Source organism: Rana temporaria, chromosome 4 (genome assembly GCF_905171775.1).
Source record: "Rana temporaria chromosome 4, aRanTem1.1, whole genome shotgun sequence".
Lineage (NCBI taxonomy): Eukaryota > Metazoa > Chordata > Amphibia > Anura > Ranidae > Rana > Rana temporaria.
Window position 1 is genome coordinate 5,795,394 of NC_053492.1, and position 72,089 is coordinate 5,867,482.

A 72,089-nucleotide genomic window follows, 5' to 3' on the forward strand; every position below is an offset into this window, starting at 1 on the left:
AGAAATTAGTGTGGATGACCAAGCCGTCCTCATCCTCCTCATCCTCTCTCACACAGACTGATCATAGTTTGTCTGGCAAAGCAGCTGCCAAGGTGTCCTCTTCCCTCTGCACAATGGCTTCACACAATCCTTCCCTAGTCCCACCATGTCCTGCTGAGGAGTCCCCCGAACTGTTTCAACACAGTGTTGGGTACATGCTGCATGAAGATGTGCAGCGTTTTGAAGACTCCGATGACGGAACACAGATAGAGGAAGGCATTGATGTGAGCCCAGGGAGAGGGGGTGGCCGAGAGGGACAACAATCTGGGAGTGATGTTCCCCCAGCTGGAGCATACTGCCAGGTTGTCGACAGTGATGATGAGGAGGGAGGGGATGATAAGGTCACTGACTCTACCTGGGTGCCTGATAGTAGAGAGAAGGAGGAAGAGGAGGAGGAGGAGGAGGACGAGGCACAGGCACATCTCCAAAGAGGCAGGATGCCCTCCAGGGGTCAGCTTAAGGGCAGTACACCAACTGCATTACGTGGCACTGCTGTGTCTCAACGGTACAGCAGTTTTTGAAACATGTCCATCAGATCGTACCTTTGCTGTTTGCAACATATGTCTCAAGCGTATCTCGTGTGGCCAAAACATCACCCGCTTGGGCACCACATGCTTGTCCAGACATATGTCGACCTGCCATGCAGCTCGTTGGCAAGCATACCAGAAAGACCCACACCAAAGACCAAAGCGGACCTCCCCTTGCCCTTCTGTGACCTCCAACCCCACTAGAACCCCAGTCCTCTCTGAAGCCTGCACTGAAGTTGTAGAAATAGGTGTGTCACAACCTAGTAGTGGTAGTACATGCGGGCAATCTACTGATAGTACCAGACAAATTTCCCTGCCCCAGCTGCTGCAGCGCCGAAAGAAGTACACTCCCAGCCATCCTCATGCCCAGCGGTTAAATGCTAGCTTAGCAAAATTGCTAGCACTTCAACTGCTACCTTTTCAGTTGGTAGATTCTGCCCCCTTCCGTGAGTTTGTGGAATGTGCAGTACCTCAGTGGCAAGTACCCAAACGCCACTTTTTCTCACGGAAGGCGATTCCAGCTCTCTACCGGCATGTGGAAGGCAATGTCCATGCCTCGCTGGACAGGGCGGTCAGTGGTAAGGTGCATCTTACCACTGACTCATGGTCCAGCAGGCATGGACAGGGACGTTACCTGTCTTTTACGGCCCATTGGGTGACTCTGCTGGCAGCTGGGAAGGACGCAGGGCAAGGTACAGTAGTTTTGGAGGTTGTTCCGCCACCACGCCTCCAAAACACTACTACTGGTTGTGACACACCTCTCTCCTCCACCCCCTCCTCTTCTACTTCCTCCGTGGCCTCTTCCTGTGGTGATGTTTCCTCAGAACCAGCCGTGCTCCGTAGGCGTACGAGGGGCTACGCAGGAATGCAGGCCAAGAGATGCCATGCGGTGCTAGAGCTGGTGTGCTTGGGAGACAAGAGCCACACTGGGCAAGAGGTTCTTTCAGCTCTGCAGGGGCAGGCTCAGAGGTGGTTGACGCCACGCCAGCTGAAGCCTGGAATGGTGGTCAGCGATAATGGCACCAACCTCCTCTCTGCCCTGCGACAGGGAAAACTCACCCATGTGCCCTGTTTTGCGCATGTTCTCAATTTGGTGGTGCAGCGGTTCTTGGGCAGGTTCCCGGGCTTACAGGATGTCCTGAAGCAGGCCAGGAAAGTCTGTGTGCATTTCCGGAGGTCATATAATGCCACTGCTCGGCTGACAGACCTCCAGAGGGAATACAACCTGCCCAAGAACCGCCTAATCTGTGACATGCCCACCAGATGGAACTCTACATTGGCCATGTTTCAGCGGCTGCACACGCAGTATATACAATGTATACCACATTGAATATGACTAGCACAGATCATAGTGGGGTTCTCATTCACCCTGTGCCCCTATTAGAGACAATGGGTGATCTACACATAAGAGGCATCAGGGAGCTTCTGGGTCCCACGGGCCCTTCCGTTACATGGATATTACAGTGGGGGGAGATGTGAATATTACAGTGGGGGAGATTATTTTTTTGCTTATCCGAAAAATTATCCGATCCGTGACTCTGATCCGAAGAACGATCCGAACTGTGTTTTTTGATCTGTTTCACCCCTAATATTCAGCATTATCAGTACAGGCCCATCACCGATGATCACCAGTGATGCCCAGAGTGCCCATCAGGGATGACAATCAGTGCCCATCAGTACTACATATTAGTGTCGCCTCATCAGTGCCAATCAGTGAAGGAGATAACTTACTTATTTACAATATTTTATAACAGAAACAAAGAAAACCTTTTTTTTTATTTATTTATAGCAGACAAATTAAAAACCACAGTGGTGATAAAATATCATCAAAAGAAAGCTTTATTTTTGGGGGGAAAAAAGATAAAAATATCATATGGGTACAGTGTTACATGATCGCACAATTGTCACTCAAAGTGTGAGAGCGCTGAAAGATGAAAATTGGACTGGGCAGGAAGGGGGTGAAAGTGTCCGGTATTGAAGGGGTTAAACATGTGGGCAAAAATGTCTCTGGCAGTGAAAGGGTTAAAGGAAAAGTTCACCTTCGGGGAGATATATGTTCCTGCAGAGGTTCAGCGATCTGGCCGTCTGTGTGACAGCAGTGCGTCGAGAATTTCCTTGTACCGACTGTCACTTTATGAAAAGAGCGCAGCTGTGCCATTCATTCACAGAGTTCTGTCCTTTGCCGACGTCGGCTTGTAGTTTTCAATGAACTCCCACACCGCTGCTGAGCTCTCTGGTAGACGAGGAACAACAATATTTTCATAAGGGACAAGGAGATTAGGTCCCCGATTTATTCCCTTGGACAAGTAGTTTTTTCAAAAAATGTCCACACCCCTGGAACAGTTTGTTACATGATGAAGATCAGCCATGGAGTATATCTGAGGTGTATATCAGGGTGTGCTTCTTCCCCACATGAGAGCTGTGATGTCCAGCAACATTCATATAGAAGACATTTCCCGCACTCAAGGCACTAATACACGTCAAGGGTTGTGTGGGATCCCTGATGTACAGGAAGACAGGACTTTAGTGAGGAACAATTCTCTCACTCAGGACAGGAATACACTTCTTCCCTGTGTGAGATCTCTGATGTTTGTAAACACTGGACTTATCTGAAAAACATTTCCCACACTCAGGACAGGAATGCGGCTTCTCCCCCGTGTGAGATCTCTGATGTGTGTAAAGATTGGACTTCTGTGAAAAACATTTCCCACACTCAGGACAGAAATAAGGCTTCTCCCCTGTGTGAGATCTCTGATGTTTGGAAAGATTGGACTTCTGTGAAAAACATTTCCCGCACTCAGGACAGGAATAAGGCTTCTCCCCCGTGTGAGATCTCTGATGTGTGTAAAGACTTGATATCTGTGAAAAACATTTCCCGCACTCAGGACAAGAATACGGCTTCTCCCCCGTGTGAGATCTCTGATGTGTGTATAGATTGGACTTCCGTAAAAAACATTTCCCGCACTCAGGACAGGAAAGTGACTTCTTCCCCGTGTGAGATCTCTGATGTGTGTAAAGATTGGACTTCACTGAAAAACATTTCCCGCACTCAGTACAGGAATATGGCTTCTTTCCCGTGTGAGATCTCTGATGTGTGGAAAGACTGTACTTCACTGAAAAACATTTCCCGCAGTCAGGACAGGAATACGGCTTCTCCCCTGTGTGAGATCTCTGATGTGTATAAAGATTGGACGTCACTGAAAAACATTTCCCGCACTCAGCACAGGAATACGGCTTCTCCCCCGTGTGAGATCTTTTATGCTTATTAAGATTGAATTTGGAATGGAAACATTTCCCGCACTCAGTACAGGAAAACCTCTTCTTTTCCGTTGGTAGTGCGGCACCGTCCCTCACAGTCTGAGGTTCCTCAGGATAAGAGGAATTCGATGGTCCGGCACCGTCCCGCACAGTCTGAAGTTCCGTAGGATAAGAGGAATACGATGGCCCGGCACCGTCCCGCACAGTCTGAGGTTCCTCAGGATAAGAGGAATACGATGGTCCGGCACCGCCCCTCACAGTCTGAGATTCCTCAGGATAAGAGGAATATGATGGTCCATCTACACTGTGTGGTGCCGGATGGACATTTGAGGTAGTCGGGTTTTCTCCTGGACTATACTGTGTGATGTCCTCATCTTCTACTTTACAGTCTGGAGACAAAGTGAGACAATCCTCTGAGGTTTTCCTCATCTCCCGTCCATCTACTAAAATAGAAATAAAAAGATTATTACTAGACATGGGCAGATTGGTTCCCCTAAACCAGGACTCCGCCCACATCAGGCAGCTTTGTCTCTGAGGAACTTACAATTCCCCTTTAAGCCTTTAAGGTAACTAGTAATTGGTTCCTCTGATCTCCTACCAGATCATTTCTTTATTCATGGACCTTAGTCAGAGAGTGAGGAAACAACGAGAACTGTCTTTTATAGGAGTGACAGTGATGAGGGGATTATAGGACAAGTGTCCCCACCCCCTCTATCACTCATTGCCATCTTCCCAACACAAGAAGTCCTGCACTTCCTTATTTAGTCCATGATTTAGTCATGAATAACAGCGGGGCTGAGCCCCACCAGAGGTCAGAGTGAGGATGGGGGAGAACAACCAAGATGAAGACTGGACTGATCCTGAAGATCACCATCATTGGGTTATTGACTCCTCCCTCATTATCACTTTCTGTTTAAGGTTCCAAAGTTTGAGGATGTTATCACATTTTTATCACCATGTAAAAGTCTGTCCTCCATTCAAATCATCAGATATAAAATGTCCAGCTGGTAGAAAATGGGTGAAGTAGAGATAAGGCCTATGTAATGTACAACTTATTGTATAGGATACAACAGTTAGGATTTTTTTTGTATCAGAATAATGTAATGTACACCATAGACTATATAGTGCAGGGGTCAGGAGTATGTAATGTACAATATAAATTATACAGTGTAAGGGTCAGGACTCATAATATTGGTATTCAGTAATCAGTGGAAGATTCAATGTTTACATGAGACAAGTTGCAGAGATCCCACACCGCTGCCTCCCATCTCCTGAGTCTCCTGAGACTGCACTCAGTGACTTGGGTCTGAGACTATACAGACATATCCCTCCACCCGGCGCAGACAACAGAGCAACTGACTCTGGGAGAATTGTTCTGTCAAAAATCTTGCCATACCCGGGTATGGAGAAGAAGGCCCAAATCACATGCCCCAGGTACCTAGGTCTAGTAACGTCTATGGTGAAAATGAAAATGTTGCTGCCAGCTGAACCCCAGAATCTCCATAAATCCAGTCTAGAGACATAAATTGTGTCTGCAGCACAGAGAAGGAAGATTATCTGAGAGAAATACAGGAATACAGGACGGGGAACACAGCTCAGGAAAGTGACCAAGGGATTACAGGCTGATATCACCCAGTCCCCGCCCTACTCTGGACCAATCAGTGAGCAGTATGGGTGGAGGAATGGATTTAGTGTTAATGACCCACCTGTGCTGATCTCTGTAGGAGTGTCCTCCTCTATAAATGTCCCCGTTATTCCATCCTCCTCCATAGACTGCTGATCATCCCTCACATATGTCTCTTCTTCTTCTGATTTCACCTCAAATTCTATATCGATTGGATCTCCACTCTAAACCAAGAGAATGAGAGAGAATATCATCTGTAAGATATAAGCTTTATTATTGTGACATCACATATAAAATCCACACATTGTCTCAATGAGTCTGTTTTATAAGCTCCATCCCACCAACCTTATAACAGTGGGGGATGATGTGATCTTCCTGTGTGGAATCCCGGGAATACAGAGGACGGGGACATCTCTCTGGTGGGTTGCTGGTATTAGGTGGCTCCATCATATCCTTGTGTCCTTCTGAAAACTCCTCCATCACTCCATACTCCTCATCCTCCTCTTTATACTCTTCTTTAACATCACTATTATCATCCCCGAGGTTTCCACTCTGAATATATAATAAAACATTCATTGGAACAAAAATGCTGTGTATAAATCATAACCACCAATAATTGTCACTCATCTACCTGTTCACTAATGCCAGATGCCTGGCAGACAAGATGGGTGAACTAGAGATACTGTTGTATGAGGAGGATTTAGATTTTGTGGGAATTTCAGAGATCTGGTTCAATAGCTCTCATAATTGGCTGGAAACTATTCAAGGTTATACCCTTTATCGCAGGGATAGAGAGGGTAAAAAAAAAGGGGGGGGTATGCCTATATATCAAGAATAATGTACAAGTGAATGTGAGAGTATGGCCCGGTACACACGAGCAAACATGTACGATGAAAGCGGTCCGTAGGACCGTTTTCACCGTACATGCCTGCCAGAGGGCTTCTGTACGATGGTTGTACACACCATCGTACAGAAGTCCGCGTGTAAACACTACGCGGGGCGTGTCCGCGTCGTCGCCGCGACGATGACGCGGCGACGTGGGCGGGCCTGCCATTTAAAGGCTTCCACGCATGCGTCGAAGTCATTCGACGCATGCGAGGGACGGCGGGCGCTCGGACATGTACGGTAGGTCTGTACTGAAGACCGTACATGTCCGAGCGGGCAGGATTCCAGCGGACGGTTTTAAAACACGTCCAGGAATATTTGTCTGCTGGGAAAAGGCCCGGCGGGCAAATGTTTGCTGGAATTCGGCCCGCTCGCGCCTACACACGACCGAACATGTATGCTGACACTGGCCCGCGGACCAGTTTCAGCATACATGTTTGGTCGTATGTACGGGGCCTATGACATCACTAAGGGAACAAGGGAGGAGGTAGAATCCTTATGGGTAGAGCTTCAAAGGGATGAAGCTAAGGGGAAAAGAATACTGGGAGCATGCTATAGGCCCCCTAACCGGAGAGAGAAGGGGGAGACAGATCTCCTATCACAATTTGGATTAGCAGCAAGGATGGGAAGTGTTATTATAATGGGGGATTTTAATTTTCCAGACATAGACTGAGTGGAGGGAACCACGCATTCATCTAAGGCTCGTCAATTCCTAAATGTCTTGCAGGACAATTTCATGGTTCAGATGGTAGACGCACCAACTAGAAACAAAGCATTACTAGATCTACTGATTACCAAAAATACAGACCTGATCACGGATGTGGAAATACGGGGCAATTTAGGAAACAGCGATCACACGTCAATTGGTTTCAGTATAAATAACACAAATAGAAAACATAAGGGGAATACAAAGACACTGAATTTCAAAAGAGCCAACTTTCCTAAACTACGAACCTTGCTAGAAGATATAAAATCTTAGGAACAAAGAACACGGAGGAGAGATGAGCTTGCTTTAAGAGCATATTAAATAAGGGCATTAGCCAATGCATCCCATTGGGTAATACATTTTCCTGGTGCCTCCATGGCAGCATACTAGTGATAGAGCTCCGCCTCGACTCCTCCCTCAGGACTAGTGAATAGAATAAATTAAAGGCATAGCCCCTCCCCCAACATTCTCCTTTTTTTCCTCCATACCTTCTTGTACTGGTGAAGAGTAGAAGTATGTCCATACCTCTGCAGTCGGCAGCGTCCGCCGGGTTTAGCCTTTCCCGAGCGCAGTCCCTGTTCTTGGGCCGCTATTAGCGCTAATAAGCTGGGAGACCCCTCTGTGGATCTGTTGGGGTCGCATCGCAGAGTTTCCTCATAGGAACGCAAACTGCCGGGAGCACCTATGAATGACATGGAAGCTGCGGAAGGATCGGCTCCACTATCCCAGGCCAGACTTTTCTTTCCCTTTTTGTTTCATTTCTGCTGTGTTGTATATATGTTTTTCTTTTTTAAATTGTAATGCTGTGTAAAAAAAAAAATAAAAAAAAAACCTGGACTTTCAAAGAGTAGGTGCCCTGTCGATTTGACAGTCTGGGGGGTCTGCCCTGTGTCAGGTATCACTGGAGTCAGCTGGTCCCTCACTATGGCAGGGGGGGGCCGCTCTGGTCAGCGCCCACACTGTTGGTGCTTTTGCACCTACATTCTCCGAGGATCCCGGCGCCCTGATACAGTACTTCCTGTGTCACGGGCGCCGGCGCTTCTGCGCATGCGCGGCGCGTGCGCGGCGCATGCGCGATGACGACGCGGGACACGGCGGCCATTTTGGATTCTGGAAACAGGGCTCTTTTGCCCTTGTTTCCAGTCTTTTGGCTGGGGGCGGATCCTGGGGGAAGGTTTTCCCTCAGGAAAGTTTAAATAAAGACCTAGACAGGGCTTGGCTGTTTGCTGCAGTAACGGATGCTAAGCCCTGCTAGGTTTTTCAGCCCCAAAATTGTTGGTAAGTAGGAAGGAGATGGGGGGGGAAAGTGCCAGCATAGCAGCACCTGTCTGAAGATTGCAGACAGGTGCCTTTCTTGTCCTTTGATTCCACGTATTATTTATTATTATTTATTTTTATTTATTATTTATTATTATTATTATATATTTATTTTTTGCGGCCTCTCTACGCCTTTTTTGCAGCCGATCCTTCCGCCCAAGCTCTACAATGAGTCATTCGCCGCGTAACAAAGATCCTCACACCATTAGGTATGGACCAACGATTCGTGAGTATTTAAAAAAAAAAAAAAAAAGTGCCCTCACTGTTTTCTGACGTGAGTTCCTTACACCGTAGCCCTGCCCACTCCAAGAGGACCAGAAAGTCATCAAGATCTCGCGATAATGACAGCCCTGACCGCAGATCGGGTTCCTCGCGACACCGGTCCCACTCAAGACGAAGATCCCGATCTCCACGCCATGGATCACAGAGGTCAAGATCCAGGGGTCATGACCACTCTCCATCTTCTAGAGGCCAAAGAAGGAAGAAGTGTTGGACATGCGGGGCTACGCCACTACCCGACAAGGTAGTTTGTAAGGACTGCTTTACGGACTATGCGTCCAACCGCGAGCAGGAAAATCGGCAGGCAGTAGAACTGCTGGACAAAGCCATGAGGGACTCCTTCTCCAAGCTCTTGGCTTCTGTCCCTCTTCAGCCGACCTCGCAGGTACCACAGACTCAGAATGTGGAGCCCAGTCTCCCGGGGCCCTCAACAGTCGGGCAACCTGTACTACCGACTGATCGGTCAGGCAGAGACTCCTCACCCGGAGATGACTCGGAGTACTCAGCAGAGGAGTCAGAACCCTCAGGGTTCAGCTTTTCCCTGGTAACCCCGTTTATCCAGGCAGTAAAGTCAGCAATCTCCTGGAAAGAGGCGGATGATCCCCCTCAAGAGACGACAAGCTATTTTCCCTTTCTCAAGAGGAAGCAGATTCTTTTCCCATTAATGGGGGAGATTAGCCAGGTCATTCTCAACGAATGGGCAAAGCCTGATAAAAAGTTCTCCTTGGCCCGGCTCAACAAGGTGTATCCCTTACCAGAGTCTGGAACACAGGCACTAAACTCCATGCCTGTGGTGGATGCATCAGTGGTACGCCTTGCCAAAAACGTGACCTTACCAATGGAGGATTCCACCTCCTTCAAGGATCCCCTAGACAGGCGTATTGACCTAGAACTAAAGAGGAGCTACTTGGCGGCAGGAGCGGCCTGTAAACCGGCCATCGCCCTCACGTCAGTCTCTAATGCCATTAGGTCATGGACGGATAACATTGAGACTGCTTTGCGTCAAAACGTCCCAACAGAAGACGTAATAAAAGCTTTAGAAGAACTCAGGCTATCAGCAGACTTTGTCGGAGTCGCTGCCATTGATACCATTAGATGCTCGGCGAGATCTATGTTACACTCCGTGATGGCAAAAAGGGCCTTATGGCTGAAACCTTGGTCAGCTGATCTTTCATCCAAACAGAGCTGGTGCAAGATTCCCTTTGATGGGAAGGCGCTTTTTGGAGATAAGATGGATAATGCAATCTCTAGGCTGTCAGGAGGGAAGTCTGGTATGCTCCCACAAGATAGGAGAACACGAAGATTCAGAGGCGGTCCCTCTAGGTTTCGCCGCTCAGATTCTAGAGACTTCAGAAGTGCGGGTCAATTCAGAGGAAGACCTTGGAGAGGCACTCAGCAATCCTTCTTGAACAGGAAGATGAAAGCCCCACCGGCTCCTCAGGAGCAAAAGCAGTCCTTTTGACGTCCAGCCATCCCTGACACTCCCGGTGGGAGCCAGGCTAAAGCATTTCATCTCAGCCTGGGCCACCCATTGCCAGGACCCCTGGGTTCTGTCCACTATCCAATGGGGGCACTCTTGGAAGTTTTTTCAAACTCCACCTCAGAGCTCGTTCAAGAGATCGGAAATTCCATCTTCTCCCCTGAAAGCTCAAGCTCTAAAAGACTTTTTAGTGTCACTCCAGCGTCAGGAAGCAGCCATTCCTGTGCCCTTGGCAGAGCAATTCACGGGTTTTTACTCCACCTTATTCCTCGTCCCCAAGAGGACAGGCGGATGGAGACCTGTGATAGACCTGAAGAGGCTCAACCGGTATATTCACACCAAGAGCTTCAGGATGGAATCCTTGCAGACAATAATCCAGGCAGTTCAGCCATTGGATTGGATGATCTCTGTCGACCTCCAGGACGCATACCTGCATGTTCCAATCCAGCCGAAAGTCCAGAAATACCTGAGATTTGCAGTGGGTCATACTCATCTTCAATTCCAAGCTCTACCCTTTGGACTGTGCACCTCTCCCAGGGTATTCTCCAAAATCCTATTGTCTGCCCTAGCCCCCCTGAGGGAGAAGGGCTTAAGGGTGTATCATTATCTAGACGACATCCTACTCCTTGCAAGCAGCCCAGAGCAACTGATGTGCCATCGAACCATTCTGCTCCAAACTCTAAGGGAGTTAGGGTGGTTAGTCAACCTAGACAAGAGCCAACTCGCACCAACTCAACAGATGGTCTACTTGGGCGCAGCATTCAACACCCTGAGGGGTACAGTGTCGTTGCCACCGCCAAAGAGGGAGATTATCATTCAGAAAATGATCAAAACCATCCAGAGTCCGGTTTTAACAGCCTCACAATGTCTGAGCCTCATTGGCACTATGTCTGCCTGCATCCCCATGGTCCCATGGACCCATTGGCACCTGAGATTCTTTCAGACTGGTTTCTTGGCGCAGTGGAGGAAACGTCGACTGTCCCAGACGATCCTGATCACAGGACTGATGCGAAAGAGTCACTTGGGGTCCCTACATTGGACCACAATTACGTCCGATGCGAGCGGACAGGGCTGGGGAGCCCACTGCGGGGAATCCAAGGTACAGGGGAAATGGTCATTCTCCACCCAAGGTGTAGTGTCCAACATCCTAGAATTGAGGGCAGCCTTTATGGCACTAACTTCCCTGACATCCCAAGTCAAGGGTCAGAGGATTCTGCTTCGCCTGGACAACAGGGCAGCGGTTGCGTATCTGCAGAAACAGGGGGGCACACGCAGCAGATCGCTCCTCAAGGAAGTAGAGCCGATCATGCTTTGGGCAGAGAAGAACCTCCTGGACCTTCGAGCAGTATACCTCCCAGGCAAGCTGAATACGGAAGCAGACGCATTGTCCAGAAGATTCTGCGACAACAACGAGTGGGTGCTCCACCCACGGGTGTTCCGGCAGATTGCCAACTCTTGGGATCCCCCACAGGTGGACCTGTTCGCCTCTTCGGAGAACACCAAGCTGGACAGGTTTGTCTCCAGGTTTCCACATCCGCAAGCCGAAGCAGTGGATGCTCTGACATGCCCATGGAGTTTCTCCACGGCATATGCCTTCCCTCCGCGGTCACTGATACTCAAATTTCTCCTGAGGTTACTCAGGGAATCAGTGCAGGTACTGACGATACTCCCGTACTGGCCGAAGAGACCTTGGTTTCCACTTGCCATGCGTCTCAGTGTGAATCCACCAATCAAGATCCCAGCATTCCCTCAACTTCTGCTGCAGGGCAAACTGCTTCACCCAAACCCTCAGAGGTTGGACCTTCGAGTCTGGAAGTTGAGAGGCGAAGGTTCGAGTCCCTAGGCTGCTCGTCAGGGGTCATCTCAACCCTCTTAAAGGCCAGGAAACCCACAACGAATAATATATATTCAAAGATCTGGGATAAGTTCGTGTCCTACGCAGTCGATAACGGCTTTGATCCTATCGTCCCCTCTACAAACCATGTATTAGGTTTCCTTCAGACAGGACTTGACCTAGGCCTTAGTCTAAGCTCCCTCAAGGTTCAGGTAGCAGCAATTTCAGCCGCAACCAGTAAAAGGTGGGCAGAAGATCCTTTGCTAGTTATCTTCTTTAAAGGCGTCCTAAAGATCCGTCCGCCTGCTAGACGATCCTTCCCTAAATGGGATCTGTCTCTGGTCCTCGAGGCTCTGTCAATCCAACCTTTTGCTCCAGTAGAACAAATAACCCTATGGAACCTAACGCTGAAAACAACGTTTCTGCTAGCCATCACCTCCGGTAGGAGGATCTCAGAACTCCACTCCTTAGGAATTGGGGAAGACCACATCTCTTTCTTCCCTGACAGGGTAGAACTTCGCCCACTCAGAGGGTTCATGCCGAAGGTCGCCTCTACAAGCCACCTGTTGGAACCTTGGGCTCTACCAATATTTGCAGATACTAATACAGAAACCTGCCACGAACTGGATGTGTCCAGAACACTCAAGGCCTATCTAGAGGCCACCGGCTCCTTCAGAACCTCAGAGAGACTGTTCATCGTACCTTTTGGTAAACACAGGGGCAAGGAAGCCTCCATCAGGACTCTAGCATCATGGGTCGTGAAGCTAATACAGAGGTCCTACAGGGCGAAGAATATGGAGCCTCCATCTCGAGTGAATGCTCATTCCACTAGAGCAGTCGCTACTTCCTGGGCAACAAGGGCTAACGTATCGCTGGAGACGGTGTGCAGGGCAGCCACCTGGTCGTCTCGTAACACGTTTCTCAGGCACTACCACATTGACCCAGGAGCTCTCACAACGGTGGAGTTCGGAAGAAGGGCAGTTCAGGCTGCTATGTCCTCTTCTGATTAAAAACTCTTATTGTTAAGCATTATCCCACCCGCGTCAAGCTAGTTATTTATCACTAGTATGCTGCCATGGAGGCACCAGGAAAACGGAAAATTGTATCATACTTACCAGTAATTTTCCTTTCCTGGTGCCTATCCATGGCAGCATACGCTCCCACCCTCGGTATTCTATAGTACGGAGAATGTTGGGGGAGGGGCTATGCCTTTAATTTATTCTATTCACTAGTCCTGAGGGAGGAGTCGAGGCGGAGCTCTATCACTAGTATGCTGCCATGGATAGGCACCAGGAAAGGAAAATTACTGGTAAGTATGATACAATTTTCCGTTTTAGTGAGCCAACAAAAGTCCTGGATGGCTTATCTCCAATGAAAAAATGAATATAAAAGCAAAGGAGAAGGCCTTCAAAATATACAAGGTTGAGGGATCATCATCAGCATTCAGACTTTATAAAGAATGCAACAAGAAATGTAAGGGTGCAATTAGGGCGGACTAAGATAGAACACGAAAGACACATAGCGGAGGAGAGCAAAATAAATCCCAAGAAATTCTTTAAATTAATTTTAAATTCTTATTTTTTTTTTAGCTAAATAGCTTCCTTTACCTTACTGCAGTACTGGTTTCATGTCCTCATTGTTCGTTTTTGCTTTGAAGTAGCTGCAATTCTGCTGTGATCTCCACACTTCCTGGTTGCCTGTTTCCTTATAACCACAGTACTGGGAGCTTTCTCACGGTGGTCTAAGCTGTCATTACTGTGTGTCTAAAACTCCTCAGAACCAATCAGATTCATTTTAAAAACAAAACACTGCCCTGGATTTGTTTGTTTTTGTTCTGTGGGTCTCTTTACTTCACATAAACATGAAACCAGTTTAAAACCGAAAGTGAAACTAGAGGCACATTATATGATTGAATTTTATCTATTTTTAATCATTTTTAAAAGGAATCAGTTAACTTTTATGTCTCTACACCCTGTAAACAGTCATTTCAGCAAAAAAAATGTTTTCCTTTAGTGACCCTTTAAGTATATAAACAGTAAGAAAAGGGAGGATAGACCATATTGGCCCCAAAAAGAACGAGGAAGGACATCTGGTTACAAAGGATGGGGAGAAGGCAAAGATATTGGGCCAGATTCACATAGAAGCGTAAGCCATTTATTTACACTACGCCGCCGCAACTTACTGGAGCAAGTGCCGTATTCTCAAAGCACTTGCTCCGTAATTTGCGGCGGCGTAGTGTAAATGGGCCCGCGTAAGGCCGCGTAATTCAAAGGGGGCGGCTTGTATTTAAATTAAGCGCGCCCCCGCGCCGATCGAACTGCGCATGCGCCGGCCCTAAAAATAGCCCAGTGCGCATGCTCCAACTCACGTCGGAAAACGTCAATGAAGCCGACGTGAGCGTCATTTCCGCAAATCCCTATTCGCGAACGACTTAGGAAAACGACGTAAAAAATTCAAATTTTGTCGCGGGAACGACAGCCATACTTAACATTGGCTGCGCCTCATAGAAGCAGGGGTAACTACTATACGCCGGGAAAACCCTTACGTAAACGGCGTAAAGTGACTGCGTCGGGCCCGCGTACGTTTGTGAATTGGCGTATCTCGCCGATTTACATATTCTCGCGGTAAATCAGCGAGAACGCCCCCAGCGGCCATTTTAAAATTGCAGTTAAGATCCGACGGTGTAACACAGTTACACCTGTCTGATCTTAGGCATATCTATGCGTAACTGATTCTATACGATCGATCTGCACAACTCTGAGATACGACAGTGTATCAGGAGATACACCGTCGTATCTCTATGTGAATCTGGCCCATTGAATTTATTCTTCTCCTCAGTCTTCAAGAGGGAATTGGGAGGGCTTCAGTAACACATCACAGGAAGCAACTCATTGGCTAACAGAGGACAGATTAGAAATAGACTTGGGAAACTTAACAATAATAAATCACCGGGGCCAGATGGCCCGCACCCGAGGGTACTTAGGGAACTCATTCAAGTAATTGCCAGACCATTGTTCCTAATTTGACAGTCTACTGACTAGAATGGTACCAGCTGATTGGAGAAAAGCCAATGCAGCACCAATATTTAAAAAAGGGCCAAAGTACATCCCTGGGATTTACAGACCAGTCAGCCTAACACAGGGTTTGACAAATTTGCTTGGAATCTAGGAGCCAGCTAAAAAAGTTAGGAGCCAAAAAACGCACCCCGTCCCGCCAAGCTTGCGCTCAGAAGCGAATACATACGTGAGCAGCGCCCGCATATGTAAACGGTATTCAAACCACACATGTGAGGTATCGCCACGATCGGTAGAGCGAGAGCAATAATTCTAGCCCTAGTCCTCCTCTGTAACTCAAAACATGCAACCTGTAGAATTTTTTAAACGTCGCCTATGGAGATTTTAAAGGGTAAAAGTTTGTCGGCATTCCACGAGCAGATGCAATTTTGAAGCGTGACATGTTGGGTATCAATTTACTCGACGTAACATTATATCTTTAACAATATAAAAAAAATTGGGCTAACTTTACTGTTGTCTTATTTTTTAATTAAAAAAAGTGTATTTTTTCCCCAAAAAAGTGCGCGTGTAAGACCGTTGCGCAAATACGGTGTGAATGAATGAATGAATGAAAAACTTATAAAGCGCGGCGCATGCGAACTGAATCGCTTCTGGGCGACAGAAAGTATGACAGAAAGTATTGCAACAACCGTCATTTTATTCTCTAGGGTGTTAGAATAAAAAATATATATGTTTGGAGGTTCCAAATTAGAGGGAAGGATATGGCAGTAAAAAAAACACATTAGAACTGCTGTTTTTTTGCTATTTGTAATGTAATGTAACCTATAATGCCAATGGCCACCATAAGATGGCCACTCCTAGATTCCTTCTACAGGACTCAGCTTCCTTCTGTGAAGGCCGCAAAGCCACGGCCTCAATTACCGGCTGGCCCACGCCGGCCGGCCGGCAATTGAGGCTGCGACTTTGCGGCCTTCTGCAGGCCTTAGCTTCCTTCTGTGAAGGCCACAAAGCCGTGGCCTCAATTACCAGCAGGTGCGATAATTGCATGGGGTCACGCCCACTTCCACCTACGCCGGCGTGCGCCTTAGAAACCCACGCCACGCTGGCGCAGCGTTGGGAGCACTGGCTTGCTGAATGCAATGCTTGCCTCTCCGCGCTACGTTGGCGTGGCGTACGGTGTTTGCTCTACGGCGGCGTAATGTGCGCCTTGCTCTCTGTGAATCTGGGCCATTGTGTAAGTTTCCACTATTTCCGCTGTATCTGTGTCTCTTCCGTCATTCTTCTACCACCCACCCTATTATTTTTGTAGGGTATAGTCCATCAGTGCTGGTAATTCAATCCAGTTAGGGACCTCAATAGGTTCTGTTCCAGGAATCTAAAAAGCTCGGGAAGTTGATCTGGGGTACGTAGATTAAAGCTACCTCCGCCCTTCCTCACAAACACTGCCAATGGGTGACCCCATTTATATGTAGCCCCGCTTGAAAGCATGTAGTCCAGTAGCGGTTTTAGCATGCGTCGCCTACTTTTAGTCTGTCTGCATAGGTCTGGGAATATTTGGATCTCCCCTCCATCATAGTCCAATGGGCCCATCTGCCATGCGGACCTGAGAATGTCCTCCTTAATCCTATAAAAATGTATCCTGCAAAGCACGTCCCGTGGGCCACTCTGGTTGCGGTATTTTATAGCAGGAATTCTATGTACTCAGTCCATTTCAATTATAGTATTTGGGGGGTTCTTGAGAAGTTTATTTAATATAGTCATAACCGTATCTCTCAGTGCCGGCCCCTCGATTGATTCCGCAATACCTTTAATCCGGATATTATTCCTTCTACTCCTATTCTCGCTTTCCTCTGAGTGTAATTGTCGCATTATTATTTGAGAGTTTTGTATATGTACCTTTTCTTCCAAAGTTTTCAGGCGTGGATCAACTACACCTTGCGCTATCTCCACATTCTGTAATCTGTTATCCATCGCCACTACTTTGGTGTTTACCCCCTCAATCTCCTCTCTAATGAGGCCAGCATAATTAACCATTAACTCTTGGATGTCCGCTCTAGTAGGCAAAGCCTGGACCACCAGTAGCAGCTGTCTAATATTTGGTTCTCCCTCCTTCTCCTGGGTTTCTTTAGGATACTGATTAGGCAGGCATACCTGTATCTCCTTACAATTGATCTCTGCGGCCAGGCTCCGTACTCCACCACCGGCAGCTGCTACTAGAGAGGCACTCACCTCTGCTTCCATAACTTCTGTCCGCAGCACCCGCTGTGGCGTGGAAATAGCTGGTGCTTCTATGCAGACTTCAGGTAGGGACTCCCGTATTGAGCTGTTGCTGCAACTACTGCCGGAGCCACCTCTCCCGCACTGTGTAATGTCCCGCTGTCCGGCGGTGTAGAGTGTGGTATACAAATGTGTGGGCGTATACATATACGGCACCACAGCGCTTCTCCCCCGTCTGGACATATGCTGGGAGGTCTCGTGTTGCTTATCCGACTAACTACTCTTTAGTGTTTGTCTCCTGTCAGGTGCAGTTACGGCCGCCTAGCTCTCTCCTGGAGCTGCCTCACTCCATCATGCTCAGCCACTCCCCCCCTCAAACGGAAGACCCAGAAAGTTCTGCAAAGTGCAAACTTGGAGAGAGGGGATATGATTTCAATTCACAAATACTGTACTGGTGACCCCACAATAGGGATAAAACTTTTTTGCGGAAAGGAGTTTAATAAGACACATGGCCACTCATTAAAATTAGAAGAAAAGGTTCAACCTTGAACTATGTAGAGGGTTCTTTACTGTACAAGCGGCAAGGATGTGGAATTCCCTTCCACAGGCGGTGGTTTCAGCAGGGAGCATCGATAGTTTCAAAAAACTATTATATAATCACCTGAATGACCACAACATACAGGGATATACAATGTAATACTGACATATAATCACACACATTGGTTGGACTTGATGGCCCAGATTCACAAAGGACTTACGACGGCGTATCTCCAGATACGCCGTCGTAGGTCCGAATGTGAGGCGTCGTATCTATGCGCCTGATTCAAAGAATCAGATACGCCAGAATTTCTCCAAGATACGGCTGACGTAAGTCTCTTACGCCGTCGTATCTTGGTTGCATATTTACGCTGGCCGCTAGGGGCGCTTCCGTTGATTTACGCGTCGAATATGCAAATGAGCAAGATACGCTGATTCAAGAACGTACTTGCGCCCGCTACGCCGTTTACGTAAGGCTTATGTCCGGAGTAACGTTACCCCTGGTATATGAGGCACAGGTAATGCAAAGTATGGACGTCGGCACAAGCGTATATTTTTACGTTGTTTACGTAAGTCGTACATGAATGGGGCTGTGCGTAGGTTACGTTCACGTCACAGGCATTGAGCCGGCATAACTTAGGGAGAAAATTTGACGTGATACTGAGCATGCGCGTGCATGCCCAGTTCGACTGGCCATTAATTTACATGGGGTTTACGCTTAATTTAAATAGATGACGCCCACCTGCTTCCTACTTTGAATTACGCGGGCTTACGCCGGCCAATTTACGCTACGCCGCCGCAACTTACGGAGCAAGTGCTTTGTGAATACTGCACTTGCCTCTCTAAGTTGCGGCGGCGTAGCGTAAAAGGGATACGCTACGCCCGCACAAAGATGCGCCCAGGTACGTGAATCTGGCCCATAGTCTTTTTTCAACCTTGCCTACTATGTAACTATACCTGATGATGGTGAGGGATAGTGTGACCTTCCTGTGTGGAATCCTGGGAATACAGAGGACGGGGACATCTCTCTGGTGGGTTTCTGTAGCTAGATGACTCCACCATGGTGTCCTGGTACAGATCTTTGTGTTCTTTTAGAGACTCTGACTCCTCCATCACCCCATCCTCATCATCCTCCTCTTTTATCTCTTTCTTAACTTTAATTTTAGAATCTCTCAGGTCTCCACTCTGAATATATAATAAAAATGACATCAATGGTAACAATGCAGATAATGTACAGATCCTAATGATACTATCAGTGAATGTCACTCATCTACCTGATGATGGTGGGGGATGGTGTGACCTTCCTGTGTGGAATCCCGGGAATACAGAGGACGGGGACATCTCTGTGGTGGGTTCCCATTACTGGATCCATCTGTAGGAAACACACACACTGACTGAATCTATTGTTTCTATGTGTTTATCAGATGATGGGGGATCTAGGTGGAGCCTCCGTACTGCTCTCTCCTTTACAATAAAGTCTCCTCTTACCCGGTGATGTGAGGGGTGGCTGATTGTCCATCATGACGTCCTTCCCGGCACCGCTCACGTCTCCTGTCAGCAGCTCGATGATCTCTCTGGTGGCTTCTAGAATCTTCTTATTTCTCTATTCTATCAGGGAGGGAGGTGGAGGCAATGTGATTATCATAGGATCTCCAGACTTCACAGGAGGAAAAATCTAGATTTGAACACAAATATTAAAATCAAATGACATTCCCAGAGTTTTCCTCACCTCACCAATCAGGTCTTCATTTTTATCAAAACCCCACTGGGATATCATTTACCCAGACAGGGTCCCCCACTCTGTAGGTTAAAAGCTTGTTGCAAGGAATTCTGGGACCAATAATCTTGATTTGCTTGTTAGAGGGACATTGGGTGGAGGAGCTGTGAGGTCAGTGTGATGTCATAGGATTCTCTGATTCTGGATGGAGGGATGAGCTGTGAAGTCATAGGATTCTCTGACTCTAGTTGGAGGGACATTGGGAGGAGGGGCTGTGAGGTCATTGTGATGTCAAAGGACTCTGTGACTCTGGATGGAGGGACATTGAGAGGAGGAGCTGTGAGGTCAGTGGGATATCATAGGGTTTGCTGTTTCTGGTTGGAGGGACATTGGGGGGGAGGAGCTGTGAGGTCAGTATGATGTCATAGGATTCTATGGCTCTGGTTGGAGGGACATTGAGAGGAGGATCTATGAGGCCAGTGTGATGTCATAGGATTCTCTGACTTGGATTGGAAGGACATTGAGAGGAGGAGCTGTGAGGCCAGTGTGATGTCATAGCATTCTCTGACTTGGATTGGAGAGACATAGGTAGAAAGAGCTGTGAGGGGCGCTCTGTGAGATATCTGTACACATAGAGTAATTTCTCCCGGGTGCGTCCCACCTCTCCTAAATAATAGATGAACGTTGTCTTTAGGCTTTGCCAGGACACATCATATTCCTGTGATCTCTGTGTACTCCGGAGACTTTACTGATCACATTTTAGGATGAAGATCTGAGACTGGGATCATTATGGAGACATTCGTTTTCAGGACATTCACTACAAATTATATTTTTCCCTCTTTCTTCCTATTTGAATCTTATAAAATAAAGACATACATATTCCAATCCCCCTAAATAACCCCCCCCCCCCCCCCCACCCCATCTCTAATACACATCATATAACTGTTAGTATAGACTGATGAGGTGAGAAGATGATTGGTGGGAAAGGTGACACATCTCCAAAATGAGGAGAATGTTCCGGCTCCACAAGTGGGGAAATGTTCTGACCCTGAAGGGGTTAATCTACATGTCCACACTATGGGCTAGATTCACATAGATCAGCGGTTCTTTAGATCCGCGTGATCTATGTGATTTAAGATCCGCTGCCGCAAGTTTGAGAGGCAAGTGGGTAATTCACAAACCACTTACCTCCAAACTTGCGGCGGCGGATCGTAAAACCCCCGGCGGAATTCAAATTCCGCGGCTAGGGGGAGTGTACTATTTAAATCAGGCGCGTCCCCGCGCTGATTTAAATGAGCATGCGCCGTCCGCGAAATTTCCCGGCGTGCATTGCTACCACTGACGTCGCTAGGACGTCAGTGGTTTCGGCGTGAGCGTAACTTGCGACGAGCGGGTTTCTGAATCGGCATACGCAAACGACGTAAAAAAAAAAAAAAATCGACGCGGGAACGACGGCTATACTTAACATTGGCTGCGCCTGATAGAAGCAGGGGTAAGTATACACCGGGAAATCCGCTACGTAAACATCGTAACAACACTGCGTCGGGCCCGCGTACGTTCGTGAATTGGCGTATCTCGCTGATTTACATATTATTCAGCGTAAATCAGCAAAAACGCCCCCCGCGGCCATTTTTAAATTGCAGTTAAGAACCGACGGTGTAACACAGTTACACCTGTCGGATCTTAGGCATATCTATGCGTAACTAATTCTGTGAATCAGTCGCATAGATACGACCAGCCTAAGTCAGAGATACGACGGCGATACGACGGCGTATCAGGAGATACACCGTCGTATCTCTCTCTGAATCTGGCCCTATATATGTATGTATCATTATCTGCTGGAGATAAAAGACATCACAGTGACTATGAAGGAAGAGGACGGACATGACGGGGTTACTGGGTGTAAATAGAAAATAAGATCTTATTACCTCCTCTGCTGCCTCTTCCAGCAACGTCGCCTCTCTTCTTCCTCCCGACTCACCTCTCACCCGAAACTTCCTGTCTGTACCTGACATCACTTCCTGCCTGTTCCTGAACTCACTTTCCATCTTCCATAGAGACTTCCTGGGTAGAAATGAGATCACCATCTTGTGGAGCTCAGAGGAACTGCAGCCCAGAGAAACATCTCATAGTGTGAACACAGCCTTGTGCTATGTGTGTGTATGTTCTGTATATCCTTATACAGTGGATTACGAGTAGGGTTGAGCGAACCCGAACTGTAAAGTTCGGGTTTGTACCGAATTTTGATTTTTTTTTTGGACCCAAACCCGAACCCGAATAATTTGCTGAAAGTTCGGGTTCGGGTTCGGAGTTTGGCTATGTAATGTCCCTGCACAAAGTGTCATTTCTGAAAGGAAAAAAAGGCATTTAAAACCGGCTTTGCGGCTATAATGAATTGTCGGCTTCGGCAATTCAGAGAGAATTCATTCATAAAAAATAAATAGCGTGGGGGTTCCCCTAAATTCAATTACCATGCCCTTAAGGTCTGGTATGGATATTAAGGGGAACCACGCGGTCAATTTTAAAAAAAAATGGCGTGGAGTTCCCCCCAAAATCCACAATTTCGAAAATTCTGATTTTTTTCATTTTCAAATTTTCAAATTTTTTATTTTTTGAATTTTCGAATTTTTCAAAAATCAAAATTCGAAAATGAAAAATTCGAAAATTCTAAATTTTGAAAATGAGAAAATTCGGAATTTCGAAAATTAGAAAATTCGGAATTTCGAAAATTAGAAAATTCGGAATTTCGAAAATTAAAAATTTTGTAAATTCCAAAAATAAAAATTTAGGAAATTCAAAATTTCGAAATTAGAAAATTTAAAATTTCAAAATTAGAAAATTTAAAATTTCAAATTAGAAAATTTAAAATTTCGAAATTCGAAAATTTTGAATTTTCAAATTCGAAATTTCGAAATTCGAAAATTCGAAAATTTAAAAATTTAAAAATTCGAAATTTCGAATTTCGAAAATTCGAAAATTTAAAAATTTAAAAATTCGAAATTTCGAATTTCGAAAATTTAAAAATTCGAAATTTGAAAAATCGAAAATTAAAAATTCGAAAATTAAAAAAAAAATGAAAAATTGGAAATTCGAAATTTCGAAAATTAAAAAAAAAACGAAAATTCGAAATAGAAAAATTCGGAAATGTAAAAATTCGGAAATATGAAATTGAAAAATTAGAAAATTCGAAAAATTTGAAATTGAGAAATTCGAAATTAAAAAATTCGAAAAAAATACGAAAATTTGAAAAATGAAAAATTCGAAATTTGAAAAAGAAAAATTAGAAAATTCGAAATTTTGAAAATCGAAAATGAAAAATTCGAAAATTAAAAAAAATTAAAAATTCGAAATTTCTAAAATTCGGGATTTTTAAAATAAAAAAAAAAACAAAAATTTTTGTATTTGCGAATTTCCGAAATTTGGAAATACGAAAATTCGGAAATTAAAAAATCCGAAATTCGGGAATTAAAAAATTCGGAAACTCGAAATTGAAAAATTCGGAAATACGAAAATTCGGAAATTCGATTTTTCGGAAATCCGAAAAATCGGAAATTATGAATTTTCGGAAGTCCCAAAATTCGGAAATAAAAAATTTGTTAAAACGAAAATTCGAAATTAACGAATTTCCGAATTTTCATTAAAAAACAAATTAGAAACTAAACGAATTGCACATGTCTAATTTACATATCTAGCTTGGACATGTTTATCATATGTTATGTTATGTTTATCATAATATGAGGTGATCCAAAGTTCATTGTATATTACCAGGATATGTAAATAACCTATAACACAAAGCAAGAACAGAGAAACGGACTTTATAATTTGGCAAGTTTTTATCTGGAATTCTCTACATCCACTTTAATATCCATACCAGACCTTAAGGGCCTGGTAATTGAATTTGGGGGAACCCCATGCAATTTATTTTTTATGAATGAATCCTCTCTGAATTGCCAAAGCCGACAATTCATTAGAGCCGCAAAGCCGGTTTTAAATGACTTTTTCCTTTCAGAAATGACACTTTGTGCAGGGACAGTTCTAAGTTTATTTTTATGTATTTTTAAGTTATTTCCCTATCCACATTTGTTTGCAGAGTACTTGCCATGCTCTTACCGACATTTTGCTGCCATTTGCAGCCCTCCAGCCCTTTCCATTAGTTTTTTAGAGACATTTTAGTAGTCAAAAGTCCGGGTCCCCATTGACTTCAATGGGGTTCGGGTTCGGGTCAAGTTCGGGTCCCGAACCCGGACTTTTTTCCGAAGTTCGGCCTAACCCGCCAAATCCGAACATCCAGGTGTCCGCTCAACTCTAATTACGAGTGGATTACGAGTATAATCCATTCCAGGAGAATGCAGTTCTGCATTGACTTCAATGGCATACAATACCGAAGTGGGGGCGCCGGAGAGTCTCGTAAACACTCCGAAAGGGCCGAGGACAACCCGGCTGAACTCGGAAAACCTTGGAAAGGCTCAGGAACTGAGTATTTTCGAGATTTTCCAAGCATTTCCAAATTGTGCCGATCGGCTCTGCTCAGCTCTGGCGCCCCCTCACCTCAGGCCAAATGCAGTATTGCACACCGCTTTGGCTTTAATCCAGCTCGTTATGCGAGACAACACTCACAAACCGAGTCAGGATTTTTTTAAATATAGTGTTCGTGTTGCGAAACACTCGTTAACCACGTTACTCGCAAGCCGAGGTTCCACTGTATATGGGGCCATCTCCACTCCCACCAAGGGGGATAGAAATATATTCCTGCCTAGTCCAGCCTTTCTCATCCAGGGTTCATCCAAAGGTTTCTAGGGGTTTCTTGCGCAATAAACAATTTCTGCAAATAATAATGGTTTAGAATTAGATGAGGGTGCTTTCCCTGCGCACCAAAAGGCCACTTGACTAAAAGGTAACGTATCATAAAAGGTATGTAAATGAGCATATCAGGTATACCTATAGGATGAGGTCAATGCCATTATATATGAATCCGTTTTTATCTCTATGTGGTAATATTAACATCTACTAAGTTTAAATAGTGAAACTTCTCTTGATATAAAAAAACCCAGAGGTGATCAAATACCACCAAAAGAAAGCTCTATTTGTGAGAACAAAATGATAAAACTTGTGCTTGGGTATAGTGTTGCATGACCGCGCAATTGTCATTCAAAGTGCGTCAACGGTAAAAGCTGAAAATTGGCCTGGGCAGGAGGAGTTGCCCTGTATTAAAGTGGCTAACATCTACCAGGTTTAAATAGTGAAACTTCTCTTGATATATATATATTAGTGCTGTCAAGCGATTAAAATTTCTAATCGCGATTAATCGCATTAATGTCATAGTTAACTCACGATTAATCGCGCGATTAAGGGGGTTCACCCTTTAAAACATTTTTTTTTTGTTTTCTTTTTTTTTTTTTTTTTTTTTTAATAATATTAAATTGTGTTTTTTTACATTTTGATCACTTTTATTGCTGTCACAAGGAATGTAAACATCCCTTGTGACAGCAATAGGTGGTGACAGGTACTCTTTATGGAGGGATCGGGGTCTAAAAGACCTCCGAGCCCTCCTTTGCACTTCAAAGTATTCAGATCGCCGAAAACGGCGATTCTGAATACTGTGTACTTTTTTAAATCCGGCGCCATTGGCAGCCGAGAAACCCGGAAGTGACGTCATGACGCCGCTTCCGTGGTTTCAATGCGGAGACTGAATCAAAGCCGCTTACGGCTTAGTGTCAGTCTCCGCCTGGACACAGAACGCGGCGGATGGAGGATCGGGTCTCCCGGTGGGACGGGAGGCCCGGTCAGAGCGGCGAAAGGCGGTGGGAGGGGGGGATGTCCCTCCCCTCCTGCTCCTCCGGCATAACAACCGAGCGGCTTTTAGCCGCATCGGTTGTTATGTTTAGATAGCCGATCGCCCGCTCTAAACAACGGTACCGGGATGATGCCTGCGGCTGCAGGCATCATCCCGGTATAACCCCCGAACGCCGCCTCGTTAATCGTGCGATAAAAAAATTGACGGCGTTAACATGGGTTTGTGTTAACGCCGTTAATAACGCGTTTAACTGACAGCACATATATATTATATATATATATATATATATATATATATATATATATATAGACAATATGAGGGTTATAACCTTCTCTTGATATATACATATAAATAAAGACAATATGAGGGATATAAACTTCTCCTGATATATATATATATATATATATATATATAGACAATATGAGGGTTATAATCTCCTCCTACATTCAATATAAGGCTCCAGGCTGTATAGAGGAGATGTAAATTCAAGGTCTACTCACCGACACCAACTGGTATCAAGAGATGGGGAATATCTGTCTCTCCTCCCATCTGTTGGCCACATATAAAAATGAGATGAACAGAAAAAGAGAAAGTATGATAGTAAATAATGTCTTACAGAAGATATGGGCCATCTGTCTTCTGCCCTATGAAATGATCTATCTCTCAGATATGTAATACGGGAACAACTCATCCATGTGGGCACAAATAACCACTGATGGACGAGTCCCATATATCATCATATCCACACAAAACTATTCTCTTAATCAAGACTGCATTGACACAAGGCATGGGGTGAGATCTGCCTTGTGTATACACCTCGGGGGGTCTGTGTGATGTTTTGGTAATTATAAGTGTATGAGTATGGTCTCAGGTATTAGTATGAAGACATGTCTGATGAAGGAAACTGAGGGGTCTACTTATAGAAAATGTCAGCAGCGTCAGTTAGAGACGCACATGAGATCAGTTCTTATAATTGCCCCACCGCACTGATCACATGCTCCTGCCCGCCATGATTCCTCCTGCTGTCCTCTCTTATCTGTGGGGACACACGACTCTCCTCTCACATGGAGTGCAGAGCGGTGCTGTCAGTTTTCTTCAGTTTAGGTGCGGAAAACTGCAGACATGCTGCATAACCCCACACAGCTCCGCCCCGCACATCAGACACGGGTTTGGGTGTGAACCAGACATAGAAAACAATTGTTATCTATGTGTCTTGCACAGATGTGCATTTCCCTAGTGCAGAACAAGGCAGATCTCTGCAGATGGTGAGAATAATGACCCCGAACTCTAAACTGATGACCTGTAAAGACTTTTATAGTGTCACCGATGAGAAATGTTTCATATCACAGATTTTCATCATTACACCGACACACACTCTTTATTTCTCTTCATTCAATAAACTTTTTATTATAATGTTACTTATCACAAGATTGCAGTCATAAAATCAGGGAATAGTAAAGGAAGAAATCCGATTGGTCAGGAAAATGACGTGTCTGGAATTTGGAGGCGGAGTCATTATTAATTTGTGTACAATACAATACACAACGTGTTACATTATTATAACAAAGTATTGTAGAAAAGATCACACCATAGAAAATGGGGGAAAGGAGAAAATAAACCCGGATATGAAGGTGACATTTGTGTACGAGGAACACCTTAACAATCACCACCATTTTATTCTCCAGGGCCTCTGCTTTCAGAAAATATATGCTTGGGGGTTTTATCTAATCTTCAGGCCCAAAATCTGCATTTTACCATGTGTGCAAAAAGAATGGAAAACCAGCTCTGGCAGTGAAAGGGTTAATGTGAGCTAGATGGGATCACTCTGCTGTGGTCACACTCTAATCATTAGAGCTCCCCTAGCTGCAGCCTGGTAATAACATTGCTAGGAGGTCTATTCATTTATCTGCTACATACTTCCCATCTTTATATAAACGTCTCCTGACATTTAGGGGTCTAGTCATAAATAATTGTACAGCAATTTTCCAGGTGAAAATACATGTACATTCCTTCTGTGTGAATGAGGGGAAAATGGAGTCTAATTGGCTATTTGCTGGTCGAATAATTTCCATTGATTTAAAATAGAAAATACTACATTTGCCACTAGCTGAAGATAATTGCTATTATACTTAGCGCCATCTAAAGCCCAAACATAGTATTTCATTTTAATTCAATGGTTAGTCTAATAGTGTTGTCTTATTTAATTCTATCCTTCAGTGTGTACTGTACTGATAAGTGTATGAGTATGATCTCAGGTATTCGTATGAAGACATGTCTGATGAAGGGAAATAAGACGTCTGTTTTTCAAAGAATTTATTGGACTAATGTGACAATCATTCATCCAGCTGTTACAATTTCTGGCTGTGATCTCCTATGATCATCAGCTCCATCTAGTGGTCATAATCGGGTTTTTTTTCTGAAATACCTCAATTAGTGCAATACTGCATTATAGTCACTAGATGGAGTCAAGGAAATCAGAGTATGAAATAAAATACGGCCAATATTCATCACAGCTGGGAGAATGCCGGTCATAACCGTTCAACTATTTTTTTTAACAGACCTCTGTTTGTGAAATCTTACACCACAAAATGTTCTCAGCCAATGAGAGGTAATGACTCCATTTTTATTTTTATACTGCTATCAATGGCCAACACGGTACAACACTTCATCCGTGTCTTTGGTGATCTCTGATCTCCTTATGAAGTGTTTCTTACATGATGAAGATCAGCCATGGAGTATATCTGAGGTGTATATCAGGGTGTGCTTCTTCCCCACATGAGACCTGTGATGTCCAGCAACATTCATATACAAGACATTTCCCACACTCAAGGCACTAATACACCTCAAGGGTTGTGTGGGATCCCCCAAAATCATCAGCAAACAGGACCTGCGCTACCACTCCTATGCTGACGACACGCAGCTTTACCTTCGAATCACCAACAAAAAAGAACAATTTCATGAACTTGGAAAATGCCTCACACTGATCGACAATTGGATGACTGAAAGCTCCCTCAAACTCAACGGATCCAAAACAGAACTACTCACCCTTCACGCAAATAGGAAATCCATTTCTAGGACCACATGGACACCACCCACCATCTTCGGACAAACCATCGCGCCAAGCAACAAAGTCAAAAGTCTCAGAGTCATCTTTGACTCAGACATGATGATGGATGCACAAATAGGATCAGTTGTCAGCGGTTCTCATCATCTGCTCCGCATGCTATGTAGACTCATCCCCTTCATCCCGGAAGAGGACAGAGCTGTAGTGGTTGGAACTATCATCAACTCACGACTCGACTACGCAAATTCACTCTATTTAGGACTACCGAAATACCAGATGTCACGTCTACAAGTCGTCCAGAACACGGCAGCCAGACTGGTAACTGGTAAAAAGCGGTGGGAATCAGTCTCCCCGGTCTTGAGGTCCCTCCACTGGCTGCCTGTACAGGACTGGGTGACATTCAAGACGCTCTGCCTCACCCACAAATGTATACAGGGGAACGCTCCCCAATACTTAAGCGAGAAAATAAAACCCTACATCACCAAGCGCATGCTCCGGTCAACCAACCAAAACCTTCTCCAAATTCCTAAATCCCGCTACAAATCGAAGGGAGAACGCAGATTTTCGGTCCAAGGACCTCGGCACTGGAATGCTCTACCCACTACCATCCGCTTGGAGGAAAACCTTCGGGCCTTTAGGAAAAAACTAAAGACCCACCTCTACTGAAGGACCGGTACGACTCTGGATGTCAAGCGCCTTGAGGCGATTAAGTTCGCATTTGTTGCGCTATATAAGTCACTCATTCACTCTGATGTACAGGAAGACAGGACTTTAGTGAGGAACAATTTCCTCACTCAAGACAGGAAAGTGGCTTCTCCCCCGTGTGAGATCTCTGATGTTTGGAAAGATTGGACTTCTGCGAAAAACATTTTCCGCACTCAGGACAGGAATACGGCTTTTCCCCCGTGTGAGATCTCTGATGTGTGTAAAGATTGAACTTCACTGAAAAACATTTCCCGCACTCAGGACAGGAATACGGCTTCTCCCCTGTGTGAGACCTCTGATGTATATAAAGACTGGACTTGTCTAAAAAACATTTACCGCACTCAGGGCAGGAAAACAGCTTCTTTCCTGTGTGAGATCTCTGATGTGTTTTAAGATGGGACTTCACTGAAAAACGATTCCCGCACTCAGGACAGGAATACGGCTTCTCCCCCGTGTGAGACCTCTGATGTGTATAAAGCCTGGACTTGTCTGAAAAACATTTACCACACTCAGGACAGGAATACGGCTTCTCCCACGTGTGAGATCTCTTATGTGTGTCAAGATGGGACTTCCGTGAAAAACATTTCGGGCACTCAGGACAGGAATACGGCTTCTCCCCTGTGTGAGTTCTCTGATGTGTGGAAAGATCGAACTTCTGTGAAAAACATTTCCCGCACTCAGGACAGGAATATGGCTTCTCCCCCGTGTGAGATCTCTGATGGCTGTAAAGATGGGACTTCTGTGAAAAACATTTCCCGCACTCAGGACAGGAATGTGGCTTTTCCCCCGTGTGAGATCTCTGATGTCTGTAAAGATGGGACTTCACTGAAAAACATTTCTCGCACTCAGGACAGGAATACAGCTTCTCCCCCGTGTGAAATTTCTGATGTGTGGAAAGATTGTACTTTGTTGAAAAACATTTCCCGCACTCAGAACAGGAATACGACTTTTCCCCCGTGTGAGATTTCTGATGTTTGACCAAGACTGATTTGTGTATAAAACATTTCCCGCACTCAGGACAGGAATATGGCTTCTCCCCCGTGTGAGATCTCTGATGTTTGACCAAGACTGATTTGTGTATAAAACATTTCCCGCACTCAGGACAGGAATACGGCTTCTCCCCCGTGTGAGATCTCTGATGTGCGTTAAGATCGGACTTCTGTGAAAAACATTTCCCACACTCAGGACAGGAATACGGCTTCTCCCCCGTGTGGGATCTCTGATGTATGGAAAGACTGGACTTATCTGAAAAACATTTCCCACACTCAGGACAGGAATACGGCTTCTCCCCCGTGTGAGATCTCTGATGTGTGTAAAGATTGAACTTCACTGAAAAACATTTCCCGCACTCAGAACAGGAATACGGCTTCTCCCCCGTGTGAGATCTTTTATGCACATTAACTTTGTATTTAGAAGGGAAACACTTTCCGCACTCAGGACAGGAATATGGTTTCTCCCCCGTGTGAGATCTTTTATGCACATTAAGTTTAAATTTAGAAGGGAAACACTTTACGCACTCAGAACAGGAATACGGCTTCTCCCCTGTGTGACATCTCTCATGTGCATGAAGATTGGACTTTACTGAAAAGCATTTCCCACACTCAGGACAGGAATGTGGCTTTTCTCCTGTGTGAGTTCTCAAATGTATTAAAAGATAGGACTTCTTCAAAAAACATTTCCCACACTCAGGACAGGAATACAGCTCCTCTCCCGTGTGAAATCTTTTATGAACATTAAGATGGGATTTATAATGGAAACACTTCCCGCACTCCGTACAGGAAAAGCTCTTATCTGTTGGAAGGACGGCACCATCCCTCACAGTCTGAGGTTTCTCAGGATAAGAGGAATACGATGGTTCGGCACCGTCCCTCACAGTCTGAGGTTCTTCAGGATAAGAAGAATACGATGGTCCATCTACACTGTGTGGTGCCGGATGGACATTTGAGGTAGTCGGGTTTTCTCCTGGACTATACTGTGTGATGTCCTCATCTTCTACTTTACAGTCTGGAGACAAAGTGAGACAATCCTCTGAGGTTTTCCTCATCTCCCGTCCATCTACTAAAATAGAAATACAAAGATTATTACTAGACATGAGCCGATTGGTTCCCCTAAACCAGGACTCCGCCCTCATCAGGCAGCTTTGTCTCTGAGGATCTTACAATTCCCCCCTCAAGGTAACTAGTAAATGGGTCCTCTGATCTCCTACCAGTTAATTTCTTTATTCATGGACCTTAATCAGAGAGTGAGGAAACAACAATAACTGTCTTTTATAGGAGTGACAGTGATGAGGGGATTATAGGACGAGTGTCCCCACCCCCTCCATCACTCATTGCCATCTTCCCAACACAAGAAGTCCTGCACTTCCTTATTTCATCCATGATTTAGACATGAATAACAGCGGGGCTGAGCCCCACCAGAGGTCAGAGAGTGAGGATGGAGGAGAACAACCAAGATGAAGACTGGACTGATCCTGAAGACCTCCATCATTGGGTTATTGACTCCTCCCCCTCATTATCACTTTCTGTTTAAGGTTCTAAAGTTTGAGGATGTTATCACATCATTATCAACATGTAAAAGTCTGTGCTCCAATCAAATCATCAGATATAAAATGTCCAGCTGGTAGAAAATGGGTGTAACAAAAGAGAATACATATTATTAGCCAGATTTAGAGAGAGTTAGGCCGGTGTATCAGTAGATACGCCGACCTAACTCGGAATCTGCTCCGTCCTAAGTTTAAGTGTATGCTCAAACTGAGATACACTTTCACCTAGCTAAGATATGACGGCCTGCGCCGTCGTATCTTAGGGTGCAATTTTTCCTTTGGCCGCTAGGTGGCGCTTCCGTTGAGTTCGGCGTAGAATATGTACGTGCGCCTTTCGCAGTAAAGATATGCCGTTTACGTAAGGCATTTTCCGGCGTAAAGTTATTCCATCAAATAGCTGGCCTAGTCAATGTTAAGTATGGCTGTCGTTCCCGCATCGAAATTTGAAAATTTTACGCCGTTTGCGTAAGTCGTCCGTGAATGGGGCTGGACGTAATTTACGTTCAAGTCGAAACCAATACGTTCTTGCAGCGCACTTTGGAGCATTGCACACTGGGATATGTACACGGACGGCGCATGCACCGTTCCTAAAAAACGTCAATCACGTCGGGTCACCCCCCATTAACATAAAACATGCCCCCTCATCCTCATTTGAATTAGGCGCGCTTACACCGGCCACATTTACACTACGCCGTCGTAAGTTAGGAGGCAAGTACTTTGTGAATACAGTACTTGCCTCTCTGACTTAAGGCGGCGGCGTAGCGTAAATACGATACGCTACGCCGCCTTAAAGATGCGCGCCCCTACCTGAATCTGGCTATATGTGTATATATAGCAGTGGGTAGAGGGGAGAGAGAAGTCAGGACTATGTAATGTACAACATATTGTATAAGATACAACAGATAGGATTATATAGTATCAGAATGATGTAATGTACAACATAGAGAATATAGTGCAGGGGTCAGGAGTATGTAATGTACAATATAAAGTATATAGTGCAGGGGTCAGAAGTATGTAATGTACAACATATTGCATAAGATATAACAGATAGGATTTTATAGTATCAAAACGATGTAATGTACACCATAGATGTAGCGCCCTGCTCCTGATGACCAGGCACTATGTTATACTTAGTGGAGGTCTGAGCTGATAATTGGCTCAAGCCTCGTACACACGGGCCAGAATCTCGTCAGGAAAAAAATGTGTTTTTCCTGACGAGATTTTTGGCTAGAATCTTTTGCCGACCGAGTGTACACACACTCCTTTCAAAAGAACCGCGGTTCTTTTGAAAGGCAAGAACGTGGTGACGTCATCGCGTACAACGAGCATGTGCTTCTCACATTCGATGCCGGCGCCGCCATCTTGCTTCACCCTACCTATGCCGTGGAAGCTACCGCGCATGTGTCAAAGTCATTTCGAGCATGCGCGGGTTTCCATGGCGACAGGTAAGTATACAGTCGCTCAGGTTTCTCGTCAAGAATTTCCAGACGAGAAACCTGAAAGCCTCGTACACACACTCGCTTTGATCGGCAAGAAAGCTCTGCCAGCAGTTTTCTTGTTGAGAAAACCGAGCGTGTGTACAAGGCTTTAGAATGATTTATGCTAAACAGCCTCTGTTCCGGCTGTGGCTGTGCTTGAAGGGATATTCCCACTGTTGCCTGTAGGTGGCGTTACCACCACAGGCCACTGTTGGAATTCGGGCAAGCCATGGTGTATTGGATACCTTTACCCGGGAACCGACCAGTGGGAGTGGTCTCCCCACTGGGCATGCTGGGGAAGGATACTTTTTTTTAAAGATATTTTTATTTCAACAAACTGACAAACAGAAAAAACAATACACACACAAAGAAAAACACAATCACCGTACCAGATGCACTGGTTCGGAAAGGTAGGCAATATGCTTAGACATAGGCAAATAAAGAGATACCAATACAAAGGATATACAGTAGGCACACCGGGAAAAGGTTCATGTAGACCAATACGGGCACAGCAAAGGTGGAAGTCTATACATTAGAGATCCTTAGGGCACAGCCCAACACTGGTCAAACAAGTGTACCTCAGCTAGTGCTGGGAAAGAATAAGTGGGTTAGCCAGCCACGTACCCCAAATTTTATGAAAGGTTTTGGTCTGTTTCCAGATTTCAAAAGTAAGCTTTTATAGCGGGATGGAGTCATTAATACATTTTCAGCCAAAGGGCTTTCAAAGAGGTCTGTGCAACCTTCCAGGACAGTAGAATGGTCTTTTTAGCATAAAAATGAAGTATACGGAGCAGTCTCTTGGCATGCGTGGACAAGTGTAAGGCCCCATACACACGATAGAATCCATCCGCTGAAAAATCCCAGCGAATGGGTTTCAGCGGATAGATCCTATGGTGTGTACACGCCAGCGGATCTGTTTCCGCGGATATTTATCCCCTGGGATGGATTCCAGCAGATCAAATATTCGCTGACATGCTAAACAAATCTATCTGCTGGAATCCATCCCAACGGATGGATCCGCTGGTCTGTATAGACTCACCGGATCCATCCGTCCGAAGGGATCCCCCGCATGCGTCGTAATGATTCGACGAATGCGTGGAATTCCTTATATGACAGCATTGCGCACGTCGCTGCATCATAATCGTGGCGACGGCGCGACACGTCATCGCCAGAGGATTTCGGCGCGGATTTCAATGCGATGGTGAGTACACTCCATCGCAGAGAAATCCGCTGAAATCCTCGAGAGGATTTATCCGCGGAAACGGTCCGCTGGACCGTATTCGCGAATAAATCCTCTCGTGTGTATGGGGCCTAAGTCACCAAAAATGCCTAGTAGGCAGTTCTTGGGGTGAATTATATTTGGGAGCCCCAACGCCGAGCAGACAAGGGCACCCACCTCGCCCCAGAAGTCCCGAATTATTGGGTATGACCAAAAACAGTGTAAGGAATCGGCCTCCTGGTCGCAGCCGCGGAAGCAAGCGGCCGAGGACAGGAGATTCATCCCACGCAACCTCGCCGGAGTAAGGTGGGTCTGGTGGAAAATCTTAACTTGTATGATTCGGTCTCGGGACGCAATGACAGACGTTTTGTAAGTATCACTGAATTCCGACCAGTCCTCGTCCTCTAAAGAGATGTCCATAGAGGTCTATTTGTCCTGAGCTCTATGGAATCTGGGGTTAGAATCGGTCAGCAGGGTTGCGTAATAAGTGGAAATAAGTTTAGTGGGATCCGGTTGTCGGAGTAGTTTTTCCAATGGTGGCAGGTCAGTGGAGTCTTTTCAGGGAACCAAACTGGGCCTGTATAGCATGCCGAAGCTGGTAGTAGTAAAATAAGTATGAGTTTGGTAGGTCAAAGTCTAAGTGTAGTTGAAAGAAAGTTTTAAAGCCCTGAGCGTTATATAAGTGACATAGGTATTTAACCCCCTTAGATTACCAGCGATTGGGATCGGGAAGGGAGTACAGTTCCTGCAGGTTAGGGTTGAACCACAGAGGGTTGTTAGGGGACTGCAACCAGGTATGCGTGGATACCTTCTTGACGATGTAACGGAAAGATGAAGGGGAGGTGGCCAGTAGAGAGGTTCCGGGGCGGTCAGGGACCCGTCCCCTGTAGATGATATTATGCTTCTGTAAGGCCATGAACCTGGATCCAATCGAGGAAGGAGGGAAAGGGTCTGCCCCCACCCCCCAATCGGTCCAGTGTTGGATCTAAAATAGCATTAAAGTCCCCCCACGTAAAGTAGGAGGTCTAGTCAGCAATTAAAGTGACAGTTTAGAGAGTAGCTCTGCCGAAAGGGGGGGGGGATGAATATAAACATTCACCAGGGTAAGTGTCACCTTAGAATTCTGTAGAGTAAGAATAATGATCCCCCCTCAGGGTCAGTTTTAACCTGAAGCGTCTCAGCTGGGAGAGATCTGGCAAGTAGAATAGAAACCCCCCTGGAATAATTAGTATGAGTGGCATGGTAGGAGTTGGCCAACCATGGGCGTTTTAAGGCCCTTGTTTTAGAGCCTGTAAGGCGAGTCTCCTGGAGGCAGATAATATGAGGGTGACATTTTTGTAAAACGGAAAAGACCAGGGATCTCTTCTGGGGTGCATTCAGACCTCTAGTGTTCCATGAGACTATCCTTAGGGGCTTTGCCATTACAAAACATACAGTAATAAGTGCAGTAATAGGTGAGCATAGAATAACATGGAAACATACACATAAATGACCGGATAGGCCACACCTCCTGAAGCACATACAAGCACATAAAGAAAAAAGTGCGTGGATCTGCCGGCAGAAGAGTAGGAGCCCGCATTGGAAGAAATAGAAACATTAACCATCTGTCTGAAGCAGCAACCCGAGAAGACAATTTCACATTGAAAATACAAAACTGAGCTGCAAAAAAAGAAGTAAACAAAAAAAAAAAAGTCCTAAAAAGAAAGAACTCTCCTTGTCCCCACCCACCGCCTACCCCGCTTGGCCATCCCAAACATAGCGAGCCTTGGATCTCAAACCAAAAGATCTTCTTGAAAAAAGGGGCCAGCAAAGGTCACAAAAAAACTTGTTCCGTGGCCTTGCCACAAGCTGGTGTGAGGGTAGTGTCAAGTCAGGTGTGGCTCTCAACCGGTGGCAGAAAAAAGACCGGAGTTAGGCTTACCGGTAACTCTGTTTCTAGTAGTCTTCCAGGACAGCCTCTTGAGACCTTGGGCTCCTCCCTCTGGGCCAGGAAACACACACCCATTTCTTTAAAGCTGGTCCTCCAGGCCTCCTCCTCAGTTTACCTGAGAACTACCAGAAGGACCTGAAAGACATAACTTACGGTTAGATCATCATTAATAGTTCACCTATTGACACCGGGTGGGAAAAAACTCTGGCTGTCCTGGAAGACTCCTAGAAACAGACTTACCGGTAAGCCTAACTCCGGTCTTTCTCTAGTTGTCTTCCAGGACAGCCTCTTGAGATGATAAGCAAGAACTTACTTGCTTAGGGTGGGACTACTGTCTGGAGGACCCTCCGCCCAAAGGCCTGTTCTTTGTCCGACAGTAGATCTAAACGGTAGTGTCTTGCAAACGTAGAAAAGGAAGACCATGGTGCTGCTTTCCTCCGGGGAGGCTCCGGCTCTTTCCGCCCAGCATACCGAGACTGCCCGGGTTGAGTGTGCTTTGACCAAAGGTGGATCCTTACCCCCTGACTGATGAGCTTTAACTATTGCCATTTTAAGCCACCTAGCGATGGATGACTTGGATGCTGCTTGGCCCTTACGGGCAACCGAAAAATTAACAAAAAGAGCGTCTGAACGCCTAAACTCTTTAGTAATTTCTAAATAGAACAAAAGATTTCTTTTGACATCTAATAAAGCAAATGATTCCTCTTCATCAACTTCTGAGGAGGAACGAAAAGTTGGCAGGACAATGTCCTGAGTCCTGTGGAACACAGAGGCCACCTTGGGCAGGAAACTTGGATCCGTTTTAAGGATGATTCTGTCTTCCAGGATCACTAAAAAAGGCTCTCGAACCGATAGTGCCTGTAGATCGCTGACCCTTCTGGCTGAAGTGATTGCTACTAGGAAAGCGTTTTTTAGGACTATGTGTCTCAGAGAAGATTTCTCCAGGGGTTCAAAAGGACTTTTGGTAAGGGCTCTAAGCACCAGAGATAAGTCCTAGGTGGGGCAGGCTCTCATCTTCACAGGCTTGGAACTTGCCAGGGCCTTGAAGAAATTTCTTACAAACCGGTTCTGCTGGAGTGAGGTTTCAAGAAAAATGCTTAGGGCTGCTGTTTGCACCTTAAGGGTACTGATAGACAATCCCAAGTCAACCCCTGCCTGTAGAAATTCCAGCACGACTGGAATGCCCCGACCATCCACCCCTTGTTCTGCTAGCCAGGAAGTGAACCTTTTCCAGACTTTAGTATAGATCGCCCTAGTTACGGGCTTTCGCCATTCTAGAAGAGTTCTGATAACTTTATCTGAGGACCAGTGAGCTTTCAACAATTGTTCCTCAGATACCATGCCGTCAACTTCAGGCTTTCTACCTGTGGGTGGAATATCGGACCTAAGGAGATTAAATCTTCCCTGACTGGAAGTATCCAGGGCGGACAGATGGCCAGCCTCTTCAAACTTGCAAACCACTGCCTTTTGGGCCAGAATTTTTGTAATTATGATCAGGTCCATTGTCTCCCTGAGGAATCTCTGAAGGACCCTGGCGATCAACCTCACTGGAGGAAAGGCATACGCCCGATTGCCATGCCACTGGTTGGCAAAGGCATCTATTCACGTGGCTTGGTCCTGCGGGTGGATAGAAAAGAATCTGGGTGCCTTCTTGTTCCCTTCTGAAGCAAAGAGGTCTATTTCTGTCTGCCCCCAGTGAGACACTATTTCTCTGAACACCTCCTGGTTGAGGGACCATTCGTCTTGGTTTATGGACTGCCGACTGAGAAAGTCGGCTAGGGTATTCAGTGAGCCTTTCAAGTGAACCGCTGATAAAGACGCTAGGTTCGTCTCGGCTAGGGTTGCCACCTCATCCCTTTAAAACAGAACACATATTAATTACACAGGTTCTCTGGCTGATTAAGGTGGTGCTAATTAAACTGACTTGGTGCCTTATCGACATGAAATTAGCCCCAGAACCTGTGTAATTACTATGTGTTCTGTTTTAAAGGGATGAGGTGGCAACCCTAGTCTCGGCCCAACTCAGGATCTAGCCTGCTGTGGTTTGCAGGGCAGGGCTCCTTGTGCCCCCCTGTTTGTTTAAGTACGCGACGGTTGTCGCATTGTCTGTCCTCACCTGAAGGTGTTGTCCCACAATTAGAGACTGGAAGGCTTCTATGGCCCTTAGGACTGCCAAAAGCTCCCTCTGATTCGAGGATCTCTGAGCTTCTACTGGTGACCAAAGCCCTTGGGCCCAATTCCCATCCATGTGGGCTCCCCACCCTAGTGAATGAATGAATGAATGACTTGTATAGCGCTACTCATGCAAACTGAATCGCCTCTGGGCGCTTTTTCCAGCCAGAGTCTGCTTGGCTGGTGTGGTCATTTTACCCCGTAGGATCGTGACACGCTTGGGACACACAGTCATACACACAGATATTCATATATACTGGGCCAATTTTGTCTTTGGAGTGTGGGAGAAAACCGGAGTACCCGGAGGAAACCCACGCAGGCACAGGGAGAACATGCAAACTCCAGGCAGATGGGGTTGTCGTCGGGATGCGAACCAGCAACCCTTTTGCTGCTAGGCGAAAGTGCTACTCACTGCACCACTGTGCTGCCCTAGTATGCTTGCATCGGTGGTTACCACTAGGGCCGAAGGAGAATCCCACGACAGACCCTTTTCCAGGTTTTGGAGGGATCGCCACCACCACAATGTTCTTCTGGTGCTGGCCGGAATCTGCATGGGAAGGTCCAAACTTTCTCTTTGGCCATCCCAATGTCTCAACATCGGTTTTTGCAGAGGGCGTTGATGTAGCCTGGCCCATGGCACTGCCGGAAAACAGGCCGACATCAGCCCTAACACCCTCATCACATTTCTGACCAGAGCAACCTGGTTGGTCTGAAGTTGCGCTACTGCTTGTTCCACTTTCTGACTCTTCTCCCTGGGAAGAAAGACTTTCATCTCCACTGAGGAGATTCTGTAGCCTAGATACAGGACTTCTTGAGATGGAGACAACTGGGACTTGTCCTGGTTGATCAACCATCCTAGAGACCGTAGGAAGCTCAGGGACTCCTGTAGGTCTTTCTCTAGAAGAGGACCGGAGGAGGCGATGAACAGGAGATCGTCCAAGTAGGGCATCACCGTAATGCCATGGACCCTCAAGGGGGCCAGGGCCTCTGCCAGGACCTTGGTAAAGATCCTCGGAGAAGAAGACAGTCCGAAGGGTAGTTTCAAAAATATTCCAAATGCACACCTTCCAGGAAATTAGCCAATGGGTAGAAGGGTGCTGAAGCGATCACCGGCTGGGCACCGGAAAGCAAATCATATACACATATTCGCCAGCACACCAAGGATCATTTAAAAAAACGTCCAAAAATGTATTGCATATTTAGCGATCCAAAAAAGCAACGTTTCGAGGTCGCACAGGACCTCTTCGTCAGGCAAAAGATACAAACAAAATGCAGCACCCAAATATATATAGAAAACTGTCACCAATAAAAACCTGTGAAAAATAAAACCCACCCAACCCAATTACCTCCTCCCCTTACCCTCCAATCAGGAATCTCCATTGATCCTGTTATGCAAGTAGCTACTAGTAACCAGCTGATTGCAAATTAACCAGAGCAAAAGAGTCACATGGGGTCCCTACCCTCCACTGTGCTCGCAATCATAGTGGTGATTGCGCAACTGCTGTGTTGTACATTGTCAGCAAGATCAGTATAAGAGAGTCACCAACCTTTAGATGGAGCCAACAGTGTACCCCCCCGGGCTGTATCAGCGATTGTAGCCACGATCGCACAGCGGATCACCTGCATACCTCAATGGGATTGCCATCAACCAATGAGATCATGCGACTCGTCCCGCGCATGCGCACGGGATACGGGAAGATATCTACATGGTCTGGAGACGCCGTTATGCGGCCGCCGTCGTCATGCAAACAATGACGTCAGGGCGCCGCAAGTCAGCTTCTGCCTACCAATCAAAGCTAATGTGACAGCGAGGCTTGGAAAGCAAGCCGCTGTCACATGCTAACAGGGGCCAAGGAGAGGAAGTATGGTGTGCTCACCCTAGGATACAAAGCGCAGCAAAAACGACATAGCAATAGTGGAAAAAAAGAAAATTAAGAACAGAATAGATAATAGTAAGCACCAACATAGATAAGCAGCCATAAATAAATGGGAAAAAAAACAAAAAATAGAAAATGAAAGAATGGAAAAAATGAAACAATAAAAATGAAAAATGAATGAAAAAACATGGAAAAAAAGAAAATTAAAAAAATGAAAAAAATTAAATATCCGAAGGGTAGGGCTTGAAATTGGTAGTGCATTACTTTCGGACCTCTCCGTACTGCTAGCCTCAGGTATTTTTGACATTCTAACTGTATGGGAACATACAGGTAAGCGTCCTTGAGGTCCACCGTGGCCATAAAACAGCCACGGTGTTTGTCACAGAAAAGATTGACTCCATCCTGAACCTCTTGTATCTTATGTATTTGTTGAGGGCGCGAAGGTTCAGAATCAGCCTAAATTTCCCGGAGGGTTTCTTCACAACAAATACATGAGAATATACCCCCTGACCTTCCTCCTCCTGGGGGACTTGGGCCAGGACTTTTTGGTCTAATAAGTCCCCTAGTAACAGACCCAGGGCTTCCGCCTTTTCCCGGTCTTTTGGTAACTGGGTAACCAGAAACAGGGGAGGCGGAGGGGAAGTGAACTCCAATCTGTGACCGTTCTTTATAATATCCTGAACGAACAGACTTGAAGTTGATCTTTTCCACTGTGGAAGGAATTCCCCCAGCCTTTCTCCCACAGGGACGAGGGCGTCACTGGGGCTTGGGGGTGGTCTGAGGAGGATTGAACAAGATACCTCCTCTACCGTGTCCTTTTTGGCCTGACCAATGTTTTTTGGGACGGGCATCTCTATCATTTTGGCTTTGCTTGAAGCCACGAAAAATATGTTTATTTTGATTTTTCTTTCTCTTTTCTAGGAAGGATTTCTTTTTATCCTGAGTTCTCTCTAACGCCTCCTGGAGGCCAGGCCCGAACAGGTGGTCACCCGAAAAGGGTAGGCCACAGAGTTTCAACTTGGACACTGAATCCCCTGTCCATGTCTTAAGCCAAACAGCCCTTCTGGCTGCATTAACCAATGCAGCCGACCTCGCCGCCAACTTAAAGCGGGAGTTCACCCATTTGTAAAAAAAAAAAAATTCTCCCCTTAGCTTCCTGCTCGTTCGGTCTAGGGGAATCGGCTATTTGTATTAAAATATGAGCAGTACTTACCCGTTTTCGAGCTGCATCTTCTTCCGTCGCTTCCGGGTATGGGTCTTCGGGAGCGGGCGTTCCTTCTTTTTTTTTTTTTTTTTTTAAATCAGAAACAAGTTTATTGTATAAAAATAGAGATACAATCATATAATTGCACACAGACAGATCAGTATCATCTGCAGTATATAGGGGAAAAGTCAGGACACAATCTTAAACCAGCGTACATCAAGTTTCCGTCTAATACCAACACACTCTAGTAGCATGTCTGTCAACATAAACATAAATAGGACAGTTATGAAAGAGTGTTACACTTTATAATACTGCAGGTAATACGTGACATCACCCTGGGAAACGTAGTCTGACTGTGTACAGAAGCGTCCGACTGCAATCTCAGGAGGTAAGAGAAAGTTAAACAAACTAAGGTTGAAAGGAAAGGGAGGAGGGGGGACGGGCAGTAGAAAAGAGTGAAGAAATGAAAAGGGAAGAAAAAGATAAGAAAAAGAAAGAGAAAAAGCTGTGGACCACCATCATATTCTCAGCACCTTTTGGGTTCTTCAATGAGTGATGTAGCATGCCCCACTCTCCCTTCCCACTCACAGCCCAGTCGCATTCCCATTCCCAGGAACCAAGGTATTCTATCCCTGCAACAATCTGTCCCTCACCAGCTGCAAGGGACCTAGTCCCGGTACATCTAGCCATGGCTGCCACATAGAATAAAATTTCTTTAAGGCACCCCGGTGTTGATATGTTAGTTTTTCGCGTATTAAGATACTGTTAACCTGTTTCACCCATTGTGTGCCTGTTGGTACCCTAGGAGTGATCCATAGTTTAGCTATCTCTTTACGGGCGAGATAAAGCAGTCGTAGCACTGCGGTATGACCATTTGGTGAAAAGTCAGGCAGTTCCAGGGCACCAAGGAGGCAAACTACTGGATCAGTAATAACTGGTATTTGAAACACTTGAGCTATGGTATCCAGAACAAATTTCCAATACCGAAACAGCTTGGGGCACTTCCACATCATGTGCAGCAGATCACCAGTTTGTGCGGTGCATTTTGGGCACAAGGGGGTGTCCCTAAAGCCCCATTTGTGTAACCTGGCTGGAGTCCTGTACACCCTGTGTAGTAAATATAAATGGGACAGTCTCTGGGATGCAGAGACTGAGACTAAGGGGGCAGATGTCAGACACAACTCCCAGGTTTCCCCATCTATAGGTCCCAAGTCACGTTCCCACCCACGTCTACAGGGAAGTTTACTGGCATCATGAGTATGTTGGAGTAGCCTTGCATAGACCCGTGAAATCATGCCCGTCCTGTCTTCCGTGGAGAGCACGTCTCTCATCAGAGGGTGCGCTGCCACAACTAGTGGGGAGAGTCTACTCTCACACTGTACTGCGTGTCTCAGCTGTAGGTATTGATAGAATTGGGTGTTATGTAACCCAAAGTCCTCTTTCATGGCCGCAAAGGTTTTAAAGACAGTGCCAGAGAACAACTGGGTGACATAATGTATCCCGAGCCTCTCCCATGAGCCGAAGCCCTTCAGTGTAAAGAGCTCCCCCAGATATCTATTTCTCCAGATTGGAGTGAACTGGCAGATCGCTTTAAGTTTAAAAGTATTTCTCACATATTTCCATAGAGTGTTTAATAGGCCTATTGTGGGAAGAGTATCAGGGAACTGGGTAAGACCAGCCTCCAGATACACCAATGCCGGGAGTGCCGAATCCACTGGGACTATCAATGACCTAATCGGATCAGAGCCATCCACCACTCCCCAATTACCAAGATGCTGGAGCTGCGAGGCTATAAAATAGAACCTAGAGTGTGGGACCGCCAGGCCCCCCTGATCTTTTGTAAGCTGCAGTGAGTGTAGACTAATACGAGCCAATTTTCCCCCCCAGATTAGTTCCCTAAACTGAGAGTCTATCCGAGTAAACCATCTATGGGTGATCCAAATTGGGGAGTTGTGAAAGATGTATAGGAGCTGAGGCGCCCATACCATCTTAATTAGATTGACTCTGCCAGTCACGGACAGTGGCAATTTCCTCCAGGCTGAGCACTTTAGACAAAATTTTTGTAGCAATGGAGATAGATTCCTGTCTAGGTATTGAAGCGGGAGTGGCGTGACCTGAATGCCCAGATAACGAAATTCATCCACCACAGCAATGTCCCTTGCACAATCAGGCAATGGACCCGGCAGGGGGTCTAAGGGCATAAGAACCGATTTGTTCCAGTTGATTGTGAAACCCGAAAGCCGACCGAAGCCAGCAATTAGGCTCATAACATTCTGTAAAGAGCTGTCTGTATCTCCCAAGTATATTAGAGTATCATCCGCGTAAAGGGAAACCACATCTTTCCTAGGCCCTCTCTGAAACCCCACTATCTCCTGCATATGCCTGATATGTATGGCCAATGGTTCAAGAGCCAGGGCAAACAGCAGGGGCGACAAAGGGCACCCCTGCCGTGTACCCCTGGCGAGATGAAAGGGTTCCGATACCTCCCCGTTGACGCGCATTCTCGCCGACGGGGAACTATACAGCAGTTGAACCCACTTCAAAAATGTGGAACCCACCCCAAATCGACCCAGGACTTCCCAAAGATAGGGCCATTCTACGCTGTCGAACGCCTTAGCGGCGTCCAACGATAGAACCGCCCTATTTCCTACATTATCCGGGGGGATTTGCAAGTTTAGGAAGAGTCTGCGCAAATTTTGTGAAGTTGATCTCGTTGGGATAAACCCGGACTGATCTTTGTGAATTACCTTTTGTATGCATTTAGCCAACCTGCTAGCCAGAGCCCTGGCCAACAGCTTGACATCACATGTCAGAAGTGAGATTGGCCTATAGGAGTCCGGTGACAGGGGTTCCTTACCGGGTTTTAATAAGACTACCACAAGGGCTTCATTCATGGATGGGGGGAGGAAACCTGTTTCGAGTGCATGGTTATAAACTTTGAGAAGAGCAGGGAGGAGTTGGGTAGCATATCTTTTGTAAACCTCGGATGGTAACCCGTCGGCCCCCTGGGCTCGACCATTTTTCGAGTGTGCCAGTGCTTCTAGTAATTCCTCCTCAGTCAAAGGGGCATTGAGCAGGGCAACATCCGAAGCAGACAAAGATGGAATGGGGTATCTGTCCAGAAACGAGTGAATCTCGGCCTGGGTGGGGTTAACTTTGGAAGAATAGACGTCTTGAAAAAAAAGTTTGAAGACCTCTATAACTTCATTAGTTGAGTGGCAAGGGATCCCCGCGCGGTTCGTGATCGACGCTATGTGAGAGGATGACTGTTGTGATCTAGCTAGTAGTGCTAACATGTGTCCTGTGTTTTCGCCCTCTTCAAAGTGACTCTGTTGTAGGAAGAAACGTTTATTTTCAGCTAACTGCATGGACAGGTCCTTAAGTAAGGTCTGTGTCGCTAGCCATGATCGTCTATTATCGTCCGTGGGGTTAGCAATATATCTGGCTTCAGAGGATCGTACCTCTTCCAGCACCGATATTTCCCATTTCTTTGTGGACGTTTTAACCTTGGAGATTTCCCTAATAAATTGACCTCTGAGAAAGGCTTTAGTCGTGTCCCATACCACGTCTAATGTTGCTGTATTCAAGTTTCGTTCAAGGAAATTTGTGAGGAGTTCCGGGATAGGGTCTGGATCTGGAATAAGCGATAGCCAAAAGGGGTTGAGCTTCCAAAGGGTATTACCCCTGCGGGCTCCACACCTGATGTCTATTGTCAGTGGGGAGTGGTCCGAGACCTGTCTGGGATGGTACTGGGAAGACTCTAACATTGGTAGGAGTAAATCATTCCCCAGGCCAAGATCAATTCTGGACAGGCACCCAACAGAGGCAGATTGACATGAGTAAACTCTAGCCTCTGGGTTATGAACCCTCCAAACATCTGTGAGGCCCATTTCCGCTAGTAAGCGGGCAAACGAAGTAGGCCCGCTCCCTCCCCGCACTCCCACCCCTCCCTGTGCAGACAGTCTATCCCTAGTAACATCCAGACAGTTATTGAAATCACCTATCACTAATACAGGTATACCCGTAAAGCGGGCCATGAAATCTGTCAATACCTTCAATATACTGGATGAAAAGGGAGGAGGAATATATATTCCAGCCAGAATGCATTTAGTACCGTGTATACAACATAAGATAAAGATATACCTCCCATCGGGATCAATTTGCGTTTTCAGGACCGTAAACTGCGTGCCCCGTTTGACCAGGACACTCACCCCCCTCGAGTACACTGAGAAGGTGGAATGAAATTGATGGCTAAATTGCCTTACCGCAAATTGGGGCGTGGAGGTCGGGGGGAGGTGAGTCTCCTGCAGACAAATAATATCCGCAGCCACTCGCCTGACCGTGCGAAGCACGGCCAGGTGTTTAACCGGGTTGTTTAATCCCCTCACATTCCAAGACATAAATCTAGTCAGTGCAGCCATTGTAAATTAGAAACAGGTAAAACATGCATAGTAATGACAATACTATAGTACTGAGTGGGAAGGTGGTAGACCAATCCGGCAAGGAAAACATGGGCACCCGATCTCCGGCCAATGCAAGAGATACGTATCAGGGTGGGACAGTGCGACATCGGTAGTAGGAATGAGGCATAGAACAATATGCAATAAGCAATTGAGGTAGTCACAAGAGAGGGGGCGAGTTCAGGGCGTGATCGGACCACGAGAAGTTGAGGTGGACCTCCAGCAAGATTGTCCAGAAGATAAAGGGATAGTAGAAGAAAAAACAAAGTCATAGAACCACAGGCCAACATGGCCAAACGTATGTGCCCGTAGGCAAGGTGGGGCCGCAGCCAGATCCACATGGGGGCAACAGTGGAAGTGCACCAAAGCGTTCAAACTTCTCAGCAGCTAAAACAAAGTAGCCCAATTGGTAAAATGTGGATTAAACATCAGCAGCTTCTCCGCCTTGGAATAGGAACAAACAGGTAGTTATCAGCGATAATTAAATCAGTGTATTACCCGTCCTGTTGAGCGCGGCGTTGGATGCGACCATCACGGATTGAGCGTTCCTCTCTGTCCAGCCATTGTGCGGCCGAAGATGGAAGGTCAAAAAAGTGAACGGAGCCTAGAGCTTCCACCCTTAGCTTAGAGGGGTATAGCATAGCATACTTTACATCTAGAGCTCTGAGGCGACGTTTAATGTCTATAAACTTTGCACGTTGCTTTTGTAGCTCAGCAGAGAAGTCAGGGAAGCAGGAGATTTTTGCATTATCAATCTTCATGGTTTCAGGTTTAAGCCTGGCATTGCGCAGTATAGCATCCCTATCTTTGTAATGGAGCAGTTTGAACAGAAATGGTCTTGGAGGGGCCCCCGGTGGCAGAGGCCGGGAAGGCACTCTGTGTGCTCTCTCAACTGAGAATAATGGAGTAAAAGCCTCTTTGCCAAAAGCAGTCACCAGCCAGTTTTCAATAAACTCAACAGGGTTCTTTCCTTCAGCTCTTTCAGGCAGACCAACCAGCCTCACGTTATTCCTTCTCATTCTATTCTCCAATTCCTCTAACCGGGATGAGTGTTGAGTAAGGAGATGGTTATTATATGAGAGATCCCTTTGCATGGGGGCCATGTCATCCTCAATGGAGCTTATCCTGCCTTCTGCAGCAGAGGTTCTTTCCCTCAACTTTTGTGTATCTTGCCTCAGAAATGTCATTTCAGCCTTAACCCCTTTGATGTCAGCAGTCAGGGCAGCTAGGGAGGTATTGCATGTGGTAATAGCCGCAAAAATGTCCCTAAGTGAGGGCTCACTATCAGAAGCAGGGCTGGGGATAGACTGCGGCCTAGTGGGATTGCCATTAGGAGTACTCACGTCGCCCCATGAGAATTCCGGGCCTCCGCCATCCTCCAGAGGGACAGTATCATCCGCATCGGACGGTCCCCCGGTCATCTCGCTCTGTTTCTCCGGGTGAGCGCCGGGATCTGCGGCTAGTACTCTGGAGAAGAGCCTCTCCGCTCCATCCCTGTGCTTCTCCCTGGCTGTGCGGGAGGCCTGCGCGCCATCTTGGATTGCCATGCTGTCTGCAGCCCGGTTCGCATTTTGCTTCCTAGCTGCCGACATCCTCCACGGATCTAGGAACGGAAGGCACCGGGATGTTCAGGGCACTGTTCCGCAGCACTTGGGCACCAAGACCAGGCAGGACGGGCGACGGAAAGGATGGATGTCAGGAGATTCGACGGAGAGAGCTGAAAGTGCGTCCGGTTACATCAGCTGCCTGGCCACGCCCCCGGGGCGTTCCTTCTTGATTGACAGTCTTCCGAAAGGCTTCCGACGGTCGCATCCATCGCGTCACTCATAGCCGAAAGAAGCCGAACGTCGGTGCGGCTCTATACTGCGCCTGCGCACCGACGTTCGGCTTCTTTCGGAAAATCGTGACGCGATGGATGCGACCGTCGGAAGCCTCTCGGAAGACTGTCAATCAAGAAGGAACGCCCATTCCCGAAGCCCATACCCGGAAGCGACGGAGAGGATGCATCTCGTAAACGGGTAAGTACTGCACATATTTTAAAATAAATAGCCGATTCCCCTAGTAAAAACGAGCAGGAATCTAAGGGGGAAAAGTGCCCTCTAAGGGTGAACCCCCGCTTTAACTGACTCGGCTGAGGCGTCTGCAAGGAACCCGACTGCTTTTAACAGTAAAGGAAAAGACTTCAGTATCTGCTGTCTTGAAGTTCCAGCAGAGATGTGAGACTGCAACTGCCCCAGCCAGCACTCCAGATTTCTGGCCACACAGATGGCCTCCTCTTGAGACTACACGAAAAGAAGGGCCTCCTCTCGGGTTGTTCCCACTCCAGCAGGATCGCTTGAACCAGCGATTTGTTCACGGCATATACTCTGGCTTTTTGAGCACTGCACCCCTGATACATTTGGTCGTGCTTGGACAATTGGACTGGCTCCTCGCTGATTTCCAATGTCTCGTAAATCGCCTTCAGTAAGTCGCCTACATCTTCGAGGGATAACTTATACCTCAACCCCCTGGAGGAATCTTCCTCCATTTCTGAACCGGACGCTGAGTCCATCTGGGAAGAGGTTTGGGATCTGGAGAGACCCTCCCTCACTGACCAACCTGCTTCCTCCTCCTGCTCTATCCCTACCACCGAGGGCTCAGACAAGGATGGTGTACTAGCTGCCCTGTAAAGGGGGGACGGCATCTGTACCCTGTCCATCATGCCTCTGAATGAATGGAAGGTAGATGCAAGCTCGTTTTTAATAGATGCTAGGGCTTTTTGACATTCCGCCGCCGTCATCTTTGACGAGACTGACGATACAATCTGGGCATAGTGGCTTCCTCCCATTAGAGCCTAACTTAGCCCCACAAACAGCACACTTCTTCTTGGGTATTTGCACTGGCGTCTTATCCTGAGCTTTTCCCTAAAAGCAAACAATCAGAAACAAGATTCCATTAGAATACCCCCTGACCTACTCCACCTCTGTGTACCAAGTCAGCTAAGAAGTGCCCTGGACCCATCACCTTAGGTTCCCCACCCAGGAAGGGAATAGTAAGGTCCCAATAGCAGGGGAGTCCTGATCCTCCAGTGTAAGGCATGGCCTGCCCTCACCCTCTTACCTGGGAGATGCCGGAGCCGGTTGAACCGGAGTCAATCGCTGTCCCAGCTTCCTCCATGGTCCCTGGTGCTGCGCGGCCTCGCCAAGCTTGATTTGCACCCCTCCGGATGCCTGCTGCCCCACGCTGCGCCATGTATGGACGGGACTATGTCCGTACAGCGCTCCATGATGACGCTGTTCCGGTCCGAGCGTCACTTCCGCCCGCTGGAACGCAAGTCCCCGCCCCTCTGCGCCATTTCCGGAAGTCGGAGCGGCGTGGCCAGCCAGCGTCTCTCGCCGCCGACCACCGCTGTAACATGTCCCGAGTACTCCGCTCCATGCAGCACCGCAGATGGACCTGTCGGATGCACTCAGCCCCACGAGCAGGAGACAGGTACCGGGCTGAGTCATCAGGAGTCCTGCTCCTCTGAACAGCCAACAGCTATAGGGCTGGCTACCTCCTCTTCCCCTCCGGACAGAGGGGTGCCCAGGCCACAAATAAAAGTCCAGCCAGAGGCTCACTCAGGACAGTCCCGAGTCTCATGAGCTCCCTTAGTCCCTTAGGTGTGCTCCTTCCCTTCTGGCAGGAAACACAAATAACTGAGGAGGAGGCCTGGAGGACCAGCTTTAAAGAAATGGGTGTGTGTTTCCTGGCCCAGAGGGAGGAGCCCAAGGTCTCAAGAGGCTGTCCTGGAAGACGACTAGAGAAAAATATATAAAGATGTCCGAGTCTAGAGTACAAAGTCCTGACGGCCGTGGGGAAGTGCAGGATTCTTGTCCTCCAATCCAGGCAGGGCAGGATAGTAAAATGGGGGAGATATTCCAGAAACGAAGGCCTGGTGGGACAAGTATAAAAAAAATCACAGCATTCGGCACATCAGGGAGAGGGTATCACCCAGCAAAGGAGATACGGTGGCTTAAACAGCAGTCAGCGTAGATTGCAATAAAGGCAGAGGATACACACATAGTGGCGCACAGAGGTCTGGTAGTAAGGCAGTTGGTATGTACAGTCCCGAGACTATGGACACTGTCAGTCATATCTGCGTCTATAAGCAGCACCAAAACAATCATTCAGCCACGCCATGGCCTTCTTGGGGCTGGTGTAGAAATGAGCCTTACCATCAAAATTGATGCACAGTTTGGCAGGGAAGAGCATGGCATAGGACAGACGTTCCGTGCGCAGGCGAGATTTCACTGCAGAAAAGGAGATTCACTGGCGTTGAACTTCAGCAGAAAAGTCAGGATAGACAGAGATGGTGTTCCCATTAAATTTGAGAGGGCCTTTCTCTCTAGCTAGCGCAAGATGGCCACTTTATCCTGAAAGTTGAGGATGCGAGCAATAATGGAACGTGGTGGGGCACCCTCAGGGGGAGGGCGGGGAGGGGTGCAATGCGAGCGTTAAGTGAGTGAAAAACTTATATAGCGCTGCACATGAGAACTGAATAGCCTCTGGGCGCTTGTTTAAACCAGTTCTCCTCTGACCTCAAAAGAGATGGGTTTTGATCTTTCTCCTAAAGGCCAAGTGGTTCTCCTCCAACCGAATGGAGGTTGGTAAAAAGTGTTCCAAAGTCGAGGGCCCAGGACAGCAAATCTTCTTTCTCCTTTGGACTTGTATCTGGATTTGAGGATTTGGAGTAGATTTTGGTTGGAGGATCGCAGAACGCGATTGGGGTTGTAAGCTTTTATTTTTTCGCACAGATATTTGGGTGCAGTTGCCAAAATACATTTATGCATCAGACAGAGTGCTTTGAAAGTGATTCTGTCTTTCACCGGCAGCCAGTGAAGGCTTCTCAGTGAGGGTGAGATTGATTCCCATGTTTTTTCCGAATACACCAGTCGCGCGGCCGTATTCTGAACGACCTGCAGGCGAGTGATTTGGTACTTAGGGAGTCCGAGGTAGAGGGCATTTGCATAGTCAAGTCTGGAGTTAACAATTGTTCCCACCATGACTGCTATGTCCTCTTTGGGAATAAATGGAATAAGTCTGCGTAGTAGATGCAGCAGATGGTGAGATCCGCTGACTACTGACCCTATTTGTGCATCCTTTGTCATGTTGGTGTCACAGATGACTCCGAGACTTTTGACTTTGGTGCTAGGGGTGATGATTTTGCCCAGAATGGGCGGAGGTATCCATGGTGTTGCCGATTGATTCTTACGATTGGCGTGAAACAGGAGAAGTTCTGTTTTTGAGCCGTTGAGTTTGAGATAACGCTTTGTCATCCAGTTCTCTATCAAAGAGAGGCATTACTCTAGAACGAGATGATGATCCTTTTTGTTGCCGATGCGAAAGTACAATTGTGTGTCATCCGCATAAGAGTGGTAGAGCAGCTTCTGGCTGCTGATGATTTCAAAAAGGGGGCGAAGATAGATATTAAACAGCACCGGCGACAGAGGGGATCCTTGAGAGACTCCGCAAGACACTGTGCGTTTTTCAGACATGAACGGTCCCAGTTTCACTACTTGTGATCGCTTTTCCAAAAAGGAGGCAAACCAGGATAGGTCACATTCCGCGACTTTGGCTACTTCAGCTAGCCGAGTCAGCAATAGTTCAATGACATGAGGGCGCATCTGTACCAAAAATGTCCCGCAACCAGGAATAACATTTTTTTCAGGATGAGGGCCCTCAGCCCTTTCTGAGAACCCTACAAATCTGAGGTTGTTCCTGCGAGAACGATTTTCCAAATCGTCGATTTTGGCGCGGAGTGCCGCCATCTCGCTAGTGACATTAACTGATAGACTATTGACAGTGTCCTCCAGGGAGCAAATCCATTTCTCTGCCTCTCCGGTTCTATCACGGAGGTTCTGGACATCCTGTTTAAGTAGTGAAAATTCCATGCGAATAGTTGTGATCTGGGTAGAAAGGGAGGCCTTACAGTCCTTGATAGCTAGCATAATGGTGGACAGTGTAGGTTCAGCAGAGGTAGGAGAATCCACAGACAGGCCAGTCACAGTGAATTGCTGGGAGTCTTGGGACAGCAGGGGGTCTGCTTGAGAGCGAAAGAGGGCAGGAATAGAAGCACTCACCTCTGTAGCATGGTTCTTATCAGCAGAGGAGGAGGCCTGCAGTCTGTCTGCCCTGCATGTGTCCCGGCACCATCTTGCCTCTTGAATAAGAATGAGCTCTGGCGCGTTTGCATCGTACATGTGCAGAGCCTGCCAGGAAGTCTGCACAGCGCTCTGCTAATCACAGCCAGTGAGACATTGCCCATTCTCTGCAGCCGAGTATCGGGAAAATGTCTCCCTGGCTGTGATTAGCGCAGCGCCGTGCTGACTTCCTGGTGGGCTCTGCACGTGTACGATGCTAACATGCTGGAGCTCATCCTTATTCTTGAACCGTGCCAGGGGGCCAGGGCGGCCCATATTTTACCATTTCAGCCAGCCTGCCAGGTGGGGAACAGATCGTTACCTTTGGCAAGGAAAACCGACCCAGGATAAGGTAAGGATGACGGTTGAGAGCCAGAGCAGTGTGTCCATGCGACTGCTCTCTTCACCATCCGGCCACGCTCCCTCAAAATGATTGTTAACCTCGTTACTCATTAAACCAAAATCCCACTGTATATTCCCCAGCTGTCCAGTAACATCTATGGTGAAAATCACATTTTGCTTCAAGCTGAACCCCAGAATGTCCATAAATCCAGTCTAGATACATAAATTGTGTCTGCAGCACAGAGAAGGAAGATTATCCGAGAGAAATACAGGAATACAGGACGGGGAACACAGCTCAGGAAAGTGACCAGGGGATTACAGGCTGATATCACCCAGTCCCCGCCCTACTCTGGACCAATCAGTGAGCAGTATGGGTGGAGGTATGTATTTAGTGTTAATGACCCACCTGTGCTGATCTCTGTATGAGTGTCCTTTATAAATGTCCCCGTTATTCCATCCTCCTCCATAGACTGCTGATCATCCCTCACATACCTCTCTTCTTCTTCTTCTTTAACCTCAAATTCTATATCGATTGGATCTCCACTCTAAACCAAGAGAATGAGAGAGAATATCATCTGTAAGATATAAGCTTTATTATTGTGACATCACATCTATAAAATCCACACATTGGTGTTGATTTACGAAAGGCAAATCCACTACACTACAAATATACTTGGAAGTGCAGTCGCTGTAGATCTGATGGGAAGATCTGAAATGAGGGGAAGCTCTGCTGATTTATATCATTCAATCATATACAAGCAAAAATGCAGATTTCATTTCCTTCCATGTTCCCCTTTAGATCTACAGCGACTGCACCTCCAAGTGCACAGTGGATTTACCTTTAGTAAATAAACCCCACTGTCTCCTCAAGTTCATGTTCTAGATGATCCATCCCACCAACCTTGTAACAGTGGGGGATGGTGTGATCTTCCTGTGTGGAATCCCGGGAATACAGAGGACGGGGACATCTCTCTGGTGGGTTCCTGGTATTAGGTGGCTCCATCATGTCCTTGTGTCCTTCTGATAACTCCTCCATCACTCCATACTCCTCATCCTCCTCTTTATACTCTTCTTTAACATCAATATTATCACCCCCGAGGTTTCCACTCTGAATATATAATAAAACATTTATTGTAACAAACATGCTGTGTATACATCAGAACTACCAATAATTGTCACTCATCTACCTGATGATGGTGGGGGGTGGTGTGACCTTCCTGTGTGGAATCCCGGGAATACAGAGGACAGGGACATCTCTCTGGTGGGTTTCTGTAGCTGGATGACTCCACCATGGTGTCCTGGTACAGATCTTTGTGTTCTTTTGGAAACTCTGACTTCTCCATCACCCCATCCTCATCATCCTCCTCTTTTATCTCTTCTTTCACCTCAACTTTAGAATCTCTCAGGTTTCCACTCTGAATATAGAATACAATGACATCAATTATAACAATGCAGATAATGTACAGATCCTAATGACACTATCAGTGATTGTTCCTCATCTACCTGATGATGGTGGGGGATGGTGTGACCTTCCTGTGTGGAATCCCGGGAATACAGAGGACGGGGACATCTCTCTGGTGGGTTCCCATTACTGGATCCATCTGTAAGAAAAACACACACACTGACTGAATACATTGTTTCTATGTGTTTATCAGATGATGGGGGATCTAGGTGGAGCCTCCGTACTGCTCTCTCCTTTACAATAAAGTCTCCTCTTACCCGGTGATGTGAGGGGCGGCTGATTGTCCATCATGTCCTTCCCGGCACCGCTCATGTCTCCTGTCAGCAGCTTGATGATCTCTCTGGTGACTTCGAGAATCTTCTTTGTATTTCTCTATTCTATCAGGACGGGAAGTGGAGGCAACGTAATTATCATAAGATCTCCAGACTTCACAAGAGGAAAACTCTAGATTTGAACACATATAGTAAAATCAAATGACATTCCCAGAATCCTCCCCACCTCACCAATCAGGTCTCCTTTTTTATCAAAACTCCACTGGGATATATTTCACCCAGACAGGGCCCCCCACTCTGTAGGTTAAAAGCTTATTGCAAAGAATTCTGGGACCAACAATCTTGCTTTTGCTTGTGAGAGGGACATTGGGAGGAGGAGCTGTGAGGTCAGTGTTTTGTCATAGGATTTTCTGACTCTGGATGAAGGGACATTGAGAGGAGGAGCTGTGAGGTCGGTGTGATCAGGGCTCAAGTCCTGCGGGAACGCGTGGGAACGGAGTCCCTGCACTTTTTTCACAGCAGGTACTCAGTTCCCTTTGCAGGACTAGAGCAGCCGAGCCGTCCAAGCCAATTCTTTACTAAGCGGTGATGCCCAGCTCGAGTCACTGTCAGGGGCAGGCGAACCTTAGTAATCCTTTATGTTACTGGCGGCTTCCTGTACATGGATTCATCGGGTAGTGTGCGGGTATTCCGCCACTTCCTCGATGCTGCAATGTCTGATGGGAGCTTTTGTCATTGTTCCCAGGAGACATTGCGGAGGTCTGTCGCGAGTTATCACGGGATTTAGAAAGAACTTGCGGTTTAGTAATTATGCATATGAGCGTATCATTTTTTTTTTTTTTTTGGTGGGGGGAGTGGATCTTGAGTGGGAGTTCCCACACTTTTTTCCCCAGGACTTGACCCCTGGTGTGATGTCATAGGATTCTCTGACTCTGGTTGGAGGGACATTGGGAGGAGGAGCTGTGAGGTCAGTGTGATGTCATAGGATTCTCTGATTGGAGGGACATAGGTAGAAGGAGCTGTGAGGGGCGCTCTGTGAGGTATCTGTACACACAGAGTCATTTCTCCCGGGTGCGTCACACAACTCCTAAATAATAGATGAATGTTGTCTTTAGGCTTTGCCAGGACACTCCATATTCCTGTGATCTCTGTGTACTCCGGAGACTTTACTGATCACATTTTAGGATGAAGATCTGAGACTGGGATCATTATGGAGACATTTGTTTTCAGGACATTTACTACAAATTAAATTTTTCCCTCTTTCTTCCTATTTGAATCTAATATAATAAAGACATACACATTCCAAACTTTCCCAAATACCCCCAACCCCCATCTCTAATAAACGTCATATAACTGTTAGTATAGACCAGTGTTTCTCAACTCCAGTCCTCGGGGCGCACCAACAAGTCTTGTTTTCAGGCTTTCCATTATTGTGCACAGGTGATTTTATCAGTTTCACTGCCTTAGTAATTACCACAGCAGTTTGATCTGAGGGAAATCCTGAAAACATGACCTGTTGGTGCGCCCCGAGGACTGGAGTTGAGAAACACTGGTATAGACTGATGAGGTGAGAAGGTGATTGGTGGGAAAGGTGACAAATCTCCAAAATTAGGAGAATGTTCCAGCCACGTAAGTGGGGGAATGTTCTGATCCTGAAGGGGTTAATCTAGGTTTCCACACTATATATGTGTGTATCATCATCTGCTGGAGATAAAAGACGTCACAGTGACTATGGAGGAAGAGGACGGACATGACGGGGTTACTGGGTGTAAATAGAAAATAAGATCTTATTACCTCCTCTACTGCCTCTTCCAGCAACGTCTTCTCTCTCCTTCCTCCCGACTCACCTCTCACATGGAACTTCCTGTCTGTACCTGACATCACTTCCTGTCTTCCTATGTAAAAGTGAGATCACCATCTTGTGGAGATCAGAGGAACTGCAGCCCAGAGAAACATCTCGTAGTGTGAACACGGCCTTGTGCTGTGTGTGTATGTACTGTATATGAATCAATGTTTTATCTTTATGTGATAATATTAACCACTTTCTGTCTGCAATTTAACAGAATGAGGTTCACAAAGTGGTTAACCACTTCAGCCCCAGACCATTTTTCTAGTCAATGACCGAGCCACTTTTTGCGATTCGGCACTGCGTCGCTTTAACTGACAATTGCGCAGTCGTGCGATGTGGCTCCCAAACAAAATTTACGTCCTTTTTTCCCCACAAATAGAGCTTTCTTTTGGTGGTATTTGATCACCTCTAAGGTTTTTATTTTTTGCGCTATAAACAAAAATAGAGCAACAATTTTGAAAAAAAATGAATATTTTTTACATTTTGCTATAATAAATATCCCCCAAAAATATATAAAAAAATTAATTTGTTCTTCAGTTTAGGCCGATACGTATACTTCTACAAATAAAAATAATCGCAATAAGCATTTATTGATTGGTTTGCGCAAAAGTTATACAAAATAGGGGATAGTTTTATGACATTTTTATTAATATTTTTTTATTACTAGTAATGGTGGCGATCTTTGATTTTTATCAGTACTGCAACCTTATGGCGGACACATCGGACACTTTTGACAAATTTTTGGGACCATTGGCATTTTTAGAGCGATCAGTATAAAAATGCATTGATTACTGTAAAAATGTCACAAAAGAAAAGACAGGAAGAAAGCGCCTCTGAGTCATCTGGTTTAATACAATAATAAAAATAGATATCCAACACTTACATTACATATTACAGGAACAGGGGTGCAAGTGAGGATCTGTGAGCAAAAAGCCAGGTCGTGTGTCAATCCTGATGGGGGAGCATGAACGTCAGCTGAAGGGATAAGCCAAGTCCGTGGCTGTGTATGAGCGGTGCAGGTGCACGGCGCTCAGTCCAAAGGATGGTAAGGTCAGCGTGACGGTGGCCAGCAGGGGCCAAAACGATGTAGTGCAAAGCGGAGCTGGACACAGCGCTCGTTCGGAAGGGGATGACGTCAGCTAGACGGTGGCTGACAGGAAGCAAAAGGGCACACAACGCATTTCAGAGCCAGCGCTAGTCAATGGCAAGACTGCGCGCTCCTTTTTCAAGTGTATAGAGGAGAGGGCCTTGCAGGATTATATCAGGAAAACCATGTGATAATAATGGGCCAATAGGAGACCTGGATTTACGATCAGTACAAACAGAAGCAGATGAAGAAAAAAGTGAAAAATAAGAGTTGGAAAAAAGAAAAAAGAAACCAAACAAAAGGGGGGGGGGGGCGGGAGGGCGGCCTAATTGAAAAAAAAACAGGACATAATTGGACAAGAATTGCCAAAAATTATTAGATTTTAGCGGCTGCACTTCCTGTATACACAAGAAAAGCGACCAATAAATGGAAAACATAATGAGATAATGTGTACATAAAATTACTTTGCTATTAATTTTATGTACACATTATCTCATTATGTTTTCCATTTATTGCTCGTGTTGTGTTGGATATCTATTTTTATTATTGTATTAAACCAGATGACTCAGAGGTGCTTTCTTCCTGTCTTTTCTTTACATGTATACCTGAGTTGGCTTCACTCCTGGAGAGCAGCCCTTGGTCATCTACTGATAAATTGCCCAGAGAATACAGCTTCAATGCATGGACTGATTGCACTCTCATTTATGAACTTTTAACTATTGGTTCCAATTTTACTCTTAATTGCTGCTGTCACCTTATCTTGGATTTTAACCTTTTTAACCCCTGTTACTGATTGTTGTCATTTGATCTTCCTGAGCGCTGTTCTCTTGTGATTTTTTTGTAAAAATGTCACAGGCAGGGAAGGGGTTTAAGTTCTACCTCCCCACACAGCGTTCCAGCAGGACCCGGAAGAGAAGTGACGGCCGGACGACACCCCTTCCTCCTCGGGAATATCTGTTACATGCTTACTTGTCACCTCTAAAATGTGAGAGACCATTACCTATGTTTTCATCATATTAAAAAATTGTTTTAAACTACAACACCCAGAGGCGCCTCTTGCCTTGTTGTTTTCCCTTAGAATTGAAACATGGTTTATTAGCTAGATTCAGGATGGCGAGCGCATACTTGCGGCGGCGTAGCTTATGGCATTTAGGCTACGCCGCCGTAAGTTAGCGAGGCAAGTACATGATTCACAATGTACTTGCCTGCTAAGTTACGGCGGCGTAGCCTAAAGCGGGCAGGCGTAAGGGCGCCTAATTCAAATTTGTCTGAGGGGGCGTGTTTTATGATAATTAGGCTTGACCCGACGTGATTGACGTTTTTTTGCAACTGCGCATGCGCCGTGCGCCTACATTTCCCAGTGTGCATTGCGGCTAAGTCCGCCACACGGGCCTATTGATTTCGACGTGGACGTAAACGACGTAAATCCCTATTCACGGACGACTTACGCAAACGACGTAAAATTTCGAAGCGGGAACGGCAGCCATACTTTAACATTGGCTACGCCACCTAGGGGGCATCTTTAACTTTAGGCGGCCTATCTCTTACGTAAACGGCGTATCTGTCGTGCAGCGGCCGGGCGTACGTTCGTGAATAGGCGTAAATAGTGATTTACATATTCTACGCCGACCGCAATGGAAGCGCCACCTAGCGGTCAGCCTAAAAATTACACTTTAGGATACGAGGGTGTAAGACACTTACGCCACTCGTATCTGAGCCTAATTTAAGCGTATCTGGTTACCAGAATACGCTTAAATTAGCGCGGGCGCACATTCAGACTTAGGCTGGCCTAAGTCTCTCTGAATCTGGCTATATGTTCCCCTCTGATGGCAGCCCTGAGAGTGTGTACCCCCATCAAACTTCACAGACTTTATCCTTCTTATCAGACTTTTTAAACCATTGCCTGCTGACTCTGCCCATCTTACACATATTTATGGTGCTGATTTGATACCTGAGGCATTGGTTTATTGCGCATTTTTTACTTGTTTTGCAGGATAGGGGTTTACACTAGGGGGCGATCAAGGGGTTAATTATGTCCCCTCATTGTGTTCTAACTGAAGGGGGGATGTGACTGACTAGGGGAAATGACAGATTGCTGTTCATACATTGTATGAACAGACGATCAGTCATTTCTCCCCCTGAAATGAGTGCAATAAGCAATTAGTGTCCTCCTCAAAGACCATGGGTGCTGGCAATGCACAAGGCAAAAATCAATGAAAGGAATTCATGGACAGCCGCACTCCAAAATAAACCTAAAAAATGTTGCCTTTATTGTTGTAAAAGGATAAAAAGCACTACAAAGCACAGCACAGCAAGCAGTGGTATAAAAATCTGACGCGTTTCGCACAAGAGAATGGACTGTGATCTGTCTATCAAAGTGCCCATACAAGGCGGAGGGGATGTATATGGCGCTGTACGGCGGGGAAACACACAGCTATTGTAAAGAAAGCTGTCATGTTCCCCAGCGCTCTAATCAGCCAGGCAGCGGAGGCTCTCACCTCTCATCCCCTACGATCGCTGGGACAAAGGCAATACAACCCGGTTCGACGGCAGCGCTTGCCCCCCCTGCTCCCAGGCAGCCCACACTCGCCCCCTCTAAAAATCCACTTGCAAAATGCGAGCAGGCGAGTGGATTTTTTGAGGGCTGATATACTGTACATCTCACCCCCGCAGGGTACAGCTCAGATCTTGTTCTTCTAACAAAAGTTTTATTTCAAATTCCTGCAGATTATTATATCATTGATTGTATTGTATTGTATCCCTACTAGTATATAAATGTCTGATGTTCTCAGTTATACTGTATATACAAAAAAATATTTGGCTGGTAGATGGTGTGACAGGAAGTCAGGTAAATCTGTGGGTGTTGTCACAGACGGGAGATACATTTCTGCCCTTTTTAGACAATACACCAATTATTATCAGGTGTCGGCTGCAGAAGTAGCCAGAAAGATTTAAGGGCGTTGGAAAACTTCAGCTGTTCAGAATGAGGCAACTAAGGCCTCTATAAGTAATCCAGAGGATTACTACTGATTGCTGCATCCTGAGGCTTTCTGAGTGAAGGAGAGCAGTGGGCAGAAATACTTCTGAAGAGGTGAGGTGCTGTTGATTTTTCTGTGTGATAAAAATCAAAAAGACTTTTGTTTTTTCGCTGTATGATCAGCAGTGTCTACCCAGCAGTAGGCTGTGTTAGATTCCATAGATAGGTTCCTGTGTGGTGAAGGTAGACGCCCCAAGTGGCCAGGGTTTATTTTATGTTTGATTTTGTTTATGCTGTTTGGATGCTTGCACTTGTTTCCAGGAAGATGGAAGAATAAACCAAAATCTTTGTTTTCATCCGTCTTCGACTGCCTTTCTGTATAGTTCCGTGTGTAGTGAACCCATTCAGAGGGTCACAAACCCCCGCTACCGAGCTAACCCCTTACAATGGGATAGACCTGGACTTTTGCCGCACTAACTAAAAATAAAAACCGCAGAGGTGATCAAATACCACCAAAAGAAAGCTCTATTTGTGGGGAAAAAAAGGACGCCAATTTTGTTTGGGAGCCACTTCGCACGACCGCACAATTGTCTGTTAAAGCGACGCAGTGCTGAATCGCAAAACCTGGCCGGGTCCTTTAGCTGCCTAAAGGTCCGGGTCTTAAGTGGTTAATATTGCGCACACTCATGGAATGGCGCCAAACTTTGGTACTTAAAAATCTGCATAGGCGACACTTTTAATTTTATTACAGGTTACCAGTTCAGAGTTACAGAGGAGGTCTAGTGCTTATCGCTCTCACTCTAACGCACACGGCGATACCTCACATGTGTGGTTTGAACAGCATTTACATAGGTGGACGGAACTTATGTGCACGTTCGCTTCTGAGTTCGAGCTACTAGGGACAGGGGCGTTTTAATTTTTTTTTTATTATTTTTTTTGTTATTTCAGTTACTGTAATTTTCTTTAGTTTTGCACTTTTACCTTTTTTTATCACTTTTATTCCTTTTACAAGGAAAGTAAACATCCCTTGTATAAGGAATAGTGTGCGACAGGTCCTCTTTATGGAGAGATGCAGGGTCAATAAGACCCCACATCTCTATTCCTGGCTGGAAAGCATGAAATCGGGAAAAAAATCACTGATCTCATGCTTTCAGCCGCGATTGTGGCTTTGTTTATGTTTTTAAATCTCTATGGTCTTCATTCGGCGGCGGCCGATTCGTTCTCCGGGCCTCCGATGGCACGGGAGAGCCCGGAGAAGCACCGGATGGTGGCATGAGGGGAGAAGTCCCCTCCTGTCACCTGTAAGAATGATCAAGCGGCGGAGCCCCCGCTATGATCATTCTTATGGTGCGAACAATCGCCGTGTGTAAAAAAGGATATCTTAATGATTCAGTTTTTCAAACCTTTTTTTTTCATTGATAAATGTCCCCTGGGGCAGGACCCTGGTCACCAAACAATAACTTGCATATTAACCTTTAAAATTAGCATTCGATCATTCTCTCCCATAGACTTTTAAAGGGTGTTCTGCCGCTTTTCGAATTTGCTGCGAACAACCCCCCCCCCCCAAATTGTTCGCCGAACGGACGAACAGCCAATGTTTGAGTCAAACTCATGTTTGACACGAACATAAAGCTCATCCCTACCGGGGGGGATGGGGGATTTGGCTCATCCCTAGCCATGACCCACTTGTATTTTCACAAGTGGACACAAGAACCTATATCTCTAGATATATGTTCGTTCAACACAGTGGTGTAGTGGATAGCACTTTCACCTAGCAGCAAAAAGGGTTGCTGGCTTGAATCCCGCCTGTGACACCATATGCCTGGAGTTTGCATGTTCTCCCTGTGCCTGCGTAGGTTTCCTCCCACAATCTAAACATGCTGTAAATTGGATCCTGTTTAAATAAGCCCTAATATGCAGTAGTATATTTAGGTTTTGTGCTGCCCTAGGCCTGACTAAACTTCTGCACCTCCCAATTTAAATATGACCCACCCCTTCCTGTCAAGGCTACACCCTGTTTTTTTATAAGACCTGCCCAGGGGGGACACACTAGTTCCGAGGGCCCGGGGGGGGGGGGGGGGGAATTCATTGGATTCCCTTAATTTGCATAGTTTTTCTCTCACTTCCTGTTTGGCTATGGGGCAGGAAGTGAAGGGAAATCTCCGCAATTGGACAGGGATAGTAAAAAATAAACTGGAGGAGAGAGGTGGGGTCTTATTGAAAAAAAAAATTAAGCGTCGCCTATGGAGATTTTTAAGTACCGTTTGGCACCATTCCATGAGTGTGTGCAATATTAATGCGTGACAGGTTAGGTATCTATTTACTCGGCGTAACATCTTTCACATTATCCCCAAAAATTGGGCTAACTTTACCGTTTTGTTATTTTTTAATTCATGAAACCGTATTTTTTTTTAAAAAAAAGGCATTTGAAAAATTATTGCACAAATACCATGCGAGAAAAAAGTTGCAATGACAGCCACTTTATTCCCTAGGCTGTCTGCTAAAAAAAATACATAATGTTTGGGGGTTCTTAGTAATTTTCTAGTAAAAAAAATACGATTTTTACATGAAGGAGAGACGTGCCAGAATAGGCATGGTATGGAAGTGGTTAAATAAAACACCGGCATGGGTTCCTCTTCAGGAATATACCAGGCCCTTAGGTCTTGTATGGATTTTAAGGGGGAACACCTATGCTGAAAAAACAGCATGGGGTTCCCCCAAAATCCATACCAAACCCTTATCCGAGCACGCAGCCTGGCCAGTCAGGAAAGGGGGTGGGGACGAGCGAGCGCCCCCTCCCTGAACCGTACCAGACCGCATGCCCTTAACATGGGGGGTGGGTGCTTCCCTGTGGCCCCCCCTGCCCCAAAGCACCTTGTCCCCATGTTGATAGGGACAAGGGCCTCTTCCTGACAACCCTGGCCGTTGGTTGTCGGGGTCCGGCGGGCAGGGGGCTTATCGGAATCTGGGGACCCCCTTTAATAAGGGGGCCCCCAGATACCGGCCCCCACCCTATGTGAATGAGTATGGGGTACAATGAATGAGTATGGGGAAATTGTTAATTAAAAAAAAAAAACACACTACACAGGTTTTTAAAGTAATTAGTCAGCTCTGGGGGTCTTCTTCCAACTTCCCTGCTCTTTCGGGGGCTCCACCGCTCTCTTCTTCTAGCTCTTTTACTAGCGGGGGGAAACCGGTCTTCTCCACCGTCTTCTCTGTTTGGTGGAGCTTCTGCCGGGGTCCACCGCGGGGGCCCAGTCTTCACCGCTGTCTTGTTCTCTCTTCTTCCGGGCTCCACCGCTTTCTTCTTAAAGCTCTTTTACTACCGGGGGGGGCGGTCTTCGCTGTTCTCTCTTCTGCCGGGCTCTACCCGGGGCCCTGGTCGTCTCTGCCGTCTTGTTCCCCCTTCTCGCGATATTGACACAACGCTCTCTCCCGCTGTAATGCTGTGTGTGCAATAAGGGCGTAGGCCCGGGGCATGATGGGAATGTGACATCATGAGGGGAGGGGCCGCTGTGTGACATAAACCGGTGACCACGTCCAATGCCTATATAAGTCGTTGCGCATACTCATTCACATAGGGTGGGGGGCCGGTATCTGGGGGCCCCCTTATTAAAGGGTTCTCCCGGATTCCGATAAGCCCCCTTCCCGCAGACCCCAACAACCAAAGGCCAGGGTTGTCAGGAAGAGGCCATTGTCCTTATCAACATGGGGACAAGGTGCTTCGGGGTGGGGGGGGCCGCAGGGCGCCCCCCTGCCCCAACCTTCTCCATGTTGAGGGCATGCGGCCTGGTACGGTTCTGGAGGGGGGGTGCTCGCTTGTCCCCACCCCCTTTCCTGACTGGCTGGGCTGCGTGCTCGGATAAGGGTTTGGTATGGATTTTGGGGAAACCCCCACGCCATTTTTTCGGCGTAGGTGATCCCCCTTAAAATCCATACTGGGCCTAAGGGCCTGGTATGCTCCTGAAGGGGATCCCATGCCGTTTTTTCATTTAAAATTTGGCGCGGAGTTCCCTTCATGATCAGTGTAAAAACAAAGAAGCTGGTTTACAGGTGTGCCTCTTCAACCCACGCAAATGCAGTTACGATACTTGATGTTTATCAAATCAAGATTTTTCCGGCGTAGTGAAGAGGCGCACCTGAATGGCTGCAAATGCTGCTCAGGCATGCACAGAACACAAATAAAACTCCTGCAGGTCTAAACGTACTTGCTTGCGCAGCGACTGGTTTATAAAAAAGTTACTTTCACTTTCTAATTAGGCCGTATATGTTACACGAACAGTTGTTACTACATTTCCTCACACCACCCCCATAATATTGTCACTTCTGGATTCTTTTAATTTTGATTTGCAGATGCCTTGCGCCATGTCCATAGTGGCGCACTGTGCACCTCCTCCCCTGTGCATTGTACATGATAGTATATAGAGAATAGCGATGCGTTACCGGCACATTCATTTCGTAAATACCAAAACGGCCGATGCGCATAAAACAAGTCGCAATCGTTTTGTAAATCGGCCCCAATGTGTCCCTCCCTGCTTACAAGCTGTGCAGATAAGTGACAACCACCCCAATCTATAACCAACCTTTGCAGTAAGGTGCACATGGAAAGGATATACACATCACCTCTAAATTCTGAGCAACATGGCTGCCCTGGTTTTTCTTCGGGGTGCCCAGTTCACAGTATCATCCCAACAATCATTTCTCCAGATGTTACAAAATCTGGCCGCAGATTTACACAGGAATTTCCTATGATTGTCAGCGCCATCTAGTGGCCATAATGAAATATAATTTCCTGAAATATCTCGAATTGGAAAAAAAATGTGGAATACCACATTATGGACATCAGATGGAGCTGATGATCATAGGAAATCACAATATGAAAAATAAATATGACCAACATTCCTCACAGATGGGCAAATACTTGTCATATGTGTTCAAATACTTTTTATTTTTTAAATAGGTCTCTAAGTGTTTGTGAAATCTTACACCACAAAATGTACTCAGCCAATAAAAGGTAATGACTCCTTTTTTATTTTTATCCTGCTATCAATGGCCAACACGGTACAACACTTCCTCCATGTCCTTGGTGATCTCTGATCTCCTTATGAACTGTTTCTTACATGATGAAGATCAGCCATGGAGTATATCTGAGGTGTATATCAGGGTGTGCTTCTTCCTCACATGAGAGCTGTGATGTCCAGCAACATTCATATAGAAGACATTTCCCACACTCAAGGCACTAATACACCTCAAGGGTTGTGTGGGATCCCTGATGTACAGGAAGACAGGACTTCAGTGAGGAACATTTTTCTCACTCGGGACAGAAATACGGCTTCTTCACCGCGTGAGATCTCCGATGGCTGCGAAGATAAGACCTCCGTGAAAAACATTTCCCACACTCATGACAGGAATACGGCTTCTCCTCCGTGTGAGATCTCAGATGCGTGAAAAGATAAAACTCCAGTGAAAAACATTTCCCGCACTCAGGACAGGAGTACGGCTTCTCCTCCGTGTGATATCTTTGATGCTTATCAAGACTGGATTTAAAAGAAAAACTTTTCCAGCACTCAGGACAGGAATACGGCTTCTTTCCCGTGTGACATGTTTTATGCATATCAAGACTGGATTTAAAAGGGAAACATTTCCCGCACTCAGCACAGAAATAAGGCTTCTCTCTCATGTGAGATGTTTTATGCATATCAAGACTGATTTTAAGAGGGAACCTTTTCCCGCACTCAGGACAGGAATACGGTTTCTCCTCTGTGTGAGATCTCTGATGTGTGTAAAGACTGGAGTTGTCTGAAAAACACTTCCTGCGCTCAGTACAGGAAAACCTCTTCTCTTTTGGAAGGACGGCATCGTCCCTCACAGTCTGAAGATCCTCAGGATAGGAGGAATACGATGGTCCATCTACTCTGTATTGTGCCAGATGGACATTTGATGTAGTCGGGTTTTCTCCTGGACTATACTGTGTGATGTCCTCATCTTCTACTTTACAGTCTGGAGACAAAGTGATACAATCCTCTGAGGTTTTCCTCATCTGCCGTCCATCTACTAAAATAGAAATACAAAGATTATTACTAGACATGAGCAGATTGGTTCCCCTAAACCAGGACTCCACCCACATCAGGCAGCTTTGCCTCTGAGGATCTTACAATTCCCCCCTCAAGGTAACTAGTAAATGGCTCCTCTGATCTCCTACCAGATCATTTCTTTATTCATGGACCTTAGTCAGAGAGTGAGGAAACAACGAGAACTGTCTTTTATAGGAGTGACAGTGATGAGGGGATTATAGGACGAGTGTCCCCACCCCCTCTATCACTCATTGCCATCTTCCCAACACAAGAAGAACTGCACTTCCTTATTTGGTCCATGATGTAGTCATGAATAACAGCGGGCTGAGTCCCACCAGAGGTCAGAGAGTGAGGATGGGGGAGAACAACCAAGATGAAGACTGGACTGATCCTGAAGACCACCATCATTGGGTTATTGACTCCTCCCTCATTATCACTTTCTGTTTAAGGTTCTAAAGTTTGAGGATGTTATCACAATATTATCAACATGTAAAAGTCTGTGCTCCAATCAAATCATCAGATATAAAATGTCCAGCTGGTAGAAAATGGGAGTACCAAAAGAGAATACATACTATGTGTATAAATAGCAGTGGGTAGAGGGGAGAGAACAGAAGTCAGGACTATGTAATGTACAACATATTGTATAAGATACAACAGATAGGACTATATAGTATCAGCAGCCCTCAAAAAATCCACTCTTTGCTCGCAAAATGCGAGTGGAATTTATTCCAGGGCGAGTGAGGAGCGTTGGTAAACCAGGCTGACAGTTTCCTGGCTGAAGCGATCAGCCATAAAACTGTCAGCCGAATGACAAAGCTGGACTGCCCTGGCGCCGCTTTGAGCCGTGGCTGCAGCTCTCTCCTTCTCCTCCTCTCGTATCACACACACACAGGGCTTCCGCTGTGTGTCATGGAGCTGGGTCTGTGTTTGGCTGCAAGGTCCTGCTCCCCTAGATCGGCAAATGTGATAGTAGATAACCGGTCTAGGGGGGGTGGGACCTTGTCACAATGTGCCGCCAAACACAGACTCAGCTCCATGACACACAGCGATAGATGCACGCTGTGTGCGATACAAGAGGAGGAGAAGGAGAGTGCTGCAGCCTCGGCTTAAAGCGGCGCCAGGAAGTGATGATGGGGGCACAGTAAGGCTGCAAGTGATGGGGGCACAGTAATGCTGCACTGATGGGGGCACAGTAATACTGCACTGATGGGGCACAGTAAGGCACAGCAAGGCTGCATTGATGGGGGCACAGTAAGGCTGCAAGTGATGGGGGCACAGTAAGGCTGCAAGTGATGGGGGCACAGTAAGGCTGCAAGTGATGGGGGCACAGTAAGGCTGCAAGTGATGGGGGCACAGTAAGGCTGCAAGTGATGGGGGCACAGTAAGGCTGCAAGTGATGGGGGCACAGTAAGGCTGCAAGTGATGGGGGCACAGTAAGGCTGCAAGTGATGGGGGCACAGTAAGGCTGCATTGATGGGGCACAGTAAGGCTGCGTTCACGGGCACAGTGAGGCACAGATGGGTACTGATATGCTTTATGTTACTATTGTTAAAGTTGTTAATATATATTTTTGGAACGTAATTCTGCTTAAAATATTTAACAGTGTAATTTCATGAGATAATTTACAAGGTCGTGTTTAGGGGCGGACTTAGGGGTAGGGCAGGGGCAGTGTTGGGTGGGGCAACTGGTGGCGAGTAACTCTTAAGGCCTGGCTAGTGGCTAGAGCCCTGGTATCAGAATAATGTAATGTACAACAGAGTATATAGTGCAGGGGTCAGGAGTATGTAATGTACAATATAAATTATACAGTGTAAGGGTCAGGACACATAATATTGGTATTCAGTAATCAGTGGAAGATTAAATGTTTACATGAGACAAGTTGCAGAGATCCAACACTGCTGCCTCCCATCTCCTGAGACTGCACTCAGTGACTTGGGTCTGAGACTATACAGACATATCCTTCCACCCGGCACAGCCAGCAGACAACAGAACAAGTAATCCTGGGAGAATTGTACTAGTATCGGTATCGGGAGAACCCTACTTACCGGTAACGGTATTCCTACAAGCACCTGGAGAGAGCGCAGCTCCAGCCACTTTCCCAGGAAACACTGCAGTCATTCCTTTAAAGCCTGGACACTTCCACCATGGCCTCAGTTGTTATCGAGTTCCTCCGGCCATGCTGAAATTATATAAGCAGAACATAGAAAACATACACATATGTCATTAACATTTTACAGATCAGGGAGGGTTATCGGTGCTGTCCTGAAAGACTCGTAGAAATACTGTTACCGGTAAGTCTAACTAAGGTTTTCTCACCTCGTCTTTCAGGACAGCACCTGGAGATGATAAACGAGTACTTACTCTTAGGGTGGGACCACCGCTTGCAGGACCTTCCTGCCAAACGATTGCTCTGCAGCTGTGAGCAAGTCCATCCTATAATGACGGGTAAAGGTGGAATAACTTGTCTATGTGGCCGCCTTGCAGATTCACTGTGGTGAAGCTCCAGCTCGTTCCACCCAGGATGTTGCTATGGCCGTGTTGAATGGGCCACTACCCCTGCAGGAGGGGGCACATAGGCTTCGTGGATAGCCATCCGAAGCCACCTACCAATCGTGTTTTTTGAAGCTCCGTAACCCCTACGAGGCCCAGAAAATAAAATAAAAAAAGAGAGTTGGATCTTCTAAACTCTTTTGTTATCTTCAGATAGCGTAAGATGCATCTTTTTACGTCCAGGCTATGAAAATCTCTTTCTTTAGGGCAAGTTGGAAGCAGGCAGAACGTTGGTAGGACTATTTCCTGTGCTCTGTGGAATATTAAAGCAACCTTCGGCAAGAACCCCCGGGTCTGTTCTCATAACTACCTGATCTGGGAAAATTGTCAAGAATGGCTCAATGATGGATAATATCTGAAGTTCACTGACCCTTCTAGCCGAGGTGACTTTTAAAAAGACCATAATTTAATTGTGGCTTCTTCCGGCGGTTCAAAAGGTCTTTTAGTCAGACCTTGCAAAACCACTGATAAATCCCATTTGGGAAAACATTTAAGTGGTATAGGCCTAGCCCTAGCTAGTGCCTTAAAAAATCTAATAAGAAGGATCTAGAGATAACCTTCTCTCTAAAAAAAACTGATAGCGCAGCTACCTGAACCTTTAAAGTGCTTGCTGCCAAGCCCTTATCCATCCCGTCCTGTAAAACAGGGCTCGACAAATCCCGGTCGCCATGGCCATGGAAGGTGGGCAAAAAAATAAATTTGTTTCATAGGACCGGCGCTCCGCAGACTGGGCCAAAGCCGCGGCCTCGCCTAAAACATCCTGCTCGCGGCCTTTTCCCAGGATCGCTGCGGGCAGGATGTTTTAGGTGAGGCCGCGGCTTCGGCCTAGTCCGCGGAGCGCCTTTTCCCCAGGATCACGGCGGACTAGGCCCCCACCTTCCCCGCCGCTCGATCACGGGGGGCCCGTGATATCCGGTAATTGAGACCACGGCTTTGCGGCCTTGTGAAGTCCCCAGCTCTTCCTTGTGTGAGCTGGCGCCATCTGGTGGTGGCTGGTGGTATTACAAGTTAAACAGCAATTCTAATGTCATTTTTCACTATTTTCACTGCCATCTTCTTCCCTCTAATTAGAACCCCCAAACATTATATATATTTTTTATCCCAACACCCTAGAGAATAAAATGGCGATCGTTGCAATACTTTGTCACACCGTATTTGCGCAGCGGTCTTACAAGTGCACTTTTTTGGGAAAAAATTACACTTTTAATTTAAAAATAATACAACAGTAAAGTTATCCCCATTTTTTTTATATTATGAAAGATAATGTTACGCTGAGTAAATTCATACCCAACATGTCACGCTTCAAAATTGCGTCCGCTCGTGGAATGCCGACAAACTTTTACCCTTTAAAATCTTCATAGGCGACGTTTAAAAAAATCTACAGGTTGCATGTTTTGAGTTACAGAGGAGGTCTAGGGCTAGAATTATTGCTCTCGCTCTACCAATCACGGCGATACCTCACATGTGTGGTTTGAACACCGTTTACATATGCGGGCGCTGCTCACGTATGTGTTCGCTTCTGCGCGCAAGCTCGTCGAGACGGGGGTGCGTTTTCTGGCTCCTAACTTTTTTAGCTGGCTCCTAGATTCCAAGCAAATTTGTCAAACCCTGCTGTAAAAATTCCAGAACAGAAAGGTTCACCTGCGGAGAGCAATGTTTCGAAATACACCAGGAAATGAAGACCTTCCAGGTCTTAAAATGAATGGCTCTTGTAACTTTCTTTCTGCTATTTAGCAGAGTACACATTAAACGGTTGGATAAACCCTTATCTTTCAGGATTCGCTCCTCAGTAACCAAACCGCTAGTTTGAGATGACCCATGTTGGGATGCAGGAGGGGACCCTGAGTCAGCAGGTCCCATCGAGCTGAAGGCAACCAATGTGACTCTACTGCTAACTTCAGTAGGACTGAAAACCAAGGTCTCTTAGGCCAATATGGGGCCACTAGAATAAGGGTCGTCCTTTCTCCTTGTAGCTTCTTGAGCACTAGGGTGATCATTTGCACAGGGGGAAACGCGCAACACAAATCGAAGGACCAACGTGCGTCCAGACCTTCCGCTTGGTCCTGCCTGTTAAGGGAAAAGTAGAGTGGAACTTTTGTATTTGCTTGTGATGCAAAAAGGTCTACCTGGGGAATTCCCCATCTTTCTACTATTCTCTGAAACACTACCAGTATGCTCTAACCCACCTCCACCTGGAGAGAGCGCAGCACACCCCTGGTTCCCTGCAGTGCTTCCACCATGGCCGGAGGAAACACAACAATGGAGGCCATGGTGGAAGTGTCCAGGCTTTAAAGGAATGACTGCAGTGTTTCCTGGGAAAGTGGGTGGAGCTGCGCTCTCTCCAGGTGCTGTCCTGAAAGACGAGGTGAGAAATATAGGAATACAGGACGGGGAATACAGCTCAGAAAAGTGACCAGGGCATTACAGACTGATATCACCCAGTCCCCGCCCTACTCTGGACCAATCAGTGAGCAGTATGGGTGGAGGAAAGTATTTTATTTTTTAAGATATTTTTATTAGGTTTAAGACAAACCAACAAACAGAAAAACATACAAAAAAAAAACACCAGACAACCTGGTCATAAACGTCAGGCAATACACTCAAACATAGAAAAATAAACTGACATCAGTGCAAAATAGAAAGTAGGCACAGTGGTAAAAGGATCAGGTAAAATACCTGGATATAGCAAAAGTGGAGGTCCAGACATTAGAGATCCGTGAGGCACGGCCCATCAATGTTCAAGCAAGAGTAGTACAATCAGTGCTGGGAGAGGGTTAGCGGACTAGCCAACCATCTACCCCAAATTTTGTGGAAGGTTTTGTTCCGTTTAGTTTATACAGTGGGATAGCATCATTAATACGTTTTAACCAGAGGGATTTCAGAGAGGTCTGTGTCCCCCCCTTTCAGGACAGTAAAAATAGGATTTTAGTACTCACCGTAAAATCCATTTCTCTTTCGTTCATGGACGGACACAGCAGCATTGACCTTAGGGTTATGTACCTTTTCTCTAGGAGAGACAAGGCAGAAAAAAACAGCACTTTGTGTTAAAAACACTTCTCAGTACAGCACCTCCCATGGGGGCGTGTCCCCCGGGTACATTCCACTCTCTGGAAGCATCCAGCCTCAGTTCGTAGACAAGCAGTACAAACAAAGGAGGGGTGGGTGCTGTGTCCGTCCATTAACTCAGAGAAATTGATTTTACGGTGAGTACAAAAATCTTATTTTCTCTTCCGTTCATGGACAGACAGAGCAGCATTGACCTTAGGGACGTCCCCAAGCAGTGTCAAAGATTTCGAGGGGTGGGAAAAAACACTGCAAACCAGGCTTCACCCCAAACAAACCAGAGTTCCCCATGGAGGAACTTAAACTGCCGCCTGTAAAACCTTGCGGCCAAACGAGGCATCCGAAGATGCACTCACATCCACCTTATAAGATT

The 72,089-nt window shown here is 46.3% G+C and overlaps 1 protein-coding gene across 1 annotated transcript; it reads right to left on the reverse strand.

Moving 5' to 3' along the window:
• Positions 1–3,212: 3,212 nt before the first annotated feature.
• Positions 3,213–37,669, reverse strand: LOC120935239 (zinc finger protein 850-like; the record flags this gene model as incomplete). Its single annotated transcript, XM_040347405.1, has 5 exons — positions 37,230–37,669; positions 36,480–37,139; positions 29,087–30,820; positions 16,860–17,415; positions 3,213–3,923 (listed from the first exon to the last, which is right to left on the reverse strand). Coding segments are annotated over exons 1-5 (4,101 nt in total), but the record flags the coding sequence as incomplete, so codon positions are not given.
• Positions 37,670–72,089: the final 34,420 nt, after the last annotated feature.